Here is a 69,251-nt window from a genome sequence, read left to right on the forward strand (position 1 = left end):
AGGTCGTATAGGCTCCAACACCTCTCTGTTGAAGGCGTCGACAACTCGTGGAACATCGATCAACTCTGTCGATTTTATCCTTAATTTACGCATTCATGTACACCGGCCATCAGCCTTAGCTGTAGATTTTCAAGTCAATAAAGTAGTTTTATTTTTTGTCGTAATACGACTACTTATTTCTGCCTATTTACAGCTTGCAGAAGCAAGTTTGTCGAGCTACTTGGCTCCATTGGCAAAATTGCCTACATGCGGCTTGTAATAACAAGTCCGCAAAAAGTTTCAAAAGAGTTATTCAACTCACTGGACGAAATTGTCCAAACACGGCTTGCAAAGACAATTTCGCAGCAAAATTCATGAGTTATTCAACTCATTGGACAAATCTCTCCCTTAGCAGCTTTCAGAAAAGGAGTCATCAACACTTCAGGAGTTATCTAAACTACCTGAGATAATATCCACTAGATACGTCTATCTAGTCGCGACTTGTAATAACAAGCTCACAATTCCATGTTTTCAAGAGCACAACATCAATATAACCCAGAGAGGTTGTAAAGATAGGCTCTAGTCGAAGAAATACTGAAGAGACTACTCGCCCAAGAGGTCTAACTACCCATGTACCTTGAATACTTGTACTCTGTAGAAAGGAGTCGCATCCTAAAGTACTCTAAATCGTGTATCTGAAGAGGCTCATCAAAGAAGCCTTGTGTGCAGATACTTACATCTACCATACGAGCAATTATCAGGGTAGATCATAAAATGCACTAAAGCAACAAGTTGAAAGCAACAAAAATTGCAACAATACTATTATTTACATTTTAGAGCATTCATATCATGTTTACATTACAAGAACTATTGTTTGCTTTTTGTACAAGACTACTCAATGTCTAAATGATTTGCTACTTCTTTTGCGATAGGGTTCATCACTTGCAGGTACTACTAAAAGAGCTCATCCGAGTAGTCCTCCGCTATTCTTTCCGCAACAGGAGTTAGCTTAGCCAGCGGGTAGAAGGACTTCACGAAGCTCAGCAGCTGCTTGGAGACAGACTTCGCTATCTTCTGGACGTAGCCAGTGAACTTTGCTGGCACATCCTTGACTATTTTAGACAGAGGGTGGGGCTCTACACCCTCAACAGGGGGCTCCACCATGTCCGCAATCGGCCGAGCTACTTTAGAAATTTCCTTCAAAGCAAGTCTTGAAGCTTCAAGGTTGGCTTTGCGCTCCTGGAGGATCTTCATGGCATTGACCAAGTCGACCTCGCCATCTTCGCGCATCTTCTTTTCCTTCTTCAGGTGATGATCCAAGTTCTCATATAAAGTAGTCAACTTATCATGTTGATCTGTCACTCCGTAGTACAAGTTCTTCCAATCGGTGACTTATCCGTGGAGATCATCCCTTGACTTCTCAAGCGCTGCACAAATAATCCACAAAGAGGATTAGCATTGTAAGTAAAATTAGTACTCGAAGACCAAGGAAGAAGATCAATTACCTTTCATTTGCTGGTTCAGAGACATGTTGCGACCTTTGATACGGTCCTTCTCCTCCTCCAACTGCTGGATACGATTCCGGTACTCGACGGCTTAACCGTCGTACTTCATCAACAATCGGGAGGAGTACTCCCTCTCCTTAGCAAGCTCCTTAGCAAGGGCCTTAACACGGAGTACTAAGTCCCCATAGCCTTAAAGCATCTGATATTTTCACCGGGAGCATCTGATGACATCCTGCACCACAAAGTAAGTACTCGTATTAGTATATGACTACTAAGTACAAATCGTGTATCAACGCAAGGAGTCGGATCAAGCATACCTCTGCATATGCAATAATGCGGCGGTGCATCTCCATCATTCCAGCTACCATATCCATGTCTAGCAGGGGGTCATCGATCAATTGGATGTCCTCAAGATTTAGTTCTCCAGCTGCCAGTGGGTCCCCGTGTGCTTTAGAATCCGTTGCGCTAAGTGGAACATGGCACGACTTGTCGGCGGACCTGGTTCGGAAGATGGGACGACCACCACGACTTCCAGCACTTCCGCTGCTTCAGTTGCTACCTCTGGCTTGGAGGCTACAAGAGTAGCCATGGTGCCAGAGGTAGTCGCCTCCACAACTTCAGGCACTCATTGCTCGGGACCTGGCACTACTACGTCAGTCAACAAAGATATCACATCCTGCATCAATGCTGCTACGAGAGATATGGCACCTGAGTTCCTTATGAGTGCAGGATGTTCTTCTGGCTACGGACTTGCTAGAGCCGAAGAAATGTCTTGGATCAAGTGGCTACTGCCATCAGTCGCCAGCTTCAGGCTAGGACCTCCAAGTTCCATGTCAGAGGATTTCCTGCCGTGGAAAAGTTTTAGGGAAATAAAACAAGTCGTTCATGAGCTACAATTAGTACTTGTAAGGAGTAGCAAGGCATACCTTGAAGATCTCCTCAGTTTCAGGGAAGGTTCCCCTGTCAAGCAGAGGGGCTTGATCATCAGAGATGACTTCTTTGGCGCGGCTTGCAGGATTGCAACACGATCGTTACCCGCCTTTGTTACCGCCTCTATTCTTTGAGTACCTCTCGTGCCGACAGCATCCACCTCAGAGATAGAAGGCTCTGGATCGTCTTCGATTTCGATCACCTCCTCGATGACCAGCAGTTTGTGTTGAGCAACCTCAGCAGCCACCTTCTCCGCCTCGGTCACCTCTCCGAGTACCTATGCACCACCAATACCATTTTGAGTAGACATGATGGTATTGGAATTAATTACTGGGAGTACTCGATCCTCAGGATCTTGTCCTTCTTCATAGGTTATTACCGTGGGGGGTATGTCTTCCTCAATTACAGGCTTCCTCACAGGCCGCTTTGTAGTGATGGACCGTTTCTTCCTCGGTGGCGGAGCAAGTGCAGCTTCAAGATCATCTTCAGCTACGCACTTCGACGATCCAGAGGATGACCCAGCCTTATCAGATGGCCATACCTTGATTTCAAAGTCCCCCGTAGCTTCAAAATCAGAGCTGTTGGAGGCCTCGACTACTTCTTCTTCCTCCTCCTCCCCAGCTTCACCCTCCACGCTCGCTACCGTGTGGACACGAGGAGCAGCTTTGCAAATGTCTTCTGATTCAGGAGTACGAGGAGCAGAGCAGTACAAATGCACATCTTCCTCCACAGACAGACAAGATTATTACACTCACACATTAACAAAATGAGTACTCAGGGGTTGCGGTCATGGGTACTTACAACTTTTGGTGGGTTGGTAGTGCAGAACTCTCGCACAATGGTGGGGATTTCACCCGCGTTCTTGAACATACGCCTCAACCGCGCCATGACCTCGTCTGTGCTAAGTTCCTCGGGAGTCATTCTTGATGGGTCATTAACTCCTGAGTACTCGTAACCCCAGCGGCATCGCAGCTGTAGGGGCTGAGTCCGCCGCTTCATGAAGCTCAATGCTACTCTGACTTCAGTCAGTCCTTCTTGCTTCAGCTTGGATATCCTGTTCAGGAGTTCGGGTAGTTGCAGACAGTCTTCATGGTTTGGCTCATCTAACCATCTATTGTTCTAGGTGGGATGATGCCCTATTAGCTTGGGGAGCTTGGGGTCATGGTTGCCGATGTAGTACCACTTCTCATTCCATCTAGAATGTGAATCAATCAACTCATAATCTAGGTAGAGACTCTTGAGCTTCTCTCTCGTTTTAATTCCGACCCCTCCGACTACTTCGGTGTGCTCCCTCTTTGGCTGCAGCTTCACTCAGAAGAACTTCCAAAATAGTTGGAAGTGGGGCTGGATCCCCAAGAAAGTTTCGCACAAATGCACAAAAATCGCGGCATGCAGAATGCCATTGGGATTCAAATGTACAAGCTCCAATTTGTAATAATCCAAGAGACCCAGGAAGAAATCTAACGCCGGCAAAGCAAGACCACGCTCAATGAAATGCGCAAAGATTACCGTTTCCTTCGGGTACTCCTTCAGTGGCAATGAGTTTTCTAAAGCAGGTCTCCAGTTGATGACATCTTTCTCTTGGTGGCCACAAGTATCTTGATCTCCTTTTCCTTCAGAGCGGATCGCTTCCACGCACATGCAGGAGTCGGTGGTGCAATTTGGTCCGTCTTTCCATACTTGGGCATCGGCAGTTGCGGCTCTTTCTTCTTGTCCGCCTTCTTCTTTTTGCCCTCAACCACCTTGGATGTAGCTGCTTTCTTCCCCATTCTCGATGTCACGAGTGTCTTCTGTCGCATGCGCTCGGGGGCTGAGTAGGGTGGGAGGGGGGGAGGGGGCGCTAGCGCTCGAAGATTGTGCAGTGGCGCTAGAGCTACAGTGTAGAAGTTGAACAGACATATGGCTAAGGTAAAACGGAAGGGATAATTTCCTCCGTTATTTATAACCGCGGCGCAATAACAGCAGCGGGAATAAAGGAATATTCAAGTTTAATGGATCTGAGGTTTTCGCACCTCATTGGCAGTTATCTCTATTTTCAGAAGAGATAAGGTTTCCGTTAACAGATGGTCACGTTGACCAAAGGTTGACCCTTATACCCACCAAACTAGTCGGTAAAAGGCTCGGGGGCTGTGTGCCACGTGTCAATCGGCAAAAAAGTTTTTTCTCTAGATTTTAAGGGAAAAATGATACAAATTATAGATTGATCCTCAACCTGATTCTTTGATTCAACCTAAGGCTTAGGGGCTACTCCATATGGAGTGCGACTTTCATCGCACTTTCATATAAAATTAGAGATGAAGGATTCAAGATTAAGTTAAATGAGGCTTGAGCACATTCTAGCCACATGACAGTGCTCGCGTACGTTTAAAGACTCAACCCGACGAAGTGCTTGAAGGACACCAAAACTAGTCGGTGAAGCCTACAAAAGTACTCGGAGCTGCTGCATTTGACTAAAAAGTACTCGACAGCTTGTCGTACATACATCTATGGGCCCACCAGAAGGTTTGGATAGTCCTAAATACAGGGCTGTACACCAAGACGTATCTGACATGGAGGCTATGTTGCAGGACAGTGTAGTCTACGCGGCAAGATAGGAACTAGTAGAGAATTAGGAAAAGTACTCGTAGCAATTAGAGTAGGACTCGCCTAGTCGAATCCGACTAGTATTCTTGTAAATCAACCGACATGTAACCATGCCCCCGGCAATATAAGGTGAGGCAGGGACCCTCTCCAAAGTAATTCAATCCAACCGACACATAGGACGTAGGGTATTAAGCAATCTAGCAGCTCGAACGTGTCTAAATCGTGTGTTTGTGTTCACCTTTGAGTTCCTGATCTCGGCGAGCCCTATTAACCAAAACACTACCTCAGGCACCCCCCCGGTACATTGCCACGTCTAAACACCGACAGACTATGCATATGTTGTAATTCTGAGCATGGATAGCGAAGCAACACATGTATGATCTTAGTAAAAAATATCTTTAAATCTACACCTCCGGTTCGGATCTCGAAACCCCTCACCTTACACAAGAAAGATCATGTCATATCACCTCTATCAGCGCTAGCAGGTTAAGGGTATGATCATAAGAACATGTCATACTCATCGGTAGATCGGGCATGCAAATCTGGTCAACACGACCACAAGAACACCCTAAGCAATCTATCATCAATTAATAGATTGAAAAACAAGCAAACCCGATAAAGCATAAAACCATCAAAAGAGACACTTAGATCGCTAAGAACATGAATACATTTATTACTTCACCATGAATTATTGAGGGATAAGGGTACCCATGGTCCCCATCGACCAGGATACTGGTTGGCATGTCAGTGGGCCTGCCCGACCATACCGTGGTTGGCATGTCAGTGGGCCTGCCCGACCATACCGTGCGGGTCAAGGTATGAAGACACGTGGAGCACAAGCCAGGAGGCCAGGCGAATCAATTCAGCCCGGATATCACGCGATACTTGTTGTAAACCGACTCAGATTGCTTTCCTTGTAACAACCGACTAGAATTAGATCTTGTCTGATTGTAACCCTAGGTCGTTAGCCTATATAAGATGGTCAAGGGTGCCCCTCGAGGGTGACGGATCCCACCTCAACGTATCGCATCCCATACCAATAATACAGTCTACCATGACACATAACGTAGGGTATTACTCTCCGGAAGTCCGAACCTGTTGAAATTTGAAAACTATGTTGTGATACCTGAGTAGTGAACCAAATAGCTATAACGTTATTCATTACTATTACCGCATCAAACCAAACAAAGGACGTAATCAGGGATTCCACCAAACAAAGGATGTAATCAGTGATTCCACCAGAAAACCAGCTGCGACCTGGTTAGGTTTCCCTTTGCCTTACCTGCGCGCCAACCAAACACCAGCAAGATTAAGGAAAATATTGTGTACCATCAGTTTCATGGTCTCTAGCCTCTAGCAAGATTAAGGACTCCTATCCTTCCTGATTCCTACTGCCATTTATTAAAAGGGGGAAAAACATGCTCCCCCTTAAACGCTACGTTAGCCGTGCAATTAACACTGACATGCGGGCCCATATGTGGCTGGAAATTGCACGTGTAAGTGAACATGTCTCGTACTCTCGTCCAGAAAGCAGTAGAGCAAACATGCACATACACACTTGTTTTCCTTGAACAGATGTCAGACAAAATTTCGAATTGCATCGACAAATTAAGCTAGGTGCACCACAACAGTAGCCTACAAGACATGAACTCGTGAACACAACCAATAGTTAACAAAATAGCAGAAGACTTCCCTCTTCACAATAAGACGGGATGGTAGCAAGCCCATCAACACAAGACAAGAGAACGGAGGGTCTACATGTATCAGACCACGCTACGATGCTCCTATGGAACAAGCCTGTTGTCCACCCACACACAGCCTGATTAGAAACCTCGCTGCGGTCGCTCCTCTGCAACATTCACTCGCAGGGCACGGCCATCCAAGCTCTGTACAATTACAGGATGAGAAGTCATATTTTTGGGGGTAACAAAAGCTTTAATTTGGCTGTGGAATATAGAAGAGGTAGAAGATAGAATCACTCCACGGTACAGCCAAATTTGCTTCATTCAATTACTACTGTTATGCAAATGGCAGGGAATCAACACTGACCTGTCCGTCAAGGGCAGCAATAGCATCATCCAATTCCTCCTGTGTTGCCATAGTTACAAAACCGAATCCCCGGGAACGCCCAGTTTCTCGGTCATAGACAACTCGGGCGTCAACTACTTTACCATGCTCGCTGAACAACTGCACCAATTTAGAGTCATCCACTTGCCATGGCAGGTTGCCCACATAAATCCTGAAAGAAGGCCCAAATTGTCTGGGAGATCTTTCTCTTTCCACACGAGAGCCTCTAGGAGCTGCTTTATTTACAGTCAGAAGCCTTCCATTGACATCCTGTCCACATAAACAGGTACTCAGCAACTCATGTAACTGTATATTCTTAAATTGTACTGGGACATCCACATCCATATAGGATAGAATCATGAAATTTCGATATGTGTGTGTGATAGCACTCATGCATAGCATATAGATGAAGTAAGTCAGTATAAAGTATTGAAGTTCACTTACAACAAAGCCTTCACTTGAACAGCACACAAACAGGCATGTATGTCTAAAATCAAAGTCCTTACAGGCATGTGCTATGGGTTGGCCGTACAGGAGCTAGAAGATTAGGAGCACTTCTCCAGCTCCTCCCTTGTTCCAAGCCATTGCATGGGACTATGGGACGGGAGCAAGGAAAAGATACTTAGGTCCAGCTCAAGTTGAAGCTCTGGTGCCAGAAACATTGAAAACTATATTTTCCAACACTAGTTGAGACAGCAGCAACATAAGCACAGGGGAAAGGTGGGGAAGTGCTGACTTTGTTACTTGTTCAATGGCTTGTGGGTCCTACAAGAGGGGCTAGCACATTGCATGAATTTTTAGTACAGATGAATTTGCTGGTGTGTCAGTTAGATCCTCACACACCACTGCTCATGCCCTAGGAATGAGAAAAATATACCCCTATGCCTTAGCAATCTATTAATGTTTACATGAACCATATTTATATGCAAGCTGCGAACAGCATTCGATGCATAACACAGGTGTGCAAATTAGTAGTTAACAATGGTTAAATGAATTGTAACTAGCATAAGCAAACAAGGCTATTGTAACCATAACTAAAGTACTAAACCCAGAATTTATCAAGAAAAACAGCTCCATCAAGTCATCAAATACACTCACATAGCGATGGAACATCTCCACTGCCTTCTCAGCCTCCTCAACAGTACTCATGGTGACAAATCCAAATCCACGGCTCCGATCTGTTTCTCTGTTGTAAATGACCTGCATAGCAACAAAGTAAGTTTACTTCAGAGCACATAAGCAAACTCTTTTTTCAAGCCAGGGGGAACAGGAAGTCAGGAACACATATATCCTCGAACGAGCAAACCATGAATATCCTTGAACTAGGAGCATCATAAAAAAATCCATTAAACGCCTGACCTAACAGATACAGCTAGGTAGGCACCTCCATAGTGTGCAGAGGTTGGATGAGCAACAAGTGTCAAGTGTACATGTTCAGTGTCTTAGGCTGACAATTTGTGCTGAAAGCTAAACAAGGCTTAGGGCCATTTTGCTTAACAGCACATAACAGGTTTTTAATCACCTAGCCAAAGATGCTGTTCTGATAAGAACCTTTAATCACAGCAATATCTCAACACACAACAAGAACATCTCATGAAGCAATACCACATTACAACATACCGGAACCTAAAATATCTGAAGGAATAAGGTCATAATTCGGGCAAGTAGGCTAAAGTAGCTGCACGTTTGCAACTCCAAAAGTGCATTTCGCTACTCTTGCGTAGCGGCATAAAGACATTCGCACTACCTGACTAAAAGTGAAGCCGCTCCAGAATGGAGGCAGCGGAGCCAGTCAGAAGTTTAAATTGAGGCAATTTTTATGCATGGCGTATAAAAATTAAGGAGGCGGAACCGCGGAAGCAACGGCTAGTCTCACCTCCGCGACCTCGACGACGCCGGCCTGCTCGAAGAGCTGCGCGAGGCGCTCGCTGTCGACGTCGTAGGGCAGGTTGCCGACGTAGACCTTGGCCTCCTCTGGCGGCTCGACGTACTCCCCGACCTCCTCCTCCTCCTCGACGGCAGCGTCCTCCTCCTCCTCCTCCCCCGACGCGAACGCCTCCTCCTGCTCCGACTCGGCCCCGTCGGCGGCGGTCGGCTCCGCGTAGTCGACGCCGACGGAGGACTCGAAGGAGTCGGAGGCGGCGAGTGGGGCGAGCGGTAGGCGGCGGGCGGAGCGGAGGCGGAGCAGGCGCGGGGGCGTCGGGGCGAGGAGGACGAGGAAGGGGGAGGTGGGGGTGGTGGGCTTCGTGAGGGAGGCGGAGGTGCTGGCGGAAGCGAGGGCGCGGAGGGACGCCGCGACGGAGGAGGCCATGGTGGCGCCGCGGGCGAGGGGAGGGCAGAGGGGAATGGGAGGAGGAGGGGAAGGGGATAAGAGAGGGAGGGAGGAGCGACAGCGAGCGGGGAGGGGATTTTGGGGGTGGGGCGCCAGGACCAGGAGGTCCAGGAGTCGGCAGGGCAGCGCACGAGGAGGAAGAGGGACGAGCCGATATTTTCCGCTCGTTTTCGTATGGGCCGGGCCGCGGACGGGGTGTTCTACATGGGCTGGGCCGTGTATTTTGCTACTCGCATTTTTAGTCCAAGGTCAGCCAGTTTCCCAAATGGCTCTCAAAAGAAAAAAAACAAAGTTCCCGAAATGGTTGTTAGTATTTGCCACATCTGATACAAATCACATCACATCGGGGAAAAAATGGAGGAGGAGAAAACATTTGCATATTCCAGGTAATCATAAAACCGTCGATCCAAGGTAATTCTGATGTGAGACCTAAGGTTAACCTAATGTCGACTGTCGACTATCAAACTGACTGAACTCTAAACTCTAGGTGGTACTCCCTCCGTCCTAAATTATAGATCGTTTTATCATCTAGATGCATAGATGTTTGTATACTAGAAAAGCTAAAACGACCCACAATTTGAAACGGAGGGACTAGCAAGCTTCAGAGTTCAGGCTGCACATCATCTGCCGTTCCATTCCCTATCCATTTGCGCTTCACCTGCGTGCATCAAAAACAAGGCTTCGTTAGTTATGAAATACTCATGCCCACCTAGCTAGGTCCAGATACTTTTCGGTGTGGTTGATGCAATTCAGATCCTTTTTACCCCCTCGTTTAGTGGTGTAGCAGTGCCACGAAAGAGAAATGTCAAATGTGTGAGCGTAGTGAAAGTTTGCAAATAAAACACGAGTGTGTTGGTCCGCTGAACGGCACCCAAACACTATGAGGTGCATATGCCCAATAGCCAAGGAGGCAAATTCTGAAATTCTACTCCCCCATTTTTTTGAGAGGTAACTACATTGAGATCAGCAAGACAGATTATGGCTCCAGTATCTGTAAATCTTTTGTTAAGTGATCAGATCAGAAACCTACCGGCACTAGCAGAACCGTCTCAGCAAGGTGGGGGAAGAGGAGTCCCCGGAGGCGCACTTGCAGCCTGCTCACTGCAGATCATGCCATTGCGAAACAATCAAAACTCTAGAACAACAGAGACATACTATACATCTAAATGCATTTGAACCAGCACCTTCCGTTCCTCTGACACATACCGGATCCACTTGTCGATTATCGCGCTGTACTGGGCTGGTATCTTCCTCAGAGCTTCCAGAGCAAACTGATCCTCCTTCTCGGCTTGCGACATTTCCCTTGACATTATTTCGGTGAAATCCACAAACTGCAAGGAATACCAAAAGCAGAAATAGAAAAAAAATCAAATCAAGCACATGAGAGAGAAAGAAACGAAATCCTCTATTTGAGAATAGTGTACATGTAACTATCATGTACCTGGAAATTGTCAAACAAACGCCGGTTATCGTGGCGGTGAATACGATCATCCCATGGCACATCACCAACTCCAACGAGGACAATAGACAAAGGGAAATGACTGCAATAAAAAAACCATATAACAACTCTATATCTACGTATGGATCTTTGCAAGTAGATTGAGCTTTCTCGACAAGGAGAATTAGGTGACTTAAAAAAAACTTTAGTTGACTATATTAGGTGACAGTTACCTGGCATGTATGAGAGCCTGAAGAGTCCTTTCTTCAAGGATGTTCACAGATCTTGTCTCATCCGGATACCTTGCTGAATGAGAACCAGTAATTATCGGAACCTGGGGCAAAATGAGCAAATACAAGCATAAAAATTTGTCAGTAAAGCAGTGGTAAGTCATCCGAAACTAGAGAAGGACAACTTCATTTATGTCAGATTAAACAAGGCCGTGGCGAAATGGAAAGCGCCTTATCTATTTGAAGAACATCTGCAATGCACAGTGATCACACTTTTCATACTTTGTTTAGTTAATCACCGCAAGAGCATAAATCTTGATATTTCTCATCTCTAAAAAAAACAGAAAGGACCATACATGCCAAGAAAGCTCAAATCTGACTGCCATATGAAATAATCGACGAGATTTTAATTAGGGCATTTACACAGAAAATGGCATGCATACCTGCCCATCAGCTATGATCAGTAGAATGTGGTACTGGTGCCTAGAAACTTCAACAATTCTCGTTGCCGTTTCTATGATCGGAACTAGAGATGTCGGCCCTAAACCAGAACCCACCGGCCGGTCAGTGAGTGTGATGGGGGGACAAACGGAATGACTGAAAGATGCATTGTACCAGAAAGCCGAACGTGAGGAGCGATCTCTCTGTATCGCTGCAGTGCTTCTGAAACACCGGTGCACGCCCGGCCATCTCTGTGGAAGTTGAAGACGTTTCGATCATGCGTCGTTGCTGAAACAGACGTGGAAGCAAAATGAGAACACCATATCTCTCCTCTCTGGTTTGTTATATGCAAAAGGAACGAAGAATCAGAGGTCTTACTGTCCCCAAAGCCGAAGCATGGGATCTTGTTGTCTTCATCGTATGCTGACAGCGTCCTCCCAATAATGCCGATCGCCTGCTCGTACGGGTTTGGAGCGTTCCCGAGGTGATGCAGGCTTCTCCCGTTGAAACAATGCTTCCCTTAAATTACACAACCGATACTTCAGTCAGTTGTCATGCACAATGACTGGGAAAAGGGAGGGAAAAAAACAAGGTGATCGATGGTAAAAAATAAAAAGAAAAGAAAATAACTGCTAGTGTCAACCTGTCCATTCGTTGCTCCTGGTGAAATCCACCCCGATTACAAGGTTAGATGACTCGAGCCCAACCTTTTGTAGTTTCTCCTTCACCTGGATGGGGAGAGAGAGATACCCAACCCAAAACAACACTGGCAGCGTCAGGAGGTACTCAAGGGTTAGGTAAGTTCTTGGCTTCATGCATCTGTAATTCTCACGCCGGGGGTAATCGGTAATGAAATGGAGTGAAAGTGAGCATGTAGCTGACCTGATCCAAGGTGCTGCAGTTCTGGTCTGTTCCTGCCGATCCATGGCTTTCAGCGGTGACTCTCTTGAGACGAAGGGACCAGGTGAAGCAGAACAGCAGAAACAAAGTGGAGAAGATCATGTCCGGGCTACAAAGGCTCTAACGCTCTCAAAAGCAAGCAAGAAATGGCAGTGAAATCGATCAGGAGCTGGAAACAAGCAGGCTTGGGCGCAGTCGCACTCATCAGCACCTGGAGCCTTTTTATAGTTTTGGGGATGAGACGCAGCAAGGTGAATGCGATTGGCCGGGAGAACGAAACTGCAAGGCAATGACCCAGCAGGACTTAGAGAGGCCGCGACGCGATGGCAACGACGCGCAAAGGATGTCGATGGACACGCTGAAACGAGCAGCCTACGGTGTGGTGCTCTGCTGTGGTGGTGCGAGTGGTTGGTTGCCATGCAATTCTTTAGGGTATTACTACGTTATTAAACTTTTACACCGACGAGCTCGCTCTTAATTTTTGCATAAGAGATGGATGCGTCATGTCCAACTTTCGTCGTGTACGAATAAAGGAAACACGGCGGGGAAAGGAAGATTGGGATTCGTTAATACCTGGAAGAAAAGAGCAAAAGGCCGGCTTGTTGCTAGCCTGTTGGAATTTGCTCTCTTTCTTTGCTGGTTGTCAAAATCTTGTCCTCAGAGAAACCGCAGCTCAAGCACTGAAACTCTGGCGCCCTTGGGATAATCTGGATGATGGTTCAGGATCAGTGTATATCGATATTCTCTTTGCAGAAACGCGCTAGATAATTCCAAGAACAACCATTACCTGGAGGTTGAAAAGGCACTCCGCGTGCAGTGAGACGGCACACGACTTGATATAGCTGTTGACCAGGAGTGGCATCTTATTCGAGTCATTCCAATGCCGCATCCAATAGCAGTAGGCCAGCAACACAGATATATCAATTTTGCAGCTTCACACTGCTGTTTATTCCCACGAATAGCTTCTCAAATATGAGTATTCAACATCTTTATTTGTACACTGGAAACTTGTAGACTTCCCCTTTACAGTGTCATGTACCTAACCTAAAGCAGCATAAACGGTTTCTCGTAATGAAGACCAACTGGTGTTCGTTTTCATCTTAAAATGGAACAATCTTGTCAAAGAATGGAAATCTCAGCATCTTCACTATATCAACTTTTACAATTACACGGAGCCATCCAACACTCTCGTCAGTTTTCCACTAAACATGCATCAACAAATTGGGAAAACATCTACACAAGAACGCAAATCAAAACAAAATTTACCGTTCCCCTTCTCTAAATGAAGGAGCAGGAGCCGTATATGTAAACTGTATAGACATGGCACAACTATATTATTAGGGGTTCAGATAGCTCCATCTCATTGGATGTCTGCTCCATCTCCGCAGGAGGTAACCGCACATAGTTCAGTCCCAACCATTGCCATGGCCAGCACATGTATCTATGGCCATTGCGATTAACAGAATCGGTTCTATTATCTGATTCTTCAAGCTGCCTGTTAAGCTCCTCCAGCCTCTCTCGAAGCCTGGATGATCGCAAATCCGCTAGTTTTAGAGACTTCTCTGCAGCATCGCGTGCTGCCATCGCTGCGGCTGCTGTCTCTTCCTTGAACTTCAGCTTGTTTTCAAGCTCCACCATAGCTTGCTTTGCCTCATCTAATTCCTTTCTAAGGGATGAGATCTGCGTGACAAAGCAAATCCCATCAGATTGAACTCAGCTAATCAAAAGTTTAAAAAAAGGATGGTTGAAACTGATGTTTCATCATCATAAACAAACCATCCATTCCCTTGCATCAGTTAATCTATGTATGTTCGCTTAAACGCAAGTCCAAACGCCATGGCACTATATCTACAAAGGCTCTATAATGCTCCATTGCAGATTGCTGTATGCTCCACACAGTCATCATGGCACTGTGCCGGCTATTGGTTCAGCCGCATCTTCTGCCACCACTAGTTGCCCAAGGCCTTCCTTGCATTACACATCGATAGGTGAAATTTGTCTATCTGGGATAACTGCAGAAGGCATCTAACTTGTTTCTAAACTGAAATTATTTAGATGATTATTAAGCTAACAGGACCATATCTAGGAAGGAATGCACTTAAGAATACTAGAATGATAATCATTAAGTATGGACATGCAATTTGTAACAAAAATAGCAGCAACAAAACATACTCCCTCCGGTTTTTAACATATGAAGGGCCCCTCCCCTGTTTTCAATAAGATATGTATGCCAAATCATATAGTACTGCAGGCTTATGCTTGTCTCACTTATTAGTACCCATAATATGTATGTTTTGGATAATTGCAACATGTAGCAGAGGAAAATCTGCTGAATATCCTTTTTACGGGGAAAAAATCGGTTAAATGTTATTCTCACGGATGCTACTCTAGGTGTTGCAGGCAGTTCACTTTAGATATATTAAACATATAAGTTGCAAAACCAATCACGGTAGTTTGATTGCGCATGGGACAAACTCACTGTACTAGAAGTTACTCCAAAAGAAATCTTTCTAGTCAGATAACCATGACGCAAAGGTGACAAACATGATAGACCCATCAGCTTTTATGAGCAACCCCAACCCCTCAAGAAAACACAAACAAGACACCGAAAGCATAGAGACCAAACAGAACTATATGGAATATGTTTGTATTAAAGCACCTGAATCTGGAACTCTTGCTCAATTGATCTACCAGCTTCAGCTTCCTCCTCTGCTGCCATCTTCCATCTTTTAATCTCCTCTTCAGCAGCTGTCACATCCATCATCAGACCCTCAACCTGAACAGAGTGCATAGAATGTGATTACCCATTGATAATAACCTTAAAGAGAAATAAGTAGTGTACTTGAAACATCAAATTATACATGGGGAAGAAAATTACACTTTCATTTGCCACCCTTTCCTTCTCTTCAAGATGCTTTATTTGCTTTCTTAGCTGGACAATCTCTTTTTCCTGCCCTTCCAGCCTTGTTCTTAGTAGACCAGACTCCGCCCTTAAAGCCAGCAATTGCATAGATGATAAGAAGCGGGAAGCAATTTACAATGGTTCAAAGCATCCACAATAGGATATAGCAACGCAGCAATATCCAAATGTCTTTTTGTTGCAAGGAAGTTCAATAAGCATGTCTTAAAAACCATATGTTCAGTTTACACGAAACCTAAGCCAAATGATATTCTAAGTTCATTAAAGTCACTCTAAGTTCAACAGGCAGAGAAAACAAGGACTAGATGTACAATAAATTGAAACAGGGGATTTCTCTACCCCTAGAGGCTAGAACTGGGTGTGAGCAATCTTGGCCATGGAAATGAACTAAATAGAACCAAAGCTCATCTGTAACCAGCTCGCAAAACTAAAAAACATTCATCAGTCACAATAGCTACCTTAGTGCTTCGACGAGATGTTGGAGCTCAATGATCTTAACTTGGGACTCCTTCATGGTATTCTCTAGTGCCCCTGCCTGCAATGTTGATTGCATAACTAACAATTTAGCGCACTATGCATGCTGAAGAACTTGCAATAACATGGATGGTAGCATCAAATTGGCCATACCAGGGTATAGACCTCGTCCTTCTCCACACTCCCTGGCCTGTGCTCCTTCCGCTCGTCGAGTCCAATCTCAATGCCGGCCTCCCTCAGTCCATCCTCTGCAACCTTTAACACCTCGCTCGTAGTCGCCTGCAGTGCACTCCTGAGCAGCACCCCAATGTGCTCCTTCTCTTTGATCAGTTCATCCACCCTGTCCTCCAAACCCCTCAGCTTGCTCTCCTTGTCATCGATGCATGCCCCAACCTTCTCCAGGGCCATTGCTGCAAGCTCATAGGCCAATTTCGTCCCTTCCAGGGACACCTTGAGGCTTTCCTCAACGTCCGTCTCCTTCCAGACAAAAACCGAGTCTGACAGCGTGCTGGCAGCATCAGCATCGACCAGCTTGACCACCTCCCGCATTTCATCGTACAGCTTGGAGGCGCAGCCGATCTGCTCGGCGAGCACGGGCCTCTGCGCGTCAAGCTTTACCTCGAGAGATGCGATTTTGTCACGGAGCTCGGAGATCTCGGCTTCCCGCTGCGAGAGGGACTTGGAGAGGGATTCGCAATCGGCGGACCTGGACGCGACCGATGCCTCGAGCTCGGAGACCTCGATGGCGATCTGGTAGTTGCGGTGTTCCATCTGCTCCCGTGCGCGGTCGCGGTCCCGGTTGGCGGCGTCGATCTGGGCTAGGAGATCGTCGACGATGTCGTTGGCGCGCTTGAGGACGCCGTACGCGAGGGCGGGGAGGCCGGAGGAGTACTTCTGGGAGGTCGGGAGCGGGGCGGGGGCCGAGGAAGGCGAGGCCTTGGCGGAGATCCTCTCGAAGCCGGAGGAGAGCATGGAGGAGGCGGTGGAGGCCTCGGCCTGGAGCGCGGCGAGGGAGCGGGCGGAGGCGGCGGACTCGGCCTGGAGCGCGGCAAGGGAGCGCGCCGAGGCGGTGGACTCGGCCTGGAGCGCGGCGAGGGAGCGCGCGGAGGCGGCGGCCTCGGTGGTAAGGTCGTCGCGCTTGCGGAGCACGTCCTGCGCGAAGGCCTTGAGGCGGGCGAAACGGTTCTCGGCCTCCGCTAGGGAGCCCTCGGCGGCGCGGCGGAGGCGGCGCTCCTCCTCGAGCTCCGCGGCCAGGTCCAGCAGCCGCTGCTGCGCCTGGGCATCGGGCTGGGGCTGGGCCTGTGGTAGGGTTTTGTGGGCGGAGGCGGAGGCGGAGGAGGGAGGCGGGAGGGGGTCCTCGTCGACGTCGGAGAGGACGGCGGCGTCGTCGTCGTCGGCCATGGCGTCGGGAATTGGCCGGCCTGGACGGCGGTGGTGGTGGTGGTGGGTTTGTGTCGTCGCGTCGCGTGGACGGGGAGGTATCTTCCTTGCGGCCTTGCCTTGCCGGGTCGTTGGGCCAGCTGACTTGATTAGGTGCCGGTTCGGTTTTATTTTATTTTTTTCTGCACACAAAACGAACTGCTCTGTTGGGCTGTTTGGACACCTTCTGGAAAGATGATGACTCGGACCCGCCGTCTCGATGCGTGCGGCTACTTTTCAAGCTCCATGGACGGGCAGGTGAGGTCGCCGGAGACGGAGAAGAAAGGAGTTGGATGAAGCACCATAAACCAGAAGTCTTCAATTTTTTTTAATAAAAAGTCTATTTTACAACCCTCACCTATTTACTTTGTCCACTTAACCTCCTAAGCAAAATTTAGGTTCGTTTTGCTCCTCTAAACTATTTCCTTTGATCCAATCTACCTCCTAATTAGATTTTTTTTCTTCACGTGCAAGTTGAGATTTAATTTCAGATTTTACCAGTTGAATTATAACACGATGCTCTACGTTAGAAAAATATATTAGTAATTTTTCATGATTACCTTTTATACAGTTTTATATGTCTAAGATCAATTTCGTATTAAATATTTCTAAACTATGAAAATAACCATGAAATTTTTTTTAACATAAGACATCATGGTATCTGCTCACAAAACTTGAACTCAAAATTCAGCCCATATACGAAGAAATAAAAAAGAAAAATTTAATTAGGGGATAGATTGGATTAAATGAAATAGTTTAGGGAGTAAAGTGAGTCAGGAGGTTAAACTGACAAAACTGATGGACGAGTAAAATAGACTTTTCTTTTTTTTTCTTTTTTTGGGCGAAGGGCGAAAGGAAGGAATCTTCGTCTCGTATACACTCCGATGCTTCAGTAACTCCGCAACGGAAGGGAACGCATCAGCAGCGACACGAACAAGTTTCATTCCAATTTCACCTAGGACGCGTGTACGAATCTCGTAGTTGTATAAACTTTCTTCGAGAGCTTGATATTTATAAACTTGCAGCTGCATTATGCGGAACAATTTGTAAGCTGATTGAGAAACTTAACCGCACTCTTCATACACACTTACAACGGCGAAAGAGCAAATGAGCTTTACAGTTTCTTTCCATGCAATCACAATTCACAACATACAAGCTAATTTTTCTACCAGCACTTGTTTAGATACCATCTGAATTCTTGGCGGCGTCACTAGCCTTTGAACCCTCATAGCTAGTTCTTTCATCAGTTTTTAGTCAGATGAATGTAGCGTAGCATCATCAGAGATGTCATAGCGACTGCCTATTGCCATATCTCGTGATTTTGTGAAGAAGCCATGACTGAACGCTTCTTCAGAATCGGAGATGTCATAGAGACCTCCTTTCACCATATCTTGTGAAGAAACCATGACTCAATGCTTCTTCAGCAGTCAACCTAGCTGAGGGCTCATAAGCGAGAAGGCGCTTCAGCAGGTCAATGAAATCCCCAGCAGAGTGATCCACGTGCTGCATCACCAGGTTCTGCGCCGGAGACAAAGGACCATTGTTAGAACAGTAAATAAAATCAAAAGGGTTTTTCAAAAAAAAAATTAAAAGGCAGTTGCCAAGGAGAAATAGATGTATTGCCTTCGAACAAGAAAACTTGAGTCATTGTGCATAATAGCAAGGTGGGAAAATAAGGTTTAGTGAACAAATTGAAAATCCAGGAGGAAGCATTAATCATCCAAGAATTAGGAGCCCTGTCACATTTACCTGGAGGCGAGGCAATTTGAGAACAGCTCTAATGCTCTCCCTTGTTGTTGCCCCTTCTGGCCAGTTCAATTTTCCTCTTCTGACGTACTTCTCTGCATGTTGGCTGAGTTTACAAAAAGCAAGCAGCTAGAGTTAAGTCTCAAAGGAAGCATTAGGTGCTAATAGTGCCAATAGCACAGGTAACAAAAGCCATACTCTGCTTTTTCCAGCATGTGCCGTGGAAGAGACCCTAAAACTCTCTCCATCATTGCCAGGTGTTCCAAGTTCTCGTGGGTTTGGAACAGCGTCTCACCCTGTAAAATGAGGCCAATGATTTAATCAGACATTCACCCTTCTCAAGGATAGCAACAAACAAAATAAGAGAAGTACATACCGAGCAAAGCTCAACAAGTATACAACCAACACTCCAAATATCACATGGGTAGCTCCATCCATGCCCTTACAAGTTGCAACGGTGACATAAATATTAAGCTCCCGTTCCACAAGCAATGAAAATGGTGTATGCAATTGGGTAGCAACTACAGTCAAGTTCATACCCAAAATAACTTCAGGGGCTCGATAGTGCCTAGTAGATACAATGTAGCTGCGGTCCTGGTGATGGTATGCTGCACTTCCAAAGTCAATCAACTTGATGGCACTTGATTTTGGCAGTTTCCTTGAGAATGATCCATCCTAGATTGAAAAATTTTAGTGAAGATAACTAATGAAGCAGAAAGTATAGTTCAAGAGAAATAAGAATGAACTCGAGATTAAACTGATATCTCTTATGCGCCTTAGCAGCGACAGCACCATGTAGGTCCAAGCACACAAGCAGCAACCATATGCAATTAGATTAACTTAGTTTGCTTGTTAGCTAAATTAAGTAGTACCAACTTTGGATGGTTATGATTAGATGAGATCAAGTTTGTTAGCACCATTTGTAAGGGCTGGCTCTATAAAAATATGAGCTGGTGTATCCCATTGAATCAAGCAAGAATTAAGAAGAAAAGGTCCTTATTGCTGTGCCAAGAGCTTAGGCCCCCGGCTAGCCATCTCTCCTTCCCTTCCACCACGCAAATGCCAATTCATAGCAATGAGCACGGTCAAAATTTGTCTAAAATCTTTCCTATAGTTAATCTTAATCATGTAAATGGTAAAAGTACCTTAGAATCAGGTAACTTGACATAATCCGAAGAAACAAGAAGGATGTTCTCTGGTTTCAGATCAGTATGAATTAGCTGCAGACGATGCATAACTGCAAGGAAGGAAAGGCAAACATCAGGATACAAGAGAAATAAATCATGCCAACCCATGTTAAGAGTGCTGATATAAAAAATAGACAATCCCAAAAGGCAAAGAAAACAGCACCAAAATAGCACAAAAGTATTTGAAAAATAAGAAAAAGTTTGCTAAAGAAAGGGAAAAAAACATGACAAGCACTATCCACTGTCTTTCAAATGTGAAAAATTTTGGACTCGAAATATTGAGTTGAAGCTAAAGACGATTAGGACATCAGACACAGAAAACAAAAAAAGTGAGGAAGAATCTTGATAGAAAAAATTGACATATTTGAAGTTTGCAGGGTACTGTATCTACACACATGCAACAGATTCCAAAAGTTGCTCTCCAATCTGGCGAACTAGATCAATTGGGAATGGGCGGTAGCCAGTTTTCCGCAGAAAATCATATAAGCTTGGGCCAAGCTTCTCGCAGACCTGTTCATTCACCGAAATTTATTGATTGATTTGACCCCAATGTCTACTTGACAGGTTGGGGGAAATTCTATAAATCAACCATATACTTACAATACAAATATGGCTACGATAGTCAAACCAGTTCCGTATTTGAACACAACTGCAAAAACACTTGTAAGCATGTAGCCTGCCTCCATCACAGTAGCAACATAGTAGTTTTTAAGAAAGAAAATAATTTACATCACGGAAGTTATTTGTTTGGTTTCATATTGTGGACAAGTAAACATATGACTTACTGTTTGCCTGATGCATCGTTTCTTGCAAGCTTCTGTAGGACATCAATCTCTATCATTGCTGCATCACTGTACTTCTGTACAGAACGAATAACTTTAATAGCCACCATCTCTTTGCTTTCTCGGTCCCAACATTCCAGTACCTGACCAAATGTACCTAAACAACAAAAACATATCAAATATTACAGGTAAGTTTTGCTCAGTTCCATCATATAAATAATTTCGGTCGACATGGTCCTTCAGAGACAATAACAATGCCACCTTTAGATTCGCAAATTAATAAATTAAAATTAAACAGTTCACATTTTACAATATGAATACATGATAGCAAAGAAATACTAACCTTCACCCATTTTTCTGTATATCTTGTCTGCAAAAAAAAAGATATATTAGAACAGTGCCATTTCTGTGACTGCAACAAGTTCAGGAGCATTTATCAATAAGAAAACAGACAGCCGACATGCACTAAGAAAAAAGGAGCTTATGTCAAGATGAAACATAATGGTAACATCACTGGCTTTAGCTATAAAATAAGTCAACACAGACGACCTTGAAAACCTTGAACCACCATAGATTAGAAAGGAAAACTGAGATAGGAACATCCAAGTAAGAAATATTTTTCTGAATGAATTAGTTGTTTAAAAAATGGTCCCAAAAGGGTATCACAGCAAATAGATCAACCTTTAGCATTGAGGTATGTTTGAAAAACAAACGAAAGGTTTAAATGGTGATGCACATTTAAAAGAAAAGAATATGCTAACACAAGGTATCCGCAAAATTTTTTAGAAGAGTCAAAAAAAGGAAATCCAAGAAGGATAAACATCACATATCACAGAGATATTAATCCAATAATGATAGTCAAGTGTAATTACAGCGAGAGGTCAAATTCTCTCCGACAGCAAATACGTAATGGCCATCTTTATCGTCTTCTCTCCAAGGAGGGGAAGCATTTCGAGCCACACCCTTCGGGAGCAGAGACGAACAAGTATGGTCGGAATGATTTGCTGATAATAGCAGGCTGGCCACACCACCAACTTCTTGCCCACAAAATGTTCCTATCTGAGCCTACACACATCCATCCATTCATTTTTTTCATGCAAGAGAAAAATATAAACAAATACTTCCCCATGTGATGGTAACAGTGATAAGTGAGCCAAATAAGAAAAAAGGGATACAGTGGATAATAGCACAAGGAACACAGGCGTAGTACATGACAGATTATAAGTAAGAACTTGAAAGCATGTATTGTACATTCTTTCTTTCATTCCATCCACACCACACAGGAAAAATGGAACTTGGCAAGCTACAAATTACTTGTATTAACATGCAAACTTTAACAGATACCGCACTATTCAGAAATGTTATCGGTAGTTCTTATTTGATTAATTGAATCCAGTTAGATCATAATCATGTAGACCCAGCATAATAACAATCGCAACAGAATGCCTTGGGTGAATTATCTCAAACCATGTTCCTATTTCACAATTTCAGGCAGCAAGCTCATATAATTTATGACACTAGTTTATACCAAGATGTTTCCCATGATTAAAGCATCTTAAAGGGTGAATTGTCCACATAAGCAAAATTTAATGTGTATCGACCCAATTTTTTGGTATTTTAAAAAAACTATGTGCAAGCTCTAGAGTGTGTTCTCAAAACAAGAAAAACGTGCAAGCTCTAGGGTGTGTTCTCAAAATAAGAAAACATGCAAGCTCTAGATGATACTAAAAGCTGTTCGGAGTCAATCTGGCTTGATAAAGAGTTAGCAGCACCCTCCAGAACCTTAACATGCTAATTTTGCAAGGCAGTTCTAGAAACTCTACAGATCCGGACTCTAAATTAAACAACTAGACCTAGATCCAGAATCTTCATTTATCCGCAATTCATAACAAGGTAATGACATAGGTAGCTAAATAGATGATCGATCCATGCGAAATCAAGCTAACCGAAATAGATGATTGATCCATGCGAAATCACCTCCTGGGGATGCCATATCTAGGCAAAACGTATCCTAAACTGCACATCGGAGAGCAGGGGAGTCGGTAAAAAGGGGCGTTTACCTCGGCAGCCGGCGCCACGTCCCAGCCAAGCCTCGGGCGCTTGCGGGGGCGGCCGGTGGCCAGATCGGCCGCGGCGGCAGCGCACTTGGCCGCCATTTCTGTTGCTTGTGGTGCTCCGATTAGCGCGTGTTCCCGAACGGGGAGGGGGGTTGTGAATTGGGGAATTGTGAGGAGGAGGAGGTCGGCGAAGGGGAAAGTGGAGGGACGCCCGTAATATGCTGGGGAATGGGATCGGGTGCGGACCTGCTGCGGCAGGCCGGTAGCGTACGCCTCCTGCTGGTGCTGGGTCTGGTAGTTTGACCAAACGGAGGGAGCTCGCGCTGCGCCAAGATTCGTGCTTCATCTTGATGCGTGCACCGTTCCGGGATACTCCCCACCGTTCGAAATTGTAGATCGTTTTGACTTTTTTTAGATACAATATATGTCTAAGGCCTTGTTTGATATGGCTCCAGCTCTAAGTGGAGCTGCTCTACTCCAAAACTTCAGGTAGAGTCAGCTCCACTTCAGAACTCCAGAAATAAAATGGGGTGTTTGGCTAGATGGGTACTCTCAGCTAAAAAAACGATTTCAGTGTTAATTGCCATTGTTGCCCCCAATTCAGGCCCCACTTATCATCCTCTCCCCCTCCTTTCTTCCTCCTTTCTTTTTCCTCTCTCTGTCGTTGCCCACTGGTCACCTAAAGGAAGAGGAGGGGAAGGTACCGTTAGCAGGTGGGTGGTGCTGCCGGCGGTGGGAGGGTGCGGCTGGCGGCGGGGCTCGGGCGGGCGGCGGGGTGTGCGGCCGGCGGCGAGGCTAGGGCGAGCGGCGGTGTGGGCGGCCGGCGGTGGGGCTCGGGCGACGGTCGTGAGAATTGAGGTGATGGAGGGAGGCGCGGGATGGGGAATAGCGGAATAGAACAAAACGTTTTTTTTCATAACCAGTGGCATTGGTGGGTAATTATCCACCAACTCCACGAGGAGGTTCAAAAGAGTGGTTTCTGGAGCAGCAAAAGAGGTGCTCTAAAACTCCACCTTCATTTGCACTACAGCTCCATGAAGTTGTCAACTCCATGGAGTTTTGGAGTTGAGGTGTTTGGCTGAATTTTTTGATGGAGTTGCTGGAGTTTAGGAGTGAAGCTGTGCCAAACAGGACCTAAATACATAATAATATCTATTAAACTAAAAAAAGCTAAAACGACTTATGATTTGGAACGGAGGAAGTAGATGTGACATCCTGGCCCAAGGCTTAATAGGATTGATAGAATACTCATACCAACAAGTTGCAACTTCTTTTCCGAAAGCTCATCCTCAAAGAACTCCAGGGTTAAGCGGGACGCCACAGTTGGTATCAGAGCTGACTCTCGCGGTTTTCACGAGCGCGTGTGGTCGCAATTGCGCAGGCATGGTGTGCATGGCTGGTGTCGACCCAGAGTGGTCACACAGCATGGCACATGCGCTGGCACCGGACACACGGACGTGGCCAAGAGGGGACGTTCCTGGGTTGGGGTTGACCGACGAGGGCGTCGGTCTTCTAAGGGGGTGAGTATGTGATATCCTGACCCAAGGCTTAATAGGATTGATAGAATACTCATACCAACAAGTTGCAACTTGTTTTCCGAAAGCTCATCCTCAAAGAACTCTAGGGTTAAGCGTGCTTGGCCCGGAGCAATTTCAGGATGGGTGACCGATCGGGAAGTTCTTCCCAGGTGAGCACAAAGTGCGCAGAAAAGACTTGTGTTGGTCTGTGAGGGAATTCTTGATATCCTAAAGAGCTGACAGGTGTAAGCGGGCCCGGCCCCAGGGGCGGGACGCCACAGTAGACTATAAGACGGTGTTTGTTCGGTCTCATGTAACATAATCGTATTAGAGCATTCCAATCCAACTATCATATTGGGAGAATTAATAAGAAAATAGTGCTCCAACAGTCTCACTTTATCTTTCCCTTTTCCCAATAATTCATCGCAACTCTCTCTAAATAAATAAAGGATGAGTTATGAGACTCCACATGGTAACATTACGGCTGTTTAATTCGGTGGGATCTGCAATGCGTTAACACATAATTGGATAGCGGGCAATTTATGGCCCATTCCGCTCCTCCCTGACCGGTATCACATCGATTAAGCTACACTCATCTTAAAATGCAATTAAATAATTGCATCCAACCAAATAAAATCTGCAATCAACGATTCCACCACCAAACACCCTGTAACCTGATTCCCTCACCGTTTATGTTACCCAGCGTGAACCAAAACACATCTTAAAAGGGAAGCGAAAATACAGTAGTGAGTAGTGACAGTCTGATCATATATTTCTGCCACCGCAATCAAATTTCGCCCTGCATCGCAAACATGTGGCTTATGTATGATACTGTAAGAAGTATCAAGTTTCGATCAACCTCATGCTGTGAATGCATCCATTTATAGTCTCAAAAATCAAGCTAAGCGTACGAGTATGAAAGTTTTGATCAACCTCATGCACTTAGACAAGGAACTACAAAAAGAAGATGCTATGAATGCAACCATTTAGCCTCAAGAATCAAGCTAGCATACAATTATAAAATTTTGATCAAACTCATGCACTTGGACAAGGAACTACAAAAAGAAGATGCTGCGAATGCAACCATTTAGTCTCAAAAATCAAGCTAAGCATACAAGGAACCGAAAAGGAAACAGAGCATCAAGTTTGATCAACCTCCTTCAGTTGGACAGGGCATTGGAAAAAGATGATGTGAACACATGGCTGCAACCGCTCCTTTTAGTCCTTTCACTTCTACAGATTATTATTAGACAATAATCATGTAAAGTAGCTGCAGACAGGGGCATCATAGTATGATTGTCTACAAGTACCAATCGAGAAATCCTCATGTAAAGTACCCCCTCCGTCCCAAATTACTATTCATTTTGGCTTTTCTAAATGCATAGCAAAAAAAGTACCCCCTCCGTTCCAAATTACTATTCATTTTAGCTTTTCTAGATGCATAACTTTTGCTATGTATCTAGACGTAATATATATCTAGGTGCATAATAAAAGCTATGTACCTAGAAAAGCCAAAACGAATAGTAATTTGGGACGGAGGAAGTAGCTGCAGACAAGGGCATCACAGTATGATGGTCTACAAGTAACAATCGAGCAATCCTCAACAGAAACTAAATTTGGATCATATGGATTTCATTTCATTATTGAATATAACTCAGTTCCTATGGAATAATGCCATCAAACAATGAGGTCACATGAAATTTCGTATGCTAGACAATTCAGTCTAATGGTCTAATGGCTCAAAAATGGATTTCAGTATTGGCCATTCTGTCAGAACCTACAAGCAGCAGCCTGTCAGGATACACTTCAACATGCCCAAAAGCGCTGGTGCCAGGAGGACACTCCAATGCAGCCTCAAGAGTGCGGTGATGCACACCGTGCGAGTCCACAGAGTGGCCACCCTTGTGGTCATGCCCTGCAAAGCAGGCCTTGACACAGTTGTACCGGTGAACAATAGCCATAACCTCATCGTAGTTCCACATGAGAGCTGCCGGGGAAGAAGCACCGGGATCCATTGGGAGATGGCTGCATATGATGACATTTTGATGAAGTGTCGATGCGTCCTGGAGCACATCATTGAGCCAGGACAGCTGCTCCTCGCCAACTGCACCATTAAACTTCACAAATCGCCTGTCAATGCCAACCAGACCATCAGGGCTGTTCTTGTCAGTGTTTGGGTTCTTTTCATCCAGGAGCTTCGTTGCTGCTGCAGTCACAGGATGATCATGGGGCCAGCCAAGGCAACTGAAGTCATAAGCATCCAAAACAACAATTCTGAACTCAGGGCATGGCGAGAAGTCATAATAAGCTCGATCTGAATGGGTTGGCATCTTCAGCAAAGACACCAGCTTGCTGCGAGGAAGGTTGTAGAGGCAATGGTTGCCAAACATGTGATAGGTTGGCCCGTCAAACACGTCGAATTCATCAAGGACCTTCTGCACCGCCGACAGCGATTTGTCCTTTGGGCAGTAGCCATCGATTATGTCGCCAAAGTTGATCGAGAACTTAATGTTGCCATGCTTGTTCCATCTATTGACAGCCCTTTGGAGGACACTGATGCTGTGGCGGTAGTAGCGCGGGACGCCGAGGAATGAGCGGCCATCTGGGATATCGGCATACTGCACATCAGCAATTACACCAAACGAAAACATGGGTTCCTTCGCAGAAGCAGCAGCCACTCCATTTGCCACAGACATCATCGGAGATTCTGATCTCGGAAGAAATTATCCCTGTGCTGGAACTGAAGACAGACACGATGCATTCAGGACTCTGAAGCCAAGGGTGGCAATGGGGGTTTCAGTTGAACCCAAAATTTTATGGAGAACTTTCAGACTGAAATTTGTGGGCGCACCTTAAATAGGTCTGACAGAGTACTAACAACGTACTATCGTGTCCTCTGACTCTCTGAGATCGATCCACACCTTAAGAGCAAAACCTAATTGAACAAGGGATGGATGGGTTGGGTACTGATAACATAACGGACTCACAACAAGGGAATCCATCTATACAAGCTACTATGAAGCTAATATTGCTTACCTGCAAAAGAAGGAATCAACCAAGCCCAGATGGATCTCCGCTCCGCCCCACCAGACCGAGCGAGGAGCGGCTCACAAAGTAGACAGGAGTCGAGACGAGGCCGTCGCCGAAAGCGTCCGCTGCTCTGGATAGACTTGGTCGGATTCCTCGGCGATCTCTGAAAATCTCCCACGGCCAGGGCACTGGTTGTCCTCCGACCGCACAACCTCGAAGCGCCCTCCCGAGGAGGAAGAGGAGTCTTGTGGAATTGTGGAACCTGATCGGGATCTGCCCCATTCTGAAGAAGCCCGAGCCCGGCCCAACATAGGTACAATAGACATTTGGGCCTGCATTTGGGCAGGAGCAAAATTTGCAGGTCCCAAAATTTAAGGGAGGGTTTTATTTTTCGACAATGTGAACTTAAGTTGATGAAAGCATTCGGAAAAAGGCTCCCGTTGATGAAAAACAGGAGGAACCTGCTGGGCCACGTGCGTGGTGGGGTGGTGCCGTGGTGGTCACTTGCAACAAAGCACTTTTTTGTGTGTGTGAGATGGAATCGCAAAATTGATTTAGGGTGCTTTCCAACAAATTATGGAAATTTTTGTCCATCTGGATTCGAGTTTTTGATTTGCACGGGTACTCGTATTTTTTAAATTTATTTTAGACTTAATAAACATTATTCTTTTAGTAATGGATAGCGTGCCCATTAATAATGAGACGTTTTGGTGATTTTATCAATCATAAGATCTGTCAGCTCAATTTCTTGATGGTACTCACAATATTAGAGTTACATCGCATGTATTCATAGGGGTGAGTGTGCGTGTGTACGAGTGTCTACGTGTATATCATGTTTAGGGAAAAAACATCAAGATATTAGTGCGGTAGAAAAGTGTTTAAATACCAAAAATGAATTGTATGCCTTTTCTATTTATTTTAATTAATTTTTTTGGCTGAATAGGCTACTAAATTAACTCAATATGTTATTAGAACTAGATCTCTCGAGCTTGTATCTTGGCATGGACACGAGGAGTGTTGGAATACACGTAATTACTTTTCCTGTCATGTAAAGGTTTTGGGTTAATCTTGCCTGTGCATGTAGCTTAATGAAAAGGCCAATAGACTTTTGTAAAGAAATAGTTAGTCCTACAATTCATCTTTAGTGCCCAGAACTTGTCATGCTTTTGTCCGTGAGGCGAATAGATATGCGATGTTGTTTGTTGAAGCTGCTGAAGATACTGTTGCAATCCTTAGTCGCGTCGAGATGTTAATGTCCTAAAAAACAGTTGTGGGTGTCCCAGACAAATGGTCAAGGAAACAGCTTATTCGAATGCACTAACCCCTTGTTTACTTCACTCCCAACTCCCAACTTTGGCACTATGCAAAAAGAAGATTCCCCATCACATCAAACTTGCGGTACATGTATAGAGTACTAAATGTAGATGAAATTAAAAACTAATTGCACAGTTTTGTTGTACTTTGCGAGACGAATCTTTTGAGCCTAATTAGTCAATGTTTGGACAATAATTTACAAATACAAACGAAACGCTACAGTGTTGCTACAGTATTTTGGCACCTCTCAATTTGATCAAGTAAACAAGGGCTAAACTTTATTTGTATCAATTTCAACGAAATAATGTTAAGCTACTTGGAATTTGTCCTGTTATAAATTTTCATCCGAGGTCTCATTCTGTCAGAGCCTACAACAGCTACAAGCACGAGCGTGTCAGGGTACACCCTCGACGTGCCCAAACGCGCTAGTGCCCGGGGGGCACTCCAGCGCGGTGATGCACGGGCCGGCACGCCGTGCGAGTCCACGCAGCGCAGCAGCCGCGCCCGGTGGTCGTGCCCGGCGAAGCAGGCCCTCACGCAGCCATACCGTGGACCACGAGTCCACGACCGCCATCCCCTCCGCCGTAGCATGCAGTTCCACATGAGAACGACTCCGGGAACGCCGCGCCGGGGTTAGTCGGGAGGTGGCTGCACACGACGCCGCTCCCCCGGCGCGCCGACGCGTCCTGGAGGACGGCGTCGAGCCAGCACAGCTGCTCCTCGCCGATGGCGTGCGCCGTTGTACTTCACGAACCGCCGGTGGAAGTTGTCGAACTCGTCGATGACCCTCTGCACTGCCCAGAGCGACTTGTCCCTGGGGCAGTACGTTCCCGCCGTTGACGATCGACCTGTTCGCTTCAGCTTATTCAGTCGGCTTATCAGCCATCAAATAGTATTTTCCTCTCAGAACAAATCAGCCGTTTTAGCTTTTCAGCCGGCTTATAAGCTGAAGCGAACAGGCCCGATGTCGCCGAGGTTGATGGGGAACTTGACGCCGCTCTTCTGCGCGTTCCACTTGGCGACGGCCCGCTGTAGGACGCTGATGCTGTGCGGGACGCCGTGGATGGAGCCGGCCGTCCGGGATGCCGGCGTACTGCACGTCGGTGATGACGCCCAAAGGGAACAGAAGGTTCCTTTTCCTTCGCATACGCACGGGCTAGTGGGCTACTGCTCCGTTGGCCGCGCACCTATCGTTCGTAGGGCCGACGAAAAATCAACCGGCGAAACGAGACCTTTGTGCTGTTGGAACTTGGAAGAGACGGTACGAGAACTATACTACCGGTCTGAAAAGGCCCGGATGGCCGGATTAGGCCCGACCGTTACGATGGCCATTTCCCGTTTGGGATGGCCCGGCACGCTCTTCGTTCTTCCAGGGGGTGTTTGTACTGAAGTGCTAAACTTTAGCAGTGTCATATTGAATATTCGAATGCTAATTAGGAGGACTAAACATAAGCTAATTATAAAACTAATTGCATAATCCTGTGCTAATTCGCGAGACGAATCTATAATTAGGCTTAATAGATTCGTCTCGCGAATTAGACTCCATCTGTGCAATTAGTTTTGTAATTAGCCTATATTTAATACTCCTAATTAGTATCTAAACATCCGATGTGATATGTGCTAAAAGTCGTGCCATATTGAGAAACCATGAGCTTGATTCTCAAGTAATTCTCCACGCGTCATAGTCAGAGCAGGCAAGCAGCTGGGCTTGGGCTGTTTGGCCATAGGGTGTTAAAATTTAACACCCGTCACATCGGATGTTTGGATGCTAATTAGGAGTATTAAATATAGGCTAATTACAAAACTAATTGCACAGATGGAGTGTAATTCGCGAGACGAATCTATTAAACCTAATTAGTCCATGATTTGATAATGTGGTGCTACAGTAACCATTTGCTAATGATGGACTAATTAGGCTTAATAAATTCGTCTCGCGAATTAGCACATGGTTCTACAATTAATTTTATAATTAGCTTATATTTAACTATTCTAATTAGCATCCGAACATCCGATGTGATACTATGTTAAAATTTAACACCTCGTATCTAAGCACCTCCTAATCTAATCCGCCACGGTGGCCACTGCTCGCTCGGCCGCAGCGACTGGTCGGAGACGGCCACACCCGGCGAAAACGTCACCACCGCCACCAATCCCCACGTTACCACACCCGCGCCATTTCTTTCCTCGACTGCCACCCCCGCGGGAAAAATATCTCCAGCCGCTGGCCCCACGTGTCATACGCTCTGCCGCGCCGGAGGTTCCCATTCCGAAGCTATTTAACGGGCGCAGAAAACAGGTGGTGGAAATTTTTTCCTTCCACTTTCCTCCCTTCCCCTCCTTCCTTCGCCGGCGATGGGCGCCGGGCTCCTCCTCGGCGACGCCGCCGGCCTGGGGACCCACCTCGCCATCCACCGCCGGTCTGGGACGCGCCTCTACCTCCGCGGCTGGGCCCCGCGCCCGCGGCTCGGCGCGGCCGCTTGCGTCTCGCGGAACCGCGGCCGCCGCGGCCACGTGGCGAGGTTCGCGGCCTCCGCCGCGGGCGGCGGGGACGAGCCCGGGGAGCTGTCGGAGGACGAGGCGCAGAGGGAGTCGGAGGCGGAGCTGAACCGGCGGCTGAAGGAGGCTGAGGAGATGGAGGAGCTGGAGCGCACCGCCGAGCAGCTGCAGAGCCAGGCCGCCGCCGAGGCCACCGAGGAGTCGGAGGAGGAGAAGCGCGAGCGCGTCCGCCGCGAGCTCCAGAAGGTCTTGCTCTTAACCTTACTGCTTATCAGAGCTCACCTTCCTACAGCTATAGCTCCAGCCACTCAATTGTCACTATACTGATCACTAGTAACTACACATGCCACACACACACACACACACACACACACACACACACAAAGAGCACGCATGCTAGAACATGGGGGTAGAAATCATTTTTTTTTGCGTGGACTCCAATTTGCAGGTGGCACAAGAGCAGGCAGAAAGGAGGGCAACGGCCAAGCAAATGTTTGAATTGGGGCAAAAGGCATACGGGAGGGGAATGTATGGCCGTTCAATTGAATTCTTGGAGGCTGCACTCACTATCATACGTCCCTCCTCTCTCCTAGGTGGCGAGGTAATGTATCGTCACCCATAACTAGTGTATGTGTATCGGTTTTTGAGGTCTGTGTATGTTTAGGCTTCTCACTGCATACCAAATGTTTATCTTGAGTGAGTTGAACAGGAAAGAACATGGAGTCAAGATATAGCGTATCAGTGCTGCTAGTGACTTGTGACCAAGAATGTTGGCTGTTGTAGCAGTACATGTTTGCATCATATATTCCTATGTATCTTGGTGTCAGCTTGCTAAGCATGCTGAATGATCATTTTTGGTAAATTGAGACAAAATTCAACAGACTCTCATGTTAGGTAAAAGAAAATAACTAGAGCCAAGTACAAAGTGGAAGTAACTTTCTATGAAACGTTATGTGAATAAAGGTTCATGAACCCCGAACATGTCAGAATCCCACAAACCAACGAATTTACCAAGTTTCTGGCATTTTTTTGGATGAACCAGTTTCTGGCATTCTAGTTACAGTTTCTGGCATTTTGATGTTTCAGTGGCTAAGTATGTTTGCCGACTGGAGTGCGTACCATTATCTATATGTGGTTGTCAGCATGCTGCCACAATCTTTGGCTGTATCGGTGTATCCTAACCTACCATGGACCAGCTTTTCTCAAAAAATTTTTTGCAATCATCATTTATAGTGTGCATGGCATTGGAATTAATCTACACATACTTGGCTAAGTGATGATATAGCAGCAGGGACATGTAACCTGAAATATCTAATTAGTTTTGACAAAACTCTTGATCATGCTTGTAACTATATGGCTAAGATTATGTAGACATCTCTGTGATATAGATATAGTATATATCTAATTCTTACTCAAATTATTCTTTTCCAGATCCAAATTTGGCTTGCAATGGCATACGAGGCCAATAGGAGGCACAAGGATTGCATTGCATTGTACAAAGAATTGGAAAGTAGCCACCCCATGATCAATATCAGGCGGCAGGCCGCTGAACTCAGATACATTTTAGAGGCACCCAAGTTGAAGATATCAAATGACGAGGTGGTCACAATACCACAAATTGGGAGCAGCTGGGATTGGTTAGTTATCTATCTGACACTATTCTACTTTCTCTCTATGTCATTCAGCTATGCAGATTACTCTGTGTATACGTGGGCATTGATTTTCAGTTCGTTGGCGCCTAAGTATCAAAATGTCGAAGTTACAAACTGAAACGTCTTTGTTTTATGTTCACCTTGCGTAAAACAACTTTGTAGATTGCAAGAGTTCAGATAGATCTGAAGTCGTAATCATGTCTAGTCTGCAAATACCTTTTTCATTGAATTATGCATATTCAGCTGTATATTTTCAAGTGTATAGTGCTTGCTATCTGCTTGCTATGGTGTTCATTCCTATATGATTCTCTTTTTAACTGAAGGCTGCATGGTGAACCCACCTGCAATTGTAACTAATGGGTAGTTTTTGTTGCATTGTTTCTCTTAACCTGCATGTGGCTATGGAATAATGTTTGAGACCCATCTTTGAGAAGAGATAGCTACCTGTTTATCTTGGTTGACATCATTCTTTAGCTACTATACGTTCAAGAACCAATAAACTTTTTCCCACCCCTTATCTAAATTCTTAAACCTGAGATACCACCATAATAAACAGTTGCAATCATCCTCCTCCATGGAGACTTTTGCAGTTTTTGCGTGGTACTGCTTTCCTATCCCATGGTTTCATTTCAAACAATGGACATCGATCCACAACTTCTCATTCATAACATGCTGCGTGCTATTATGCGAATCAGGTATGCCGGAACATGGAGCGACAAAATCAAGGAACAAGAGGACAAGAAAAGAATGATGAGTGCTGCTAGCAACCAAGTTCAACCTTCTCCAAACATCTTTGGAGACTTCTCCTTCTTGCGACGGCCAAGTGAATGGAAGAAGAGCGCATGGGTGGTCATTACTTTATGGATCCTTTTGATTGGTACAGCAATCTATCTGCAAACATGAAGAACTCCCGCAACTCTGGAACAAGCCAATTGCATGTTGGCCGAACACTGATCCATGGTTCGACAACTCTGGAGGTGCTGCTAATATGGCTTTGTCTCAGAACACTCTAAGACAAGATAGGTCATGGTGGATTGCATTTGTTATTTTAGCTATGCAATCCAAGGATGCATCATATATACTCTTCCGGACTGGCATGGGCCATTTGTCACTTTGAAGATATTTTTTTGCTGCAATGTAAATACTAACTATTGTAACTAGCAATGCAAGCAGATGCTAGCTAGTTCAATTGATTAGCAACCCATCTGTCTGCTCATGTGCACACTTGATACTATTTGCATCTGGAGTTGATTTGTAAGTACCTTGATCTGAGCTGATACGTGCTCCGTGAAAAAAAAATATAAGCAGCGCAATAGACTGATCAATGTTCTGTTTTTAGCTAGGAGTCGCACTTTACAAATACACATTTGATAATATCTGCATCCGGAGTTGACTTGTAGTTTGACCATCGGTTTCTTCTACAATATATCATCAATTTCTACTAAATCAACGTCACATTAATAGATTTGTGAAATAAGAGCCTATTGATATAAACTCTATGCACGAAATATGCATGTAATTTGACCAATTTTTGGTCAAAATTTATGACGCCTATAATTGTTGGGGATGTGCCCTTTGGGGGTATAGGGACCTCTTCGTGTATAAAAGAGGCCTAGTTAGAGGAGAGGTCCAGGGGCTCGATTTAGATATACACGGGTATCATTGTAATGCCTATGAACTTATTTGTAATATCTTACCCCACCAATAGAATAAGCATAAACAACCATCTCCTCCTACATTGCCCTAGGTCTAGAGGGCGAGGATACTATCGGTGTTTTAACCCGGCAACCTACCAAAGGAGTACCTGAGTTAGAGTTTTGGTTGGTGGGTATCGCTGAAATCAGGAGCTCGATGGTGACACAGGTACACGATTTAGATAGGTTCGGGCCACTAGATCGCGTAATACCCTACATCCTATATGTTGTATGCTTGTATTGGATTGTACTTGTTTTGAGCGGGCTCCTGCCCGCCCTTATATATCGGGGGAGCAGGGTTACAGGGCGGTTTGCTTTATAAGAGTACTAGTCGGATTCGACTACAGAGTTCTACTCCAACTAGGAAGAGTAGTTTCCTTGTCTTCGACTAGCCTCTTGGACTCCATGTAGACTACGTCGTCCTGCACCGTAGTCTCCATGTCTGATACGCCTCGGTGTACTTCTCCAGATGTGGATCCGTACAACCCTTCTGGTGGGTCCATAGATGTATACCCGACAAGCCTCCAAGTACTTTTTAGTCAAATGTAACAGTCTCGAGTACTTTTGCAGACGTTGTTCGACTAGTTTCTGGTGTTCTTCGAGTACTTTTGTCGTGACTGAGTTTTTGAGTACTTGAGTACTGTCATGCGGCTAGAAGATACTCTAGCCTCATCTGACACTATTTTTGGAATGTCTATCTTCAAATCTTTATATGGAAGTGCGATGAAAATCGCACTTCATATGGAGTAGCCCCCGAGCCTTAGGTTGAATCAAAGAATCAGGTTGAGGGTCAATCTGCATTTATTCTATCTTTGTCTTGATCTTGAAGAAAAAAGAAAATTTTGTTCGACAGGCATGGTATATGCAACCCACGAGCCGTTACACGACTAGTTTGAGGAGGTATAAGGGTCATTCAACTGTTACTGTGGCCCTTCAGCTTATGTTGGATAGGGAATATTCTTGTATCGGGTTGATAAGTCCGAAATTATCGCCATTATGCGAAAACATTGGTCTTTTTACTTCTGGTGACTCCGCATGGTTATAAAGGATGGGAAAGTTACCCCCTTCCTAATCACGCAGTCATTTGCATCTGTTATCTTCTTGCTAAAAAAACCCTAACTTTTCCTCAAGCGCCGCCACACACCGACCTTAGGTCGTCAACGCCGCCTCCCCTCGCTTAGCCCCCGAGCGTATGCGCGTGAAGAGGCTTGTGAAGACCAGGATGGGGAAGAAGGTCGTGCTAAGGACGTTAAGGGTTCCCGGAAGGGTTCCAGCAAGGGGAAGGAGCCCCAACTGCCGCCACCGAAGAAATCTTGGAAGGATTCCAAGAAAGGGAAGGAGCCCCAATTGCCGCCACCGAAGTGTGGAGAGACTAACCAGACCGCACTGCCCAATCAAGCCATGGCCTGGAAGAGGTCGATGATGAAAGATGCGGAGATTCAGGAGCTGGTCGAGGCCAAACTGCTGAAAGAGAAGGCGATCGTGGGCTGGAGGTCATCATATGGCAATCCTTGGATGTTTGAGATGCATCCCCAAGAGACAGTAATTTTTGCTCGCTTTGTTGAGCGTGGATTTTCTGTCCCAACCTCTGATTTTTTCCGGGGTATTTTGGAGTACTACTGTTGGTGCTAGAAATCGGCTGATCGAATTCCCAGCATCGGACACACGATTCGGGAGAATCTACTTAACTCCTGTTCGGGTGATCGCCCTGGTGCGGTTCGCGCGGCGTGCCAGCCAATCTGACCTGTTGATTGGCAAGGAAAGAAACGTGTCAGATCCCAGAGGTTGCGATCGGCTAAGGTTCCGATCTCGAGATAGCTTATCAGCGAACCAGCCGATTTGCTGTAATAAAGAAATCGGCTATAATGCAGTTGATTACCGAGCAACGTTAATAAAGAAGACTGCTGGAGTAATCTAAACAACGCTACAGTAGCAACACTAGGAACAGATCTAATTGGCTACGCGTAAAATGAATAGATTAAATAACAAAGTACAGGAAAGCCGAAGGTTCCAATTCCTAGCTGGATAACTGGTGATAAAACTAGAACAACAGGTAAAACCTAGAATTCTAGTGAATATCGATAACTGGTGAATAAATCTAAATGAAACAACAGCGATGCGTCTGAAGTTAAAGCTTAGAAACTATTCGATAAGCAGAACTTACAAGATTGGCCGGAGATCAAGTTGATGCAGCCCCGCCAACCCGTACGAACTCGTGAGAAAGAAGAAAAGTATTGGCGAAGTCGCCGGCTTGAAAGTAAGTACGAGGAAATAGTAGTTTGTTGTACTGATTTGATGATGATTACAGATCTACAAGGGTGGCTATTTATAGCCTGTTACAAACGACTTCTTATCCGACTAGAACTCTATCTCTAATTTTAAACAAAAAATGAATATTTACAAGTACAACTCGTACTAGGTCGATTATCGCGCTCTTTATGGGCTGATTCCCTCTTCATCTTCATAATCCTCTTTAAGCCCACACCGGCCCAATCGCTCCAGCCTCCTAATCGGCCGATTTCTACTCACTCCATCGGCAAGGGACAGTCGATTAGGGCCCACATGTCGGGGGCTCTGACTACTCCGACCCTGGGACCTAAGGTCGGGCAAGGCGGAGATCCTCCCTTGGAGGGTCGGGTGCATCCGATCCCAGGACTCGGGGTCGGGCGAGGCGGAGATCCTCCCTCGGAGGGTCTGGCACATCCGATCCCAGGACTCAGGGGTCGGGCGAAGCGGAACTCCAAAGGTCAATCGGCCGATCCTCGACTGTAGCACCAATCGGCCGATTTCCAACCGTCACCCCTGTGTCTCGCCGCATCTTCTGATTTCTTCCTTCCCTAACGCCGATTTTACACGTGTCAAAATCTGGCGTCAACACATGCCCCCCAGTTTCGGAGTAAAACATAGTCTTTACTTCGAAATTCTTTTCAACTTCCCTTCCGAAACAAACGCATTGAAAATATCCTTCCGTTTCGCGGTCTCCAGCCTGATGATTGCAATCTTTTCGAAACAGGCGCCCACGACAACCACTCCTCCCGAAAAAATCGAAACGCCGACGCGGTAAAAATTCCGCTTTTACCCCTTCTCAGACCACCTTTAAATATCAGCTCGTCCCGTACTCCCCTTATGAGCTCATGTCTTCCTTCTTTAGCGTACAAGCCTTCTTCTTCCTCCGGCGCCTTCCTCAGCTTCCAGCTTTTTCCCTGACGTCTCTTTCCATCCTCATTTCTCCCTACTTCTCCAATGGCGGCACCTTCAGGCACTTCACCAACGCCCGAAGCTCCGGAGATGGCCCCACCGGCGGAAGTTCCAGCGGCAACGGCAGCGGCTCCATCAACGGGAGAAGGAACTCCATCAGCGGGAGCTGGGGCTTCAACCGAAATCCCATTGGCAGCTTCATCATCTGCAGCTCCACCGACGATCCCACCGACTACGATGAGCTTCATCCCGGAGGTCATTACCGAAACTTTCCTTATCAGTAATGCATTTACTTTAGATCTATTCTTACTTCCGCACCCCCTTTTTCCTTCTTTAGGTGGTTAGGCATCAGATTACCATTCGCCTTACAGAAACTCCCGGCCTTATCTGCCTTGGTCCCATGGGAAACCCAGATCCAACCGACTTAATCAATTTGGAAACCCATAGGATCCCTTTTAAGCAATCAACTATGGACCTAGATCATTGGTCGGGTACCTTCAGATCATGGCTGAATGAAACCCCCGGTTGGAGAGAATGGTACCAGCGGATAGCCGCCTCTAAGAGGGTCCAATGGGATGAGCGCAAAATCGGCCAGTGCATCGATCTGTCTTTGTCCCAAATGGAAAGGAACGAGCCATTAGTGATAGCAGCCTCTTACTTCTGGTCCGATGCTCTCAATGCATTCCTCTTCGGACACGGACCTATGACTCCCACTTTGGCCACTGTGGTTATGTTAACCGGCCTTGACATCTCCTCCCCGGATACCCCTTTTCACCTTTTGGCCACGACATCTCATCGGCTGGACACAAAGAGAATCGGCGGATGGAAGGGATTCATTAGATGCAATAGGAGGGTCGGATCAGTCGTGAACAGAGAGCACACGGCTTTCCTGATGATGTGGCTAGAGAAACATTTCTTCTGTGGGAGAGCAGCAGGTCCATCCACCAACACACAGGCTCTGGCCGAGGCATTATCGACAGGGGCCTCTGTTCCCCTTGGAAAGCACCTACTGGGGGCAGCCTATCACATGCTCCACCAAATCGACGTTAAATTATCCCAAGGGGAGCCGATTGGAAACCCCGGTGGGCCCTGGTGGTTTATCAACTTATGGCTTAACCTGTACATGAGCAAGATTTCTCAGCAGCGAGTGGAGCACATGACATTCCCCAACATCGAATCGGCAGAGAACCCCACTGTCCGATGCCGATGTACATCTTTCGACGAAGCGGCATCAGCCTTTTCTGGTTGCTCGTACTCTGCTACCAAGGTGGCCGAATACTTCAGGTGTTTTTATAATGGCTTCAGCGAAGACGCAACCAGCTGGTTCCCTTATTGGAGGGATAACCCATTCTTTGAGCTCCCTTCTTGTTTTGACTCAACTACTGGCCGATTCGATGAAAACCTCACAGACGAATTAATCAAACCGGGAATCTTACCAGCAAACTTCTTCTCGGGGAAGGATGCTCCTACTTATGAGTTCTACAACCCCTCTGTCGCAGCACGGCAATTCGGCATGGGTCAATTGCCGATTTATGCATACTTCGCCGGCTGAGCAAAGTTCAGAGATGAACTCACCAAGGGTCTTGACTATAATCGGCTGCGAGATCGGATTCCAGACTCCAGTACCATAGACCTGAATGAATGGATAGTAGCCTCTTTCGCCGTTCAGCAATTCAAGCTATGGTGGGCCGAATGGAAACAGTACCTGTTCTGCACTTCTGCATCGATATACTGCAACCTCCTGGATCCAGCCAACATCGATCCGAACGCCGAGGTACTCTTCTTTTCCCTGGCCGATTTTCATTTCCCCTTATTATTATTATTTTTTTACACATATGTACTAACTCTTGCTGTTGACTCAGTCTGAAAGCCGCGTTCCCCCAAAACGCAGCCGGAGTGGTCGGCCGATAGAGGATCGTTATCCATACACAACATTCCCCATCATCAGCTATCATGCCCCTTCTGTAGACGACATCGCCGGCCGAGCGAAGCAGGCGTAGAGGAAGGTTGTCAAGAAGACCAGTCGCCGAGTGTGTGCCCGTACAGAATCGGCCGATCCACCCATGATTATAATGGCAGAGACTTCGGCCGTGCCGACCCTTCCGATCGCTGAAGAGGTAGACATTCAAGTCGCCACAGAAGCCGAAGCAGCTGCCGCGTCATTATTGGTGGAGGCTATGCAGGTAAACTCACTGTCCGATCTTCCCGATTGCTATTTCCATACTGACTCCTCTTATATTAGGCTGCACAGATTTCCCTTGTGAACCCTCAGCAATCGGCGGTAACCCAAGCAGCTAATGAAATGTTAGTGCTCCCTCCTGTTGAGGTATACGATCCTTCAACCCGATCTTCTAGTATTTGGATGACGCTCTTACTAACTTTGACACAGGTTACCGGCACACTAAGCTCATTGCCTGATCAACCATTGGCCATCCTTCAAGAAGCTGGCCTGAGCAGAGCGCCGATTGTCGTTGAGTCCTCTTCTTCCGACGAACCAATGGTACCAGTCCCAGAGTCGAGGATGACAATTTCGCAAACGCAGCTGGAAGAAATCTGTTTTAAAGAGGTATAACAGATCTCCCGCCCTTAATTGGCCGATTTACTAATACCATCGGCTGACTTGTCCTCTTTTCGTTTACTATTTTACAGGAACAGGACACCCCTAATAACAGAAGTAGTTGATGAGTTCAACCATTCCAACAAGCCAAGAGAAGTAAGTACCCATGGCCACAACTCTCGAGTACTTATTTGTCATTGATCTTTGTTCCCAACTTGTTTCTCCTTGTGCAGGAAGATGTACTCGTGTTTTATTCGTCTCCTCCTCCTTCTAGTGCTGATGATGCTAAGGCTGCGTGGATAGTATTTCACTTCCGGTTACCTGGGGAATCCTCAGAAGAAGAGGAGGAGGACGATGAAGAGACCGAGTCCTTCAGCGGATCCGATTCTGACACTGCGGATGATTTTGTTATGCGGCCGCGCTCCTCTAAGCAGACCAAGTCGTCCTCTGGTGCATCAAAGCGACTTGCGAACACAGATCTTGACGCTGACCTGGCTCCGCCGCTAAGGAAGCAACGGACTGCTGTGCACAAGAGACGCGTTCGGCGCAACCTCCGCATTGCTGACGAGGTGCCCCCATCGGTAATAACTTTTGCGGAAGGGCAAGATGTCGAGGTATGAGTACATTTATACTTATCTTGTTGAATCAAGACTTCTGATCTTGAATTTCTTCTACTGCAGACTATTGATAACGTAGTTGAAGTAACGGAGGCGGCTGCCGATGATGCAGCCGGTACGAGAGAGACGACTGCTGATGTCATGGTCGAAGCGTCAGAAACGATCGCCCCCGATGTAGTCGGGGCGAAAGAGATAGGTATTGACGTCACCCTGCCCAAGGTTCCTGTTGGTGAGGGGGATGTGGATGCCAGTGGTGACCAGGAGCCCACTGCTATACAAGCGGATCCCGCGAGTAATGCCGGGACTCAAGAAATTCTGCAGCGTGCTCCATCGAAGGTGCCAGCCCCCATCATCCCGCCAATGCGCTTGGCGGGGAAACCTCCTCTGGTTCCTTATCGATCTAGCTGGTGAGTACTCTACCTATGCATTGAGTACTCATTTTATGCTGAGTAGTTGTCTTCTGCTACTTATACTCTTGTCTTGCGCGGGGCATCTTTAAATGTTGATCTTGGTGCATCAGGCTCTGCCTCAGTAGTTGATGGCGGTGGCCAATCAACTGAAGATCCAGCCCCTACTGTTGTCACAACTTAGGAAGAGGAGAACCCAACGCCAATGTTGAAGGCTGGCGCTACGTCATTGATGGCTGCACTAATGTGCGACGTGGTTGAATCCCTCAAGGATGCTACACTGCAAGCCCCCAAGACTACTGCGCCCGGGCTGTTTCCTAAAGCCGCTTCTATTGAAGACCCGCCTGCATCGGATGTCCTGGATGCGGTACCTCTCAATGCCATGGATTCTTGGGCTCCTGAGCTTGAGGCTGCTCGTGTGCTTGAGGCCGTCGTCGCTGCTGCTAGAGCATTGTCTGAGGCGGGGACTGTCGGCCATACATCCTCGGGCCTACCAGAAGATTTGTACGGACCCACTCAAGGGGACGTACTTGAGACGTATCAGGACAGGAAGACTATGCTACAGGACAACGTAGACTACATGGAACTCCTGAAGGACTAATCGGAATACAAGGAAACTACTCTGCCGAGTTAGAGTAGGACTCTGTAGTCGTGTCCGACTAATGCTCTTGTACCAATGAGTACCATGTAACCCTGCTCCCCCGATATATAAGGGCGGGCAGGGACCCCCTCAAAAGAAGTTAAATCGAATACAAGCATACAAGGCATAGGACATAGGGTATTATGCGATCTAGCGGCCCGAACCTATCTAAATCGTGTTCCTGCATCACCATTGACTCCTTGATTTCGGTGACACCCACCAACAAAAACACTATCTCGGGTACTTCCTTGACAGGTTGCTGGGTTAAAACACCGACAGCTGCCATGCTAGGTAGGGGCAGTCTCCAAAATTCTCCACGCGAGGTTGATGGCTCTAGGCATCATCAAGCCTGCATTCGTGTTTGAAGCGGGCGCAATGTTTGTTTTCAGCTCCTGGCTTTGCATCGCTGATAGTATTGTGTGATGACCGGTCCCTAATCTTCCTAGTCAATCGTATCCTAGCCCTTGATCATAGTCATCTGTCTTATTTTACCGCGCCTGAGTGCTCAGCCTCCCGCCCGGTCCCGACCCCTGAGACCCGACCCCTCCCCGCTTCGCTTCGATCCCGACCCCGGCAACCCAGTTCACCGTCAGATCCTTCTAAGTCTTTCCCAAACGCCGTTCTGTCTGACCAGTGGACCCTTGAGATCTTTTTCCCCAGATCTTCCGCGACCAGCGCACTCGAGTTGCATGCCCACTTCAGAGTCTCCCCGCCACGTGGCTCGTCTTCTCCGACGCCCGCCGCTCAGTTTTGTCTCTGGCTCGCGACCGAATGGATTCTCGTGCCCCCTTCCCCAATGGCGGCGGAAGCCCCTCTGCAACCTTTCTGCAACGCCTTGCCTCCCGCGCCCATCATCACACCGCCAGATCCCGGCCGCAGAGCTCGATGTCGCCTGTCTTTTCCGACACTTCGATCTCAGTCGCGCCGCCTGGTCTCCGCTACACGACGATTCCTCCATCGCCAACCCCGACCACGGCAGCGACAACTCCTTTCCCCACCCTGTCAGAAGCCGCCCAACAATCTGTTGCTCCGCGCTCGCCCGCGCGCCCGCGGCTGCCTGTCTTCTCACCTGTGCGCCCTCAATTCTAGCGCCGTTAAACCGGTCGCTTCTATCAAATCTTCCGCACGATGACGCCCGCCTCCGCCAAATCTCAACCACCAGCATACCCGCTCCTGCGCCGCCCTGACGGCAGAACCCAATGACCGCCGGCATCATCCCCGAGTCCTGCACCACCGCCCTCGTCGCTCAATCGCCGCCCCGGCAGAGCACTCCATTGCTTCTCCCCGGCCTTCGTGCCGCTCCCCTTTTCTCTCTCCTGCGCCGCTTCCCTTTCCCGTTCCAGCAGCTATAAAGTGGAGTGCACAAGCCCGCCGGAGCTCCCTCCGCCATTGTTGCCTTCAACCATTCTCTTGCTCCCTGCTCAAGTTCCTAGCACCACACCCTAAAGCTTGAGGAACTCTCCCCTCCGCTCCCCTCAGTTTTCTCCAAGTCACCCAGCCGCTTACTCCTCCGTGCTGCGTAAAAGCTTACTTGTGATCCGCAAGAAGCATCGCCGCCGCCGGAGCACTGCCGGTCTTAGCCGTTGTTCAAAGCTTTAGTCCCTCCGCCCAAGTCTGCCTCTTCCGACCCCAAAGCCTTCCTTTCAGGAAGAAGGTAAGCTGCCGACCCCAGTCCGCTTCGCCCGACCCCTCTTATCCGTCCGACCCCGGTTCCGTCTCGCTCGACCCTATCTGTTCCGCCGACCCTTATCCGCCTCGCCCGAGGGCTCGGCTGTGATCTTTCTTCAACCCGAGGGTGTATGTGTAAAACTTCGGAACCCTTCAGCGCTTGCGTCGGAGGATCCCTAGTATGCCACATCCTCTAGTTCAAGGATCAGATCATAAGTTCCTTTCCGACCCTTGCCTTTTGATCTTCACCAGCTCTCTTGAACCTCCCCACCCTCCTGCTCCTTGTCGCAAGTTTCTGGGCTCAGGCGAGCAAGTGTTGCTGTTGAAATAACCGTCTATGCTGACTCTTGCATTGCATTCGTGTAGAGCTGCACCTCGCCGACGGCTTCTACGAGCTACACCCGGCGCCAAAAGACAAAGCTGTAGCCGAGCTCCTGCCCGCTGAAGCCGAAGTCGCCCCCGAAGTCGAGCAATTCCCTTCCTCGTTGCTCGAAGGCAAGCCCCGGTTGCATGAAAACCCTGCGTGTTTTACCAGACTTGCGCATGCCTTCTGTAACATGCTTGTGCATTTACGTATAGGAGTTGTTTGAAGCCCTAGATGCATGACTTAGTTATCCCCTGATCTGAGCACTAGCTGTTGGACCGAGTAGCCGCTTGCTTAACTAGGAGACGGTAAAAGTCAAGTGATTCCCTATCACTCGCGAGTTGTAGGAGTTGGATGTCTATCTTTCTGTTATAACTATAAGGACGATGGACGGGGCAGGGTTTGGTAACTCTTTGGTGGACGGATGGTTGCCCCGTCTGTCTATGAAAACTTGCTAAGGCCGACAGTGGTGGTGTTCGTGATCAAGTGTTTGAAAGTACTAGCCTCATACTTAGTATGGGATGAGGAAGCCTAGTACCGGATTGAACCTAGACGTGAGCGGTCACCCCATTGTTCTTGGAACGGAGTTTCCCCTGCTGGATGTCGCACGTGGTGGCATGCGTGGCCCCAGAACGGCAGAGGCCGGGTCTGTGGAACCTTGCACCAAAGGAAATGGGCCCGACACGGGTTAGGGGATTGATGGGGAAGGCCGACACAGGAAGCGACCTCCGGGTGCGTGGATGTCGTGAGGCTAGGTTCACCATGCATGGTTGAGGAACTCGAATCGATTCATCTGCCTCTCACAGTTTGAGATTGCTTGATCGCTATGTCACCCTGAGTAAAAGAGAAATCTGATGATGACATGGTTTTGTTGATATGCATACCTTGTTTGGCTCTATGATTGCTTAGAATAGGTTGCAAAACCTAGATCAGTTAAAGAACTTAAAATTGGAGCTAAAACTTGAAAATAGGGTTTTACTTAGTGCTTTTGGCAAGCAAACCCCTCAGCCAGAAAGCCCTGCATGTCTAGAAGTGTGGAGTGGTTTTACTCCTATCGGTTAAGTCTTGTTGAGCTTAGTAGCTCAGCCTTGTTGTGGCTCCTGTTTTTCAGGTGAAGCTGCTGCTCCCGACCCCTCTCTTCCTGGCGCTTGGCCGCCCCAGCTCCCGCCGGGCTGGACGGTCGAGTGGGATCCCTCCTCGGACGGCGAGGAGAGGGATCAGTGATGTTCCGGCTGGCCTCTCCAGGACATCCGACCCCGACGATTGCTTCCGCTAGTATTTTATCTTCTGTTGTTTTTCCAAAATCTTGTAAAACTCTGATGTTCCTTTTTCGCAACTAAATCCAGTAGTAAATTTGTTAACTTGGTGGACTTGTTGGACTCTCTGGAACCGCTCACCTTCGTGTGGGTCTGCTAAGTCGGTCCTGTTCAAAGTGGTTTAATCGGAGGAAAATCCGACGGCACTCCGTGTTTACTCGGCTTAGGCATGAGCGTCGCATATCAGGCGGCTAAATCATGTTTAACCCAGTAGATCCGAAGTGGATCCGCCACACATTGGAGGTTTCCAACGCTGCAACATCAAAGAACCGGAGATGAAGCATGTCGGCGGAAACTCTTATCGACATGAGGCGGAAGATTTCATCGAGAAACTTGAATTTTTTGATCTGAATAACACCAGGTTCGACCACAACTCGGATTCAACCACAACTCGGACTAGTCCGCACGGATAGGCAATTCAGCCATCGTATGGACTGGATACAACACCAAGCTGATTCCCGCTTGGACTTTTAAACGTGGTCACAGTTCATCAAAAAGCTTTATCTAAACTCCAATCCGGACTGGAGTCAATTGAGGACCACGACTATGACTCGGACTTTCTTGAAGAACTCCCCTTATCAGGTCCACAGCAGGGCCTGGTAATCACATCAACACCGCAAGGTAGATTCATCTACTGGCCGGGGATGAAGCCATCCTTCCTTGCCCAGGACAACGAGTCACGCCTCGTCGCACACTTGGACATCCTCCCATACCAACAGGGTACTCCACTCTCACCGATCCGCGAAGAAGATGGTTCCACTGAGGTCATAACATCCAGCTCTGGAAGCTACTCTCCGGATAGAGAACTCCTTGTTGTTGTTTCACTAGCTGATGGAAAAAGAACCAGCGATCAACACCAACATAAGAGAACTCCTCGTCGGGAATGCCAAGTCGAAGAAGTCTCCTAAGATGAATTATCAACTGACGCCCCGGAGCGCGAAACTAGCAGCCAGAGAACTCAAAGAAGAGGAAGAAACACTCAGAGAGCGGAACATCGTCGACTTCTAGCCGCGAGATTTCCCATCGTGAGTCTTGACAGAGCATTCGAAGCAGTACAAACACGAGAACACAACATGCCACTCGCCACTATTGCTTCTATCGACCTTATCGCCCGTTCAATGCCTCCGGACAAGTACAACGATATCCTGTCATACTTGGCAGAGTGCGTGTACAGGCTCCTCAACAAGGAAGCACCAATCCCATCCTTACCTTGCAACCCAAGTCAGCATGGCAGCAGCAGAGACCATGCAAGACACTCAAACCGACCACACGAAGAACCAAGACAACATGGGGGCGTACTCGAAGGCCCAAGTCAAAGCAGAGACACACCTGAAGCTCCAAGACAAAACATAGATGTAGCCGAAGGTAGTCGTACGGCCTCCGCAGAAGGCCCACATCACCGCAGAGCTAATCCAGAACCCTCGCACATCAGTGATCTTAGGGAAAGACTAAACCACAACTGTGATGCTCAAGATATAATCAACAATCGTCGCCGTGAACGTGAAGTTGAAGGTGATGACAATGACCACTTCCCCGCTTTCACAAGATGAATCATGAAGATTGCTCTATCAGAGAAATTCAAACCAATAGGCATCACCAAGTATGATGGCAAACAAGACCCAGTTTAGTGGTTCCGCTGCTACTCACTAGCAGTCCAAGCTACAGGCAGAAGCGACAATACAAAGGTCATCCACTTCCTCATATGCATGGAACCCACGCCTCTAACCTGACTCGAATCTTTGAAGCTTAACTCCATCGACTCATGGTCTGATCTAAAGAAAGATTTTACAAGCAACTACACGGGAGCTATGCAGCGCCCTGGCAATAGAATTGACTTGGCTCAGGTTAAGCAGCAAAAGGATGAATCCCTACGCAGCTACCTACACCGCTTCTTGACAAAAAGGCTACAATTTTTGACATCTCAGAGGCAGACGTGATAGAATGCTTTCAAAACAGCCTCTGGGACCAACGTATGTTCCAAGACTTTGGCAAATGCCGTCCAGTAGATGTCAAAGAACTCAAAATTATGGCTCAGTCATGGGCAGACAAAGAAGATAAGGAACACGAAAGGTTCGACTCACACCACGATCGCGGGCGTGACAACAACAACCAAGGTAACAACCAAGAACAAGACAGAAACTGCAACAGCGATCACCGAAACAACTACTCGAGCAATCAAAATCGCAAGCATAAACTAGACAATACCGTTGCAGCAATGTCAAACTCAAGCAAGAAAGGACCAAACAAACGAAATGATGGCCCTTCATTCAACGAACTACTCAAGAAACAATGCCCATGGCACCCGCACAGCAAGCACGCTGCAATAGACTGCTACAGCCTTCGTAGAGTAATGCAAGAGTTGCCAGAACCTCCCGCCAACAACACTAGTAATAACAACAATAAGGACAAAGGCAAGGGCAAGATGGATGAAACTGAAGACGGCGAAGATAAGTTCCAGACAACGTCTAAAATTGTCAACGTAATTTTCGGTAAAATTCTAGGCACTGCCTCCAAACGATCCAACAAATTAGTACTCAGAGAAATCATGGCTATGGAACCAGCCACCCCCACACCTCTCAAATGGTTTGAGGTACCCATTACCTTCAGCAGAAAGGATTAATGGACTAACTTCTCAGAACCAGGATGTTTCCCTTTGGTACTAGACCCAGTTGTCGCAGGCTCAAGAGTAACCAAAGTACTCATCAACGGCGGCAGTGGACTCAACTTTATTTTCACCAAGACTCTAAGAAAGATGGGCCTTGACATCACTGAAATGCTTACCCCAATGGATTCTCCCTTCTATAGGATTGTCCCAGGCAACGTAGCTATCCCACTAGGACAAGTCATCCTACCTGTCACCTTTAGCACCAAAGAGCATTATCGCACATAATCCATCAAGTTTGAGGTAGCTGACTTCGAGACTTCTTACCACACCATCCTCGGAAGATCAGCCCTGGCCAAGTTCATTGCCATCCCACACTACGTGTACCTGCTACTGAAAATGCCTGGACCGAAAGGAGAACTATCTCTTCGTGGAGACCTGCGACGATCCTATGAATGCGACACGAAAGCTGTTGAGATAGCCGTGACTACTCAAGTCCCCAGAGTTTTCACTGCGTCAAAAAAGCTCACCCCGGTAGAACTCAAAATTCTAGAGAACAAGTCGGGAGCCACTAAAGTCAAGCCAGCAAATGACAAGGACTTCAAAGCCATTGACCTCGAGACTGGCGACTCATCCAAAATAGCCTTGATCATAACAGGGCTAGACCATAAATAGGAAAGGGTGCTCGTCGGTTTCCTTTGGGCAAACCGAGACATTTTCGCGTGGAAACCAGCTGACATGCCAGGTGTGCCTAAGGAACTGATCGTGCACTCACTCAACGTCAATCCTAAAGCTACTCCAAAAACACAACGACTACGAAGATTCGCTCAAGATAGAAGAGACGTAATTAAGAAAGAGCTAGCCAAATTACTCGCCGCAAGCTTCATAAAGGAAGTTTTCCACCCTGATGGCTAGCCAACCCAGTTTTAGTTCAAATGAAGAAAAACAACGAGTAGAGGATGTGTGTGGACTACACAAATCTTAACAAGCATTGTCCCAAAGATCCTTTTGGGCTCCCTAGAATCGACCAAGTAGTTGACTCCACAGCTGGATGAGCACTACTCTGTTTCCTCAATTGCTACTCGGGATATCACCAGATAGCACTCAAGGAAGAAGATCAAGCCAAGATCATGTTCATCACCCCTTTTGGAGGATTTTGCTACAAGACAATGTCCTTTGGGCTGAAGAACGCAGGAACGACTTATCAACGTGCAATTCAAATGTGCTTGGAGAAACAACTACACCGCAACGTAGAAGCCTACGTGGACGATGTAGTAGTTAAAACCAGGAATCTAGGCGATCTGATCACAGACTTAGAAGAAACTTTCACAAGCTTGCGAGCGTTCCGATGGAAATTCAATCCTACCAAGTGCGTTTTCGGCGTACCATTAGGGAAACTACTTGGGTTCATCATCAGCCATCGAGGCATCGAGGAAAACCATGAGAAAATCTCCGCCATCACCAATATGCAAGCCCCATCTGCCGTAAAAGATGTGTAGAAGCTCACAGGCCGCTTGGCGGCCCCAAACAGATTCATATCAAGACTTGGAGAACGGAGTCTACCCTTCTTCAAATTACTCAAGCGATAAGATAAGTTTCAATGGACAGAGGAGGCGGATAAGACTCTGTTACAGCTGAAAGACTTCCTATCAAAGCCACCAATCCTGACAGCTCCAACACCAAACGAATACTTGCTCTTGTACATCGCTGCGACCACTCATGTTGTCAGCATAATAATAGTAGTCGAAAGGTCTGAACCAGGCTACGTCTACAAAGTCTAGAGACCAGTATACTTTGTCAGCGAAGTACTCTCGAACTCCAAGACACGGTACCCACCGGTCCAGAAGGTACTCTACGCCATACTACTCACTTCGCGGAAATTGCGACACTACTTCCAGGAACACAATATATCCATCATCACTGACTTCCCGCTCGGTGAAATCCTCCACAATCGGGATGCCACAGGCAGAATCTCAAAGTGGGCAGTGGAACTCGGAGCATTGTCCTTGGAATTTAAACCCAGAACAGCAATTAAGTCCCAAGGTGTAGTCGACTTCATGGCTGAGTGGAGGGAAAACCAATTGCCTACACCGGTAGAACGTCCTGAACATTGGGTCATGTACTTCGATGGATCTCTCAAGCTTGAGGGACCGGCGCAGGAGTACTCTTAATATTCCCAAAAGGCGAACAACTCAAGTACATTCTTCAAATCTTTTGGGAAGCATCAAATAATGAAGCCGAGTATGAAGCACTACTACATAGTCTTCGCCTAGAAAATTCACTAGGTATCAAAAGATTACTAGTCTACGGTAACTCATTAGTAGTCATCAACCAAGTCAACAATGAGTGGGACCGCAACAAGGAAAATATGGACGCATACTGCAGGAAAGTCCGCAAACTAGAGAACAAGTTCTCAGGCCTTGAATTTCACCATGTGGTCCGTGATAACAACGTTGCTGCCGATATTTTATCCAAAATGGGTTCAACACACGTGGAAGTCCCAGTAGGCATTTTTGTTCACAAACTTTGCAAGCCATCCATAATAGAACAAGCAACTCTAGCAACCACCAGTAAGGGTCCACCAGAACCTAACCGGGAGATCATGATGATCGAGGTAGACTGGAGGACTCCTTTTATCGACTACATTAAAGAGCACAAGCTACCTTTCGACAAGACGCATGCAGAACAAGTATCACGGCGAGGCAAAAGCTACGTTCTAGTCGGAGATAAGCTCTACAGAAGAGGAGCGTCCTCGGGAGTACTCATGAAGTGCGTCACTCGCGAGGACGGCAAGGACATCTTGGAGGATATACATAAAGGAATCTGCGGGAATCACGCATCCTCAAGAACAATAGTAGGCAAAGCTTTCAAAGCAGGATTTTACTAGCCAACTACGTTGGCAGATGCAGAGGAACTAGTCCGCAGATGTCAAGGCTGCCAATTTTTTGCCAAGCAACAACATGTCCCTGCCTACAAACTCATCACCATACCTCCACAATAGCTTTTCGCATGCTGGGGGCTTGACATGATTGGTCTGCTCCCAACAGCCCTAGGAGGATTTAGTCGAGTTCTTGTCGCCATCGATAAGTTCACCAAATGGATTGAGGTAAAACCCGTCACTTGTCCCAAGGCTGATAAAGTTCTCGACTTCTTGGGCGAGATCGTACACCGCTACAAATTCCCAAACAGAAGTATCACAGATTTGGGATCAAATTTCAACAATCACGAGTTCTGGGAGTACTACGAGAATAGCGGAATCGACATTCACTACGTCTCCATCGCTCACCGAAGAGCCAACGACAAGGTTGAGCATGCCAATGGCATGTTACTTGAAGCTCTCAAGAAAAGGCTGCACGACATTGGCAACACTAAAGGAGGCAAGTGACTTAAAGAACTACCCAACATTCTCTAGGGGCTACATACTCAACCGTGCAAGCCTACTGCGCAGTCGCCCTACTTTCTCGTCTACAGGTCAGAAGCCATACTCCCTGCTGATGTCATGTGGAGGTCCCCTATGGTTGAGCAACATGACGAAGGGGCAGTACAGGAAACAAGACACTTAGACCTCGATAGATTGGAAGAATCATGCTGTGCAGCACTCGTACAGTCAGCAAGATACCTTGAAGGACTACGCCGTTACCATGATCGCAATGTCAAAGAACGTTGTTTCAACATTGGCGACATGGTCCTCAAATGCAAGACACAACGTGGCTGCACAAACTCAACTCACCATGGGAAGGGCCTTACATCGTGTCCAAAGTCACATGACTAGGATCGTACATGCTACAACAACTCTCCGGTGAAGAAGTCGTGAACTCCCGGAACATTGAGCACCTATGTCGCTACTACCCATAGTCAATAGACTAAGCGGCACTGTACTCAGGCCACTGGCTTCAACCTTTCATTTATGATCAATAAATTTCCTTTCGACAACTATTGACTACTCATCTTTGCCTACAACTAGCGGCTCGCAAAGGTGGGTCAGCTGCAAATCGAGCTATTTAGCTCTACGAGCCTCTATGCTCTGACTTTGACTTGTTTCAACAAGTCTAGTGGCTCGCAAAAGCGAGTCAGCTGCAACTTGAGCTATTCAGCTCCACGAGCCCCAGTGCTCTGCTTTTGACGTGTCAACACAAGTCTATATGAGTTGTCTACAACTCATACAGTGGCTTACAGCTGCAATTTGAGCTATTCGGTCAACAAGTCTGCACGAACCACTCAGGTGCACAGGCATCGGTTTGTCACAATAGACCGACAAAGAGATTACAATAAATAACCCCACTGTAAGAAGTCGGAGTGTTCAGAGTACAACATAAGTGCTCAACAACGACTGCAAGCAACTACCTACTGGCAGTCACAACAGAAGTCCCAGGCTTTTTATATCACAAGAATACACTTTGAGCCTGGTGACTACTCACAGTTCAGGAGCAAGAAATGCCAAGAGGCAGGAAGCATACGCAAGGAAGCTGCGCTCTAGGCAGCTGTGCCCTTATCCTTCCCTCGATGGTGGCATAGACGGAGACTGGGGCTCCACGCACTCCAGCCCCACTGCCCTCCGTTAACACCATTTCACTTCTGCAAGTACTTGGAACTGGATTTCAAGTACGCATCGTGTACTTGAGTCTTGCCCAGGGATGTTGCAGAGAGAGTGAGCAGTCGAAATCATGCCTCCATCCTTGACTAGACAGCTGGATAAAGATCGTGAAGCTCATCATCCTTCACCTGCGAGCTCCAGCATGGTTACTACCAAAAAGCAGGAGAAAAGACGAAGCACACAACAAATCCTCCTACGTGGATTCTTCTAGCATCATAGCCATCTTTTTTAGCGTGAAGATCTATGGAGGGAATGTGGAACCTCACTACGAGGAATCTTCTAGCACTGGGGCGCTTATTGGAAACTTGCTACTGTCAAAGAGAAGCAACCTAAGGCCAACCATCGCTATCCATGTTTCAGCAATGGCAGCTGGAGGCTCTATTTACAGCTGGAAAGCCAGGCAACATAGCGAGCCTGTGACTACACAATAATTCGACTTGTCGTTTGGAAGGACAAGATCCACGTGAAAGCCTACCTGCACAGAATCAAAAGGTTGCATGTGAATCGCTCAGGCTGCAACCGACAAGTCCTTCACAGTACACTCGTGCGTCCTCGCAAATACACGACAATAATGCAGCAGTTACTACGTTCACATGCGCACCCTCGGCAACCATCTGCAACAATTGGGGTCTACATGGAAGACTAAACTGCCAACTCAATGGTTACTCGCAAGACTACCCATTGGAGATCTGCAAGCAAAGTACTCATTGCATATACAATGATCAACACCCCAAGAGAATCAATAGATACTTGTTCAGATGCATCGAGTTCATCGGCAAAATTACAAGTCAATACAAAAAACTAAGACTACTCCAAACTGATAAAGCCCGCAACACGTTCAGCAACTGGCTCCAAATCCTCCAAATATTGCGTGTACGCATTATTGCTATAGTCTTCGGCGATACCGTCTGCGACCAGAGCCAAGTTTGCCTTTGGATAAAAGGATTTTACGATCGCCAGCACCTGCTTGCAAACAGACTTTGCCATATTGGTGATATGGGCCGATGCATCCCTCAATCTCGCAATTAAGGGGCAGAACTCCACTCCTTTTTCGGGGGGCTCCATCACGTCAACCAGGGCCTGCGCTGCATTAGATAACTCCTTGAGATCTTTCTCCTTTGTCTTCAGAGAGGCTTCATGACTTCTAACAGCAAGCATAACATCAGCCAACATAACCCTGAAGTCTCGTCACCTACTCCTCACCTTTTCACGATCCTCCCTTGCATCCGCCAACTGGGCTTTGAGCTGCTCAACCTCGTTGGCGGCACGACTATGAGCATTCCTCCAGTCAAGCACTTGACTATTGAGTTTGGCCTCCAGACCGCTTAGCTCTATAAAGAATAACGACAATGCGGTCAGAGAAGCTGTTTAATGCATTTAAGAGATCGAAGGACTAAGGGTGCGAGTACTTACCCTCCAACTTTTGGCGCAATGACCTGTTACGTGCCTCCATGTGGCTCTTCTTGGATTCGAAAACCTGCCTTTCAATTTGAAAGAAGTCAACAACATCTTCATACTTCTTTAGGAAGTCGGCAGTGCGGCGACGCTCATCAATGATGTCCTTCTCCAATTGTGCCACATGGCGTGCAGCCTCACTCCGCTCTTGGACAACCTGGATATTCTTGCTAGATTTTTCATATAACTCTTGCACAATCAAGCAATTAGTACTCTTCACGAGTACAAATGGCACCAGGCTGCAAAAATAAGTACCGAACCATAGTATTAAGGACTCACCTGAGTATAAGACATCAACTGCTGATTCAAGTTCATGAAGTTTGATATTGGTAGCAGCTCTTCCAGGGGGTTCTCAACAATTTCGACTTTCTGCGACAACCCTGGAGCCTCGGCCGCCACACTAGCCCTCACACTCGGTGTAAGGACCAGCTGCTGGGAAAAAGAGGCTCCAGCTTCAGACACATCCTTGCCCGCCGCTTGCTCAAGCACAACAGTTAGCACAACCTTCTCCCCAAATACCTTGACACTCTGTGCGACTACTACAACCCCATCTTCGGTACTCGCCACTGTTGTACTCGCTGCAATCTTGGTTACGGGGGAGGATTGTCATTAACAACCTCGAGGGCTAGCGGCACCGGATCCTCAAGCGAGCTGATTACATCCCGTAGTATGGCGTCTGCGAGAGTCACCGCACGTGTGCCACCAGTGTACGATGGGTCTTCACTTGTCAAATCGATAATGGATGCTGCTGCAGAGTCCGTGGCTAACGGATTTTCAACCTGCTCCATGCTCACCCCTTCGAGAACAATGTTCTCAGAAGTCCTGACTCAAACATGGCTCAAGATTAAGAAAGCGACTATTGATCGCGAAATTGATAATCAAAGCATTGTAACAGAGTACTTACTTGGCGGACCGGGGAGGAACTCGACGATGTTTTTTCACCATAGGAATTGGTTGAACACTTGAAGCTGGCTCAGTAGCCGGTATGGATGGCAACTCCTCGGTGTTTTCGCCAAGATCTGAAAGAACCAACTCAGAGACAATGTACGCGTGACTACTACCAGTATTCGTGTACTCACCGCTAGCGGGGACTTCAGGCAATGTGGCGTCAGAAATTGTTTCAGGCGTTTTTACAGTTTCACCAATGGTCGTCTCTAACGGGCCGCCCACTCCACTATTCGCAACTTCAGGATCAATGGCTACTTGAGCAGTAGCTGTCTTGGGCATCATGGCCGCATCTTCAACAGATGTTTCCACCAAGGAAACGACACTAGCAGTTGCGTCCTTAGCTATCGCGACTACATCATTAGAAGTAGTCTCGGCAACCGTATACTGCATCCGCGACATCCTCAATGTCTTCACCCGCATCATCAAAAACGTGCAAAAACAAATGTAAAAACAAGTGAATTCGACTACTCAAGGAAGCTATATAAGTACTCATACTTCAGCACATTGCTCTTCTGCAAAGGTAATTACTGGCGGTAGAGCTTTGAAAGTCTCCAAGTGCTTGTGACTAATTGCTTACGCACTACAGTCCGTATTTTCTTCAGCATTGGAGCCCGGATCTCTTCATCACCAACATCCTCCGGTGGACGGTTCGAGGTGTCGGTTGCAAACTTATACCCTTTGCGAACTCGAGACTGCACAGAAATATGATTAGACAATTCAGAGTCAGACGATGCATTATCTGAGTCACTAAGTGGCTCAGAGTCCCCATCCTCCTCCTCCTCCTCCTCCTCCTCGGGATCACAGGAAAGCGCACGTAGTACATAGGTTTCGTATTTTTTGCGCCATCAGCATCAGGGGAGGAGGAGGAGAAAAGTATAAAAGGACATCTTCCTACATAAGGAATTACTAATTGGCAAACATAACGACTACTAATTATGGGTACTCAAAAGGAAAGCAAGTTACCTCTCTGGGCTTATGCCACTTGTCAAACTCCTGGATGGATTCACTGATTTCGGGCACCTCTTGGAAATTCTTGAAAAATTTGCCCAACAAGTCCTCAACTGCATCATCAGATATATCCTCAACCGATATCCACGATGGATCATCAAAGCCTGAGTATTCATAGCCCCAAGTCCGGCGCAGCTGCAACAATTGCACTCTCCTCTTCAAGAAGCTGGCTGCCACGTTTATCCCAGTCAGCCCTACCTTCTTCAACGTTGCGATCCTTTGCAACAACTCGGCTACCTGATGACTATCTTCAATGCTAGGCTCTTCAAGCCACTTGCTCGAGTACTTCGAGCGGTACCCGGTGATCACTAGCATTGGAGGCTCATGGTTCTCGATGTAAAACCACTTCTCTTTCCAGGAGCCATGGAAGGATGAAGTCTCATGCTCCAAATACACATCAGAGTCCCTCAGTTGAAATCCTGCACCTCCGAGTACTGCCATTCTATCTTGACTAGGCTGAGGCTTGCAGCGGAAAAGTTTGTGAAACAATTGGAAATGGGGCTGTATCCCCAAATATGCTTCAGAGAGATGCACAAAGATTGCATTGTGCAATATCCCGTTGGGATTCAGATGGACAAGCTGAATGTCATAAAAATTAAGGATACCTCTGAAGAACTCCGATGTAGGAACAACAAGTCCTCTCTCCACAAAATGAGCCCAAATCACTGTCTCTTTCGGATGGGCCTCGAAGTTCCAGGCATTGGCATAGGCGGACCTCCAAAATTACGACGGCCTCCTGCTGCAACAATTTTGCATTCACCAACTCTTGGATTGCTTCTTTCTTCATGGTGGACATCTTCCAAGCGAATGACTGATTTGGCAGAGCAGTCTGATCGGTAGGCCCACACTTGGACGGAGGAAGTTGTGGCTCCTTCCCTTTCTTGGAATCCTTCATCAATCCTTCTGTGGCCTTCCCCTTGGACTTGCCAGTCTTCTTCCCCATCTTCTTCACATGCATAACCTCGGGACGCGTACGGGGGGAGGAGAAGGCTACCCTAAGGTTGCTTATTTCGGCTGATGGCGGCGGCGCAAGTGGCGGTGTTAGGGTTTTCAAGATGGAGAATAACAAATGAGAATGGCTGGGAGCGTAACCCACAAAGACTACCGGCCTTATCTTTTATAACAGTGCAATGGATCTAAACGGCTCCGAGATTCTAGGAACGCAGCCGGTAATTTCGCAATGATCTGATACTATCAAGATTTATCGCAAGATTGAAGTCCAACGGTCACGGTTGATCATGTTTGACCCCTTCATTGCCTGGACGTAGTCGATCAAGTGTTCGGGGGCTGCGTACACCTCGCCCATTGGACAAAATTTTTCTTTTTCTTCAGAAGTTTAAAGAAAGACGAAGCAAATTTAGTTTGACCCTCAGCCTGATTCTTCGATTCAATCTAAGGCTCGGGGGCTACTCCATATGGAGTGCGATTGTCATCGCACTACCATATAAAGATTCAAAGAAAAACTGCTCGAAGCAACATCAGATGATGCTGAGAGTACCTTCCAGCCGCATGATAGTACTCGGGTACTCGAAAACAAGCCACGACAGAATTACTCAACGAGCAACATCCGCTGAGTACTCGGAACTGTTTCATTTGACTACAAAGTACTCGGGGGCTTGTCGGCCATACATCCTCGGGCCGACCAAAAGATTTGTATGGACACACTCAAGGGGACGTACTCGTGACGTATCAGGACATGAAGACTACGCTACAGGGCAACGTAGACTACATGGAACTCCTGAAGGACTAGTTGGAATACAAGGAAACTACTCTGCCGAGTTAGAGTCGGACTCTGTAGTCGTGTTCGACTAATGCTCTTGCACCAAAGACTACCCTGTAACCCTGCTCCCCTGATATATAAGGGCGGGCAGGGACCCCCTCAAAAGAAGTTCAATCAAATACAAGCATACAAGATATAAGACGTAGGGTATTACGCGATCTAGCAGCCCGAACTTGTCTAAATCGTATTTCTGCGTCACCATCGGCTCCTTGATTTTGGCGACACCCACCAACAAAAACACCATATCAGGTTCTCCCTGAATAGGTTGCTGGGTTAAAACACCGATAGGGATGTCTTCAAGTCAGGAACTAGTCAGCGTGCTCAGCGCGGGAAATGACTTGGCTGTAGAGGAGCCGGCGCAGCCAAAAGAGATCAAGGCCTTTGAGAGCCCCCTACTAGATCGCAAGCCATGACCTCCATTTTGGAGACGCATCAGTGCGTTGCGGCCTATGCCAAGGTGAGTTGTGAGCTTGGTCTTCTTGTCTTGATTGATTGTGAAATTTGTTTCAAGTACTAATTTCATGGTGTGCAGTACTTGTTTGAAACTTCTCGCCAAAACGCTCGACTTCTTCGAGAGGTAGTAAAGCTGCGTGCCGGGTTGAACTGCTGGAGAAGCAGATTGCTGAGGAGCAGGAGCAGACCTCCCAATATCTCGAGAAGTTTGATGGTGCCTTGGCTTCGTTCTAGATAGAGAGACGAGAGTTTGAGGGTGCATTGTTGCTCGCAACAAGTCTTTATACCACAAGGTTAAGGGTGAGTACTCGAATCTGTAGTCCATGCTTGTTTGTGGTATGTAGCCTATCTCTTGACTTCTTCTTGCCCTTTTGCAGAGTTGAAGAGCCAGGAAACTATACTAAAGAATACCATCAACGATTGGAAAAATGCTTTCTATTGGCTGATGGAGGAGCATGAAGAGCTCAGGTGTAAAATGGAGAAGGAAGCCAAGATGCACTGAGATAGTAGAGTGAGCCTATTGGAGGCTATGACTACTATCAAGGTGCAACAGGAACAACTCCAAAGGGGGTCAGAGGTGGCGCAACCCTTAGTGGACATGATGGAGCCCCCTGTTGAAGGCGTGGAGCCCCGCCCCGTGCTAGAGAGGATCCAGGAGGTGCCGACGAAGATTACCAGCCTAGTCCAAGGCATGGCGAAGTCTATGTCTAAGCAGTTGTTGCATTTCATCAAGTCATTCTATCCTAAGGCTGACCTTTCTCCGGTTGCGAAGGGCTTCACTGCGGACAGTTCTGACAAGGCCTTTCAGCAGTACATGGAGGAGATGGACCCCATAGCTGAGGAAGTAGCCAAGTTCATCAATCTTCAGTAGGCTTAGGCTTCTTCTGACTGTAATTTTCCTTGAACTTGTCAAGCATGGTCTTCACTTGGCTGAATGAACTCAGATATGCGAGTTGATGTTGAACTCGACTACTGAGTAGTCTTTAGTTATTTTTCTCTCATAGTCCTTGCAGTGAAGGTAGTCCACACTTTGCGTCTGCATTATTGTGAGTGTAGCCGAAGGGACGCATGAGAGTACTACGCACGCCTTGTTCTTTTGTCTTAGCATGGGAGTACTGTTGTCTTGTCCTTTTGCAAACAGGCCACATGTGAGTATTGATTCCGGGTGATCACGTCTTCACGTGGGTACTGTACTCGTGCCTGGTAGTTGGGCAAGCTTTGCACTATGTGGTCCCGGGTGTGCTGTGTAGAACTCCTTGGATGGTAGCTGCTCGTTTTGGCTATAAATAGAGCCACTGCTGCCCTTGGGAACTCATGGCTTGGGTTATAGCAATGATCGGCCTTAGTCTTCTCCTCTTTGATAGGTGTAGTTTCCATTGTATCATCTGATGCCAGAAGATTTCTCGTGATGTAGTCCTGACTTCTCCTTTCTTACACAATCTCTCTGGGCAAGACTCAAGTACATGATGTGAGAAGATTTCTTGTGAGGAGGAAACATCGTGTACCCTCGGTCTTGTTCCAGGTGCTGGGGGAGGGAGAGAGTGTTGATGCTGGATGACAGGACAGGGGTGCTGTTGCAGGAGAGCACCATGCGCCCCGGTCTTTATCCAGGTCACCATCTAGGGGAGGAGCAGGGCACAACTGCCTAGAGCGCAGCTTTCTTGTGTGCACTTCTTTTTTCTTCATCCTGCTCGACGCTTCTTGCTCCTGATGTTGGACTAGTCTTGAGGCTGTCCACACTCGCTATGCGTGATATTGTAAAAGCCTAGGACTTCTGTTGTAGCAGCTGGATAAGAAGCTTGTAGTCGTTGCTGAGCATACTTTTGTACTTGATGCTTTGACATATCTGAATCCTGTAGCTGCAAAGCTTGTGTAAAACAAGATGAAAAGTTTATTATAAATGAGTAGTCTATCGAGAAGTATGAGTACTCCTGGATGACTTGTTGGATCTTATAGAGCTAGTCTGTTTTTCGAACAGCCAAGTGAGTTTGAATGACTTGAGTAGACTTGGGATTACAAGTCATACTAGGGCATTGTAGCTTGGAGAGCTCAGAGGCTCGTAGAAGGCCTTTGGCATTCTTTTTTGCGAGCCACCTAGTGAGTTGAATAACTCGAGTAGACTTGTGACTACAAGTCGCAGTGGGGCTTTGTAGCCTGAAGAGCGCAGATGCTCATAGAAGGCTTTTGACCCGCTTTTTTGGCGAGCCACCTGGTGAGCTGAATAACTCGAGTAGACTTGTGACTACAAGTCATACTGGGGCTTTGTAGCCTAAGGAGTCAGAGGTTCGTAGAAGGCTTTTGACCCACTTTTTTGCGAGTCACCTGGTGAGTTGAATAACTCGAGTAGACTTGTGATTACAAGTCGTACTGTGGCTTTGTAGCCCGGAGAGTGCAGAGGCTTCGAGCTGACTCACTTTTGCGAGCTGCGATTGAGGCGAGGACGAGTAGTCGAATGTCGTCGAAAAATAATTGCATTAATATGTTGAAAACTCATAATGTTGGCTGGTGGCCTATTTACATTGCCCCACAGTCTACTGACTACGGGTAGAAACGACAGAGATGCTCGATGTTCCACGAGTTCTCGACATGCCGAAGATGTGTTGTAGCCTGTATGATCCAGGGCCTGTGACCTTGGATATGACGTACAGCCCTTCCCATGGTGAATTTAGCTTGTGCAGCCCCGTGGTGTCTTGGATGCGCTTGAGGACCATATCGCCTATCCTGAAGAACGTTCTTTGACGTTGCGATCATGATAGCGATGGAGCCCTTCAAGGTATCGTGCCGACTGGACGAGTGCTGCACAGTGGGATTCTTCTAGGCCGTCTATGTCTAGACGCATTGTTTTGTTGGAGGTATGCCCTAGAGGCAATCATAGAGATGATGATATTCCATTTGTATCCATGATTTGTATATTGTGTTCATTGAATATCCATTAAAGGCTACTTGAATTGATTTGCAATTATGTGAATTGTATGTGAAACTCTTTACTTGTATGGTTATTCTAAAGTTGTCCCTAGTCGGAGTTCATGTGAGGACACACATGAATATTAGACTAGCACATGTATTAGTTGATGACTATGTTTCACAAGTCATGGACATGGAGATGTTGAACTAATAATGTGGACACATGTTGAGACATGTGTTAGGACTGACCCAACACGAGAAGTAGTTCTCTCTTTAAACAACATATACGCTTTGTCCTTAGACCTGAGATCGTCGCATGTATTCTAGATGTGGATCGACCTACTTAGGGGCTATCAAACGCTACGCCGTAACAGGGTAGTTATAAAGGTAGCTTTCGGGTTTGTCAAGAAGCATGCTATGAGACATGGTCAATCAAGATGGGATTTGCCCCTCTCTGATTGAGAGTGATATCTCTGGGCCCCTCGAGTGATCGGATCAGAAAATGCATGGCCATGCTACGTACGGTTAAGAGTTAACCTACAAAGGGATTCCGAATCACAGGATCGAGAAAGAGCGGTCGGCTTGAAGCTAGACCAAATATCGTGAGGCAAAGGGAATAGCATGTATATTATGTTGTGATGGTTCGTCTGATATGATCTTCGTATGCGTATAGGAGTTGGCACGTCTTGCTAGAGGCCGCTACCGACTATTGGGCCGAGTAGGAGTACTCGGGCCATGTCTATACGTATCCGAACCCATAGGGTCACACACTTAAGGGGCTGGAAGCCCAATTCGGATCTGATCCGAGTTGGATTAGGTTTAGGAGTACTAATGGGCCTCGGATCCAGAGGCCCGTCAGGAACCCCTATAAATAGAGGGGTGGGGGCGCCCTAGGGTTTACACCTTTTTGGCTGAACACTCCTGCCGCGCCTCCCACGCCCTCGCCTGTTGCAACTCGCGGATCTAGCAATCCGGCTTGCGACGCTTCCTCCCTGCACGTGTGGATACCTTGGAGGTGTTGCGCCTGCAGCACTTGGACGAGCCATCGACGAGCCGCCGACGAGCCACGACGAGCCGACGACGAGCCGCGGCACCGGAGGCGATCTTGCTGTGCACGTGGACGAGCTGCTGAGGAGCTGCTGGACGTGATCGACTACGTACGACTACGTGATCGTCTTCACTGCACCGACGCATATCTACATCTTCCGCACCAGTAGTGCGTCGAGTGGTAATCCCGTGATCCTTATACGGCAGTTCTTCCTGGTTATACGCGGTAGAAATTTTGATTTGCGCTAGCGTAGCCTACCTCGTATCCCAACAGTGGTATCAGAGCCGTAGCTGCTTAGTTTTGGATTCGGGATGTGTGCATATGGAGATATGCGAGTTCTCTGTTTGATCTATGTCCTGATTTCGTGCCCTTGCTACAATGGTAGTGTAACGACATACTCCTACCGGTCGGTTTCCGCCATCGGAGTTAAGTGATACACGTAAATCCAGTTGCAGTGAGCGAAGATCAATATGATTGGTCAAATCGAGATCCAGGGTCATACGCCAGGCGCATTAGATGTGCAATAGTAGATAGGATCTACTGCCGGGGTCGGGATTTTGCCGTATGCGCATGCTTCGGTAAATCAGCCGTAACTTTTCGGTACGATCTCGGATCGGGGCGATTTCTATACGAAAATTGATCTACAGAAAAAGTTACACATGAAATTCAACGGCGTTGCCGTTTTCAGCGAAATTAGATTTCCCAAATTCGGCTTGGAAGATGGAGTTTCGGGCCTCCGAAGTTTGGAACGTTAGGACGCCTAACTCTATTTTGCAGGATGTATGTATGTATCTTGTGATCAGTATGCCCCCCTTGTGTATGTGATGCATGTGTGTAACTCATTCATGACCTGCGTGTCGCGCGTACGGCAACACGGCAGGAGCCATATGTGTTGTCACTTTATTGTATTTAATGGTCTGCGTGCCAATCTGTGATGATCCAAGCAACTATGTAATCTTCTTTACTAGATTCTTTACTAGCTATTAGGCGTAATAGCATGCTCTAGTTCTTGGAGGACTCATCACCAGGAGGATGGCACACATGGAACATGGAGATGGAGATCACCATGGTGAATAGGTTCTATGGAGATGGAGATCACCATAAGAAAAACGGGCCATACTGTGTCACAACTGTGTGAATGCTATTCTGTTTATGTTTTACTTTCTGCATGCTGTGATGTTAGAAGTAGAACGATCCCTCACAAAGTTTAAGTTAGTATGCTCTCCCAACTAAAACTTGCACCGTCCCATGTCTTGTACAATTAGTGGTGGGTCTATGAAATTAGGGTGCCACTAGTTTTCCTTGACTAGACGGGTTTGTGTCGGACACTTACACGCATAAGGGTTGGTTAGCTTAACGAGGTCATCTTAACGGTTAAGGACCTTGGGGCATAAAGGTTGGGCGCCGAGACATAGAGATGTCACCCAACAACAGGAGTCATATGTGATATGATTAGCAAAAGTTGCTTACCGATCTACCTCGTTTGCTAGCGGTGATGCTAAAGCTCACTAGTAGACTTGTTAGTTGTGGATCCTGAATCACTAATTTTCAATAGAGGGATATTGATTTTAGTGGGAGTAGATTCTGTTAAAATAGTTTAATTTGCTCTATCATGGATATGTTTGTCTTAGTGTATTTTGCATTACTTTTGTTGTAGATTAAATGGCACCTAGCAACACCACCACATCGTTTGCTTTGCGTTCGGTCCTTGAGAAGGACAAGTTGAATGGAACAAACTACTCGGATTGGATCCGCAATCTGAGAATTGTTCTCAGGGCTGAGAAAAAGGAAGATGTTCTAGACAACCCACTACCAGAAGAACCTGCTGAGGATGCACCCGCTGCTGCTAAGAATGCTTACAAGAAAGCATGTGATGCTAACCTCAAAGTAAGCTGCCTTATGCTTGCTTGCATGGAACCCGAGCTGCAGATGCAGTTCGAAACAAACCATGAGGCGCACGATATGATCGTGGCGCTTAGAGACATGTTCCAAACACAGGCCAGGACTGAAAGGTTCAATGTGTCTAAGGCCTTTGTTGAGAGCAAGCTAGCAGAAGGCGCAGCAGTAGGACCACACGTAATCAAGATGGTTGGTTACACTCAACGGTTGGAGAAGCTAGGCTTCCCACTGGGCCAAGAGTTGGCCACTGATTTCATTCTTTCATCTCTTCCGGCTAGCTATGGGAACTTCATCTCGAACTACCATATGCATGGGACAGAGAAGGGTTTGAATGAACTGTGTGGTATGCTCAAGACAGCAGAGGCTGACATCAAGAAAAGCGCTAGTACCAGCCATGTGATGGCGATACAGAACAAGCCCAGCTTTAAAAAGAAGGGCAATTCTTGGAAGAAGAAGGGCAAGGCTGGAACGTCCAAGCCAAACCCACCGCCCAAGGTTAAAGCTGGACCTGGACCTGCTCCAGATAAAGAGTGCTTTTACTGTCATGAACTTGGTCACTGGAAGAGAAACTACAAGCAGTACCTAGCTTCCTTGAAGAACGGCGGAAGTAAGAGTACTTCTACCTCAGGTACGCTTGTTGTTAATGTTATAGACAACATATTTCTCGCTGATACAGTTATTAATTCTTGGGTATTTGATACCGGATCGGTTGCTCATATTTGCAATTCGATGCAGGGAATGATAAGAAGTAGAAGCGTGGAAAGAGGAGAAGTTGATTTCCGCGTGGGCAATAATGCAAGAGTTGCTGCTTTGACCGTCGGGACGATACAACTCCACCTCCCGTCAGGATTTATTATGGAGTTGAATAATTGTTATTTTGTTCCTAGTTTAAGTCGAAACATTTTATCTCCTTCATGTTTGATGAAGGATGGTTATTCATTTGCGAGTGAAAACAATGGTTGTGTGATCTCTAAGAATAATATTTTTATGGCTTTTGCACCCATTGTGAATGGATTATTTGTTTTAAATCTTGATGGTTCACCTGTCTGTAATGTAAGTGCTAAAAGGCCTCGGCCTAATGATTTGAGTCCTACCTACTTGTGGCATTGTCGTTTGGGTCATATAAGCGATAAGCGCATGAAGAAGCTCCATTCTGATGGACTTCTAACTTCGTTTGATTTTGAATCATACGAGACATGTGAGGCTTGCTTGCTAGGCAAGATGACCAAGACGCCTTTCACAGGATTTCCTGAGAGAGCAGTAGACTTGTTGGAACTCGTACATAGTGATGTATGCGGACCAATGAGCACGACGGCTAGAGGAGGATTCCAATACTTCATAACTTTCACTGATGATTTTAGTAGATATGGCTATGTCTACTTGATGAGGCACAAGTCTGAGACCTTTGAAAAGTTCAAGGAATTTCAGAATGAAGTTGAAAATCAGCGTGACAAGAAAATTAAGGCCTTACGATCTGATCGTGGAGGCGAGTATTTGAGCCACGAGTTTAGCAATCATCTAAAGAGTTGCGGAATTGTTCCACAACTTACGCCGCCTGGAACACCTCAGAGAAACGGTGTGTCCGAGCGACGTAATCGAACTTTGTTAGACATGGTTCGATCAATGATGAGCCAGTCGGACCTACCGTTGTCATTTTGGGGATACGCTCTAGAAACAGCAGCTTTCACACTTAATAGGGTACCATCTAAATCCGTAGTTAAGACACCATATGAGATGTGGACTGGAAAGGTTCCTAGTTTGTCTTTTCTAAAGATTTGGGGATGTGAAGTGTTTGTCAAGCGACTTCAGTCGGACAAGATCACACCCAAATCGGATAAGTGCATTTTCGTGGGATATCCAAAGGAAACTTTGGGATATTATTTCTACAACCGATCAGAAGGCAAAGTGTTTGTCGCTCGGAACGGGGTTTTCCTAGAGAAAGAGTTTCTCAAAGGAGAAAAGAGTGGAAAGACAGTGCATCTTGAAGAAGTTCAAGATGAGCCAATCGGGCAAGAATCAATGAGTGATGCTAACGTAGCAGAACAAGTTGAGATACCCATGGCAAGAGAAGCACCGCCACAACCACGAAGGTCAGCAAGGCTCCGCGAAATGCGAGAAATATTATTGTTGGACAATGATGAGCCTGCGACATATGCAGAAGCAATGATGGACCCAGACTCCGAAAAATGGCAGAGTGCCATGCAATCCGAAATAGAGTCCATGGGAGACAATCAAGTTTGGAACTTGGTTGACCCGCCTGATGGTGTTAAAGCCATAGAGTGCAAGTGGATCTATAAGAAGAAAAAGGACATGGATGGAAATGTTCACATCTATAAAGCACGACTTGTCGCAAAAGGTTTTCGACAAGTTCAAGGAGTTGACTACGACGAGACCTTCTCGCCCGTAGTGATGCTTAAGTCCATTCGGATTATTCTAGCTATAGCTGCATATTTCGATTATGAGATATGGCAGATGGATGTCAAGACAGCTTTCCTGAATGGAAACCTAGCTGAGGACGTGTATATGATACAGCCCGAGGGTTTTGTCGACCCGAAAAATGCTGGAAAGGTATGCAAGCTTCAGAGATCCATTTATGGATTGAAGCAAGCATCTAGGAGTTGGAACATTCGTTTTGATGAAGTGGTCAAAGGGTTTGACTTCACCAAGAACGAAGAAGAGTCTTGTGTTTACAAGAAGGTTAGTGGGAGCTCTGTAGTATTTCTAATCTTATATGTGGATGACATATTACTGATTGGAAATAACATTCCTATGCTTGAGTCCGTAAAGACTTCACTGAAAAATAGTTTTTCGATGAAGGACTTAGGGGAAGCGGCATATATTCTGGGTATTAAGATCTATAGAGATAGATCGAGAAGGCTTATAGGTTTAAGCCAAGATACTTACATTGACAAAGTGTTGAAGCGGTTCAGCATGGAAGAGGCAAAGAAAGGGTTCTTGCCTATGTCACATGGCATACATCTCAGCAAGACTCAGTGTCCTTCGACTGCTGATGAGCGGGATCGCATGAGTAGAGTGCCATATGCCTCGGCTATTGGATCTATCATGTATGCAATGATAAGTACTCGCCCAGATGTTTCATATGCGCTAAGTATGACAAGTAGACACCAATCTGATCCAGGTGAGAGTCACTGGACAGCGGTGAAAAACATTCTTAAGTACTTGAGAAGGACTAAAGATATGTTCCTCGTCTATGGAGGTCAGGAGGAGCTCGTTGTAACAGGTTACACCGATGCTAGTTTCCAAACCGACAGAGACGATTCAAAGTCACAATCAGGATTTGTGTTCACGCTAAATGGTGGTGCTGTTAGTTGGAAGAGTTCCAAGCAGGAGACGGTGGCCGATTCTACGACAGAAGCCGAGTACATCGCGGCTTCGGAAGCCGCGAAGGAAGGTGTTTGGATAAGGAATTTCCTCATTGAGCTTGGTGTGTTCCCGAATGCGTCCAGCCCATTGAATCTCTACTGTGATAATAATGGGGCAATTGCGCAAGCAAAGGAGCCAAGGAACCACCAGAAGAACAAACACGTAATGCGGCGATTTCATCTCATTCGAGACTTCGTTAACCGGGGTGAGATCAAGATATGCAAAATACACACGGATCTGAACATTTCTGATCCGTTGACAAAACCACTCCCGCAGGCTAAGCATGATGCGCATGTAAGAGCTATGGGTATTAGGTACCTTCTAGATTGACTCTAGTGCAAGTGGGAGACTGTTGGAGGTATGCCCTAGAGGCAATCATAGAGATGATGATATTCCATTTGTATCCATGATTTGTATATTGTGTTCATTGAATATCCATTAAAGGCTACTTGAATTGATTTGCAATTATGTGAATTGTATGTGAAACTCTTTACTTGTATGGTTATTCTAAAGTTGTCCCTAGTCGGAGTTCATGTGAGGACACACATGAATATTAGACTAGCACATGTATTAGTTGATGACTATGTTTCACAAGTCATGGACATGGAGATGTTGAACTAATAATGTGGACACATGTTGAGACATGTGTTAGGACTGACCCAACACGAGAAGTAGTTCTCTCTTTAAACAACATATACGCTTTGTCCTTAGACCTGAGATCATCGCATGTATTCTAGATGTGGATCGACCTACTTAGGGGCTATCAAACGCTACGCCGTAACAGGGTAGTTATAAAGGTAGCTTTCGGGTTTGTCAAGAAGCATGCTATGAGACATGGTCAATCAAGATGGGATTTGCCCCTCTCTGATTGAGAGTGATATCTCTGGGCCCCTCGAGTGATCGGATCAGAAAATGCATGGCCATGCTACGTACGGTTAAGAGTTAACCTACAAAGGGATTCCGAATCACAGGATCGAGAAAGAGCGGTCGGCTTGAAGCTAGACCAAATATCGTGAGGCAAAGGGAATAGCATGTATATTATGTTGTGATGGTTCGTCTGATATGATCTTCGTATGCGTATAGGAGTTGGCACGTCTTGCTAGAGGCCGCTACCGACTATTGGGCCGAGTAGGAGTACTCGGGCCATGTCTATACGTATCCGAACCCATAGGGTCACACACTTAAGGGGCTGGAAGCCCAATTCGGATCTGATCCGAGTTGGATTAGGTTTAGGAGTACTAATGGGCCTCGGATCCAGAGGCCCGTCAGGAACCCCTATAAATAGAGGGGTGGGGGCGCCCTAGGGTTTACACCTTTTTGGCTGAACACTCCTGCCGCGCCTCCCACGCCCTCGCCTGTTGCAACTCGCGGATCTAGCAATCCGGCTTGCGACGCTTCCTCCCTGCACGTGTGGATACCTTGGAGGTGTTGCGCCTGCAGCACTTGGACGAGCCATCGACGAGCCGCCGACGAGCCACGACGAGCCGACGACGAGCCGCGGCACCGGAGGCGATCTTGCTGTGCACGTGGACGAGCTGCTGAGGAGCTGCTGGACGTGATCGACTACGTACGACTACGTGATCGTCTTCACTGCACCGACGCATATCTACATCTTCCGCACCAGTAGTGCGTCGAGTGGTAATCCCGTGATCCTTATACGGCAGTTCTTCCTGGTTATACGCGGTAGAAATTTTGATTTGCGCTAGCGTAGCCTAC

At 46.8% G+C, this 69,251-nt stretch overlaps 6 protein-coding genes across 9 annotated transcripts; 1 reads left to right on the top strand and 5 right to left on the bottom strand.

Moving 5' to 3' along the window:
- Positions 1-6,531: 6,531 nt before the first annotated feature.
- LOC117844550 (28 kDa ribonucleoprotein, chloroplastic) lies at positions 6,532-9,454 on the bottom strand. The gene is made up of 4 exons (XM_034725252.2): positions 8,941-9,454; positions 8,163-8,264; positions 7,047-7,334; positions 6,532-6,883 (listed from the first exon to the last, which is right to left on the bottom strand). Exons 1-4 carry the CDS (start codon positions 9,373-9,375, stop codon positions 6,821-6,823), a joined length of 888 nt encoding a protein of 295 aa, XP_034581143.1. The 5' UTR covers positions 9,376-9,454; the 3' UTR covers positions 6,532-6,820.
- A 297-nt stretch (positions 9,455-9,751) lies between these two features.
- LOC117844548 (E3 ubiquitin-protein ligase RGLG1) lies at positions 9,752-13,372 on the bottom strand. 2 transcript variants are annotated; one of them, XR_004637890.2, is made up of 11 exons: positions 13,193-13,372; positions 12,388-13,112; positions 12,149-12,233; positions 11,884-12,024; positions 11,680-11,793; positions 11,508-11,605; positions 11,068-11,168; positions 10,838-10,937; positions 10,581-10,727; positions 10,427-10,497; positions 9,752-10,054 (listed from the first exon to the last, which is right to left on the bottom strand). XR_004637890.2 is itself a non-coding variant. In XM_034725251.2 (11 exons), the coding sequence occupies exons 2-10, from the start codon at positions 12,505-12,507 to the stop codon at positions 10,446-10,448; spliced, it is 936 nt and encodes a 311-aa protein (XP_034581142.1). In that variant the 5' UTR covers positions 12,508-13,112; positions 13,193-13,372; the 3' UTR covers positions 9,752-10,054; positions 10,427-10,445. The 2 variants fall into 2 exon arrangements, 1 of the variants encoding a protein (XP_034581142.1); XM_034725251.2 differs by having other exon boundaries at positions 10,603-10,727.
- Positions 13,373-13,521: 149 nt separating this feature from the next.
- On the bottom strand, positions 13,522-17,326 carry LOC117844546 (uncharacterized protein At3g49055). Its single transcript, XM_034725247.2, has 5 exons — positions 15,953-17,326; positions 15,784-15,860; positions 15,284-15,395; positions 15,065-15,181; positions 13,522-14,085 (listed from the first exon to the last, which is right to left on the bottom strand). The coding sequence occupies exons 1-5, from the start codon at positions 17,198-17,200 to the stop codon at positions 13,735-13,737; spliced, it is 1,905 nt and encodes a 634-aa protein (XP_034581138.1). The 5' UTR covers positions 17,201-17,326; the 3' UTR covers positions 13,522-13,734.
- A 902-nt stretch (positions 17,327-18,228) lies between these two features.
- Positions 18,229-23,228, bottom strand: LOC117844547 (serine/threonine-protein kinase AFC1). Of its 2 annotated transcripts, XM_034725250.2 has the most exons (12): positions 22,994-23,228; positions 21,806-21,998; positions 21,277-21,303; positions 20,937-21,090; positions 20,752-20,800; positions 20,547-20,661; positions 20,110-20,201; positions 19,504-19,639; positions 19,341-19,405; positions 19,163-19,260; positions 18,968-19,070; positions 18,229-18,736 (listed from the first exon to the last, which is right to left on the bottom strand). In XM_034725250.2, exons 1-12 carry the CDS (start codon positions 23,087-23,089, stop codon positions 18,584-18,586), a joined length of 1,281 nt encoding a protein of 426 aa, XP_034581141.1. In that variant the 5' UTR covers positions 23,090-23,228; the 3' UTR covers positions 18,229-18,583. The 2 variants fall into 2 exon arrangements, with proteins under 2 accessions (XP_034581141.1, XP_034581139.1); XM_034725248.2 differs by lacking the exon at positions 21,806-21,998 and having other exon boundaries at positions 22,994-23,143.
- Positions 23,229-26,113: 2,885 nt separating this feature from the next.
- Positions 26,114-27,809, bottom strand: LOC117846620 (manganese-dependent ADP-ribose/CDP-alcohol diphosphatase). 2 transcript variants are annotated; one of them, XM_034727846.2, is made up of 3 exons: positions 27,544-27,808; positions 27,359-27,442; positions 26,114-27,247 (listed from the first exon to the last, which is right to left on the bottom strand). In XM_034727846.2, the coding sequence occupies exon 3, from the start codon at positions 27,204-27,206 to the stop codon at positions 26,247-26,249; it is 960 nt and encodes a 319-aa protein (XP_034583737.1). In that variant the 5' UTR covers positions 27,207-27,247; positions 27,359-27,442; positions 27,544-27,808; the 3' UTR covers positions 26,114-26,246. The 2 variants fall into 2 exon arrangements, with proteins under 2 accessions (XP_034583737.1, XP_034583738.1); XM_034727847.2 differs by having other exon boundaries at positions 26,114-27,442; positions 27,544-27,809.
- Positions 27,810-31,188: 3,379 nt separating this feature from the next.
- Positions 31,189-34,324, top strand: LOC117845661 (uncharacterized). The gene is made up of 4 exons (XM_034726724.2): positions 31,189-31,593; positions 31,796-31,948; positions 32,779-32,984; positions 33,695-34,324. Exons 1-4 carry the CDS (start codon positions 31,204-31,206, stop codon positions 33,900-33,902), a joined length of 957 nt encoding a protein of 318 aa, XP_034582615.1. The 5' UTR covers positions 31,189-31,203; the 3' UTR covers positions 33,903-34,324.
- The last annotated feature ends 34,927 nt before the right edge of the window (positions 34,325-69,251 follow it).

The sequence above is a fragment of the Setaria viridis genome, chromosome 2 (genome assembly GCF_005286985.2).
Source record: "Setaria viridis chromosome 2, Setaria_viridis_v4.0, whole genome shotgun sequence".
NCBI lineage: Eukaryota > Viridiplantae > Streptophyta > Magnoliopsida > Poales > Poaceae > Setaria > Setaria viridis.

What these genes read in the sequence shown, in the direction of transcription:
- LOC117844547 (XM_034725250.2), bottom strand. Translation starts at nt 23,089, where the DNA reads ATGGCGGCCAAGTGCGCTGCCGCCGCGGCCGATCTGGCCACCGGCCGC. An exon ending in ACGTGGCGCCGGCTGCCGAG is followed by an intron (nt 21,999 to 22,993) that starts GTAAACGCCCCT and finishes GGATGTGTGTAG; the next exon opens with GCTCAGATAGGAACATTTTG. An exon ending in AGCCCCTGAAGTTATTTTGG is followed by an intron (nt 19,406 to 19,503) that starts GTATGAACTTGA and finishes GCAACTTGTAAG; the next exon opens with GGCATGGATGGAGCTACCCA.
- LOC117844546 (XM_034725247.2), bottom strand. Translation starts at nt 17,200, where the DNA reads ATGGCCGACGACGACGACGCCGCCGTCCTCTCCGACGTCGACGAGGAC. An exon ending in AGGACGAGGTCTATACCCTG is followed by an intron (nt 15,861 to 15,952) that starts GTATGGCCAATT and finishes TCAACATTGCAG; the next exon opens with GCAGGGGCACTAGAGAATAC. An exon ending in AGCAAGAGTTCCAGATTCAG is followed by an intron (nt 14,086 to 15,064) that starts GTGCTTTAATAC and finishes TTTGTCACGCAG; the next exon opens with ATCTCATCCCTTAGAAAGGA.
- LOC117845661 (XM_034726724.2), top strand. Translation starts at nt 31,204, where the DNA reads ATGGGCGCCGGGCTCCTCCTCGGCGACGCCGCCGGCCTGGGGACCCAC. An exon ending in CCTCTCTCCTAGGTGGCGAG is followed by an intron (nt 31,949 to 32,778) that starts GTAATGTATCGT and finishes ATTCTTTTCCAG; the next exon opens with ATCCAAATTTGGCTTGCAAT. An exon ending in ATTGGGAGCAGCTGGGATTG is followed by an intron (nt 32,985 to 33,694) that starts GTTAGTTATCTA and finishes TATGCGAATCAG; the next exon opens with GTATGCCGGAACATGGAGCG.
- LOC117844550 (XM_034725252.2), bottom strand. Translation starts at nt 9,375, where the DNA reads ATGGCCTCCTCCGTCGCGGCGTCCCTCCGCGCCCTCGCTTCCGCCAGC. An exon ending in GCGTCGTCGAGGTCGCGGAG is followed by an intron (nt 8,265 to 8,940) that starts GTGAGACTAGCC and finishes GTTGCTATGCAG; the next exon opens with GTCATTTACAACAGAGAAAC. An exon ending in TGGAGATGTTCCATCGCTAT is followed by an intron (nt 7,335 to 8,162) that starts GTGAGTGTATTT and finishes TTATGTGGACAG; the next exon opens with GATGTCAATGGAAGGCTTCT.
- LOC117846620 (XM_034727847.2), bottom strand. Translation starts at nt 27,206, where the DNA reads ATGATGTCTGTGGCAAATGGAGTGGCTGCTGCTTCTGCGAAGGAACCC.
- LOC117844548 (XM_034725251.2), bottom strand. Translation starts at nt 12,507, where the DNA reads ATGATCTTCTCCACTTTGTTTCTGCTGTTCTGCTTCACCTGGTCCCTT. An exon ending in CAGGCTCTCATACATGCCAG is followed by an intron (nt 10,938 to 11,067) that starts GTAACTGTCACC and finishes TTTTTATTGCAG; the next exon opens with TCATTTCCCTTTGTCTATTG. An exon ending in GTTTGTTTGACAATTTCCAG is followed by an intron (nt 10,728 to 10,837) that starts GTACATGATAGT and finishes TATTCCTTGCAG; the next exon opens with TTTGTGGATTTCACCGAAAT.